Source organism: Salvia splendens, chromosome 13, assembly GCF_004379255.2.
Source record: "Salvia splendens isolate huo1 chromosome 13, SspV2, whole genome shotgun sequence".
Classification (NCBI taxonomy): Eukaryota; Viridiplantae; Streptophyta; class Magnoliopsida; order Lamiales; family Lamiaceae; genus Salvia; species Salvia splendens.
This window is the reverse complement of record NC_056044.1, coordinates 18,908,348-18,980,436: the sequence shown is the minus strand read 5'-3', so window position 1 is coordinate 18,980,436 and position 72,089 is coordinate 18,908,348. Positions and strand designations below refer to the sequence as shown.

At 40.4% G+C, this 72,089-nt stretch overlaps 4 protein-coding genes and 1 non-coding gene across 6 annotated transcripts; 3 read left to right on the top strand and 2 right to left on the bottom strand.

Annotated features, from left to right (window-relative positions):
• The first annotated feature begins 30,446 nt into the window (after positions 1 to 30,446).
• Positions 30,447 to 34,816, top strand: LOC121760322 (cytochrome P450 84A1-like). The gene is made up of 2 exons (XM_042155999.1): positions 30,447 to 31,460; positions 34,102 to 34,816. Exons 1-2 carry the CDS (start codon positions 30,525 to 30,527, stop codon positions 34,720 to 34,722), a joined length of 1,557 nt encoding a protein of 518 aa, XP_042011933.1. The 5' UTR covers positions 30,447 to 30,524; the 3' UTR covers positions 34,723 to 34,816.
• A 17,918-nt stretch (positions 34,817 to 52,734) lies between these two features.
• On the top strand, positions 52,735 to 60,411 carry LOC121760645 (ethylene-responsive transcription factor RAP2-13-like). Its single transcript, XM_042156284.1, has 3 exons — positions 52,735 to 52,956; positions 55,365 to 55,632; positions 60,170 to 60,411. Exons 1-3 carry the CDS (start codon positions 52,735 to 52,737, stop codon positions 60,409 to 60,411), a joined length of 732 nt encoding a protein of 243 aa, XP_042012218.1.
• A 1,355-nt stretch (positions 60,412 to 61,766) lies between these two features.
• On the bottom strand, positions 61,767 to 65,133 carry LOC121760644 (50S ribosomal protein L12, chloroplastic-like). The gene is made up of 2 exons (XM_042156283.1): positions 65,094 to 65,133; positions 61,767 to 62,245 (listed from the first exon to the last, which is right to left on the bottom strand). Exons 1-2 carry the CDS (start codon positions 65,131 to 65,133, stop codon positions 61,767 to 61,769), a joined length of 519 nt encoding a protein of 172 aa, XP_042012217.1.
• Positions 65,134 to 68,934: 3,801 nt separating this feature from the next.
• On the bottom strand, positions 68,935 to 69,007 carry TRNAE-CUC. The gene has a single exon. It is a non-coding gene; the product is annotated as a tRNA-Glu (tRNA).
• Positions 69,008 to 69,082: 75 nt separating this feature from the next.
• Positions 69,083 to 71,797, top strand: LOC121762877 (protein CHAPERONE-LIKE PROTEIN OF POR1, chloroplastic-like). 2 transcript variants are annotated; one of them, XM_042158891.1, is made up of 5 exons: positions 69,083 to 69,147; positions 69,805 to 69,964; positions 70,041 to 70,141; positions 70,710 to 71,154; positions 71,332 to 71,797. In XM_042158891.1, exons 2-5 carry the CDS (start codon positions 69,831 to 69,833, stop codon positions 71,480 to 71,482), a joined length of 831 nt encoding a protein of 276 aa, XP_042014825.1. In that variant the 5' UTR covers positions 69,083 to 69,147; positions 69,805 to 69,830; the 3' UTR covers positions 71,483 to 71,797. The 2 variants fall into 2 exon arrangements, with proteins under 2 accessions (XP_042014825.1, XP_042014824.1); XM_042158890.1 differs by lacking the exon at positions 69,083 to 69,147 and adding an exon at positions 69,154 to 69,207.
• Positions 71,798 to 72,089: the final 292 nt, after the last annotated feature.

The window sequence follows — 72,089 nt, the reverse complement described above, 5'->3', positions numbered from 1 at the left end:
ATGCTGGCGTTAGTTTTTTTTTTATTACCCAGGAACTACCCAAGAAAAACTCCAAGGTTGCTGAGGAACCAGTAGAGGAGAAAAAGGGGAGAAACCATTCCCATTCCGATTTGTTACAAAGAGGAAGAAAGAGAACCCGTTTGACTACTTGTCGATTTTTGGGAAGTTGGATGTCACCATACCATCCTCCAAGCCGTGAAGCTACCCCCTCTTGGGAAATTCATAAGGACTTCATAGCCGGGAGAGCCCAGAAGGATGGCAAGATTATGGTGGAAGGGATAGCGTCAGCAATAGTGCAAGAGAAGTTGCCACCCAAGAGAGCCGATCCAAGTATGTTCACTCTGCCTATAGCTATAGGAGATGTGAAGGTCAACATGCAATGTGTGATTTGGGGGCATCCATAAATGTCATGCCATTGTCTATCTATAACCGATTGAAGGGAGTTAGATTGTCGAATACTAGGGTGTTGATCCAACTGGCTGATAGGTCGTGCATAAGTCCTGAAGGAGTTTTAGAAAACGTGTTAGTAGAGTGCATGATTTTACCTATCCTGCTGATTTTTATGTGATCAAAATGAGTGAGCATGAAGCCAGGGGAATCTAGTGGAGTGTTGTTAGGAAGGCCATTTTTGAGAACGGCTAAGACAATAGTGGACATGGCCGAGGGGGACAATTTGCATTGATTTTCATGGAGAGAAATTCACTTTTGATATCAATGAAGCCATGAAGAAACCGATTGATTCTGAAAATTTGTGTTATGTTGATGTGATTGACCCCCTTGTCCAAGATTTTCTTGAGACCGAACTATTGCAGGAGAAACTCCAAGCGTTAGATGTTTATGAGCAGGCTGACATCGAAGCTGCTGCATGGTGCGATCTGATCAGTAGCCAAGGGTTAACTGATGAGGAAATAGAAGCAGCAATCAAGGAATTTTGTCAGAAATCGGAGTTCATTGGAGCCGCAGGGGTTCAGCTACCAGCCAGTATAGAAGAACCATCGGAGAGAGATTTAGAAAAAGAAGGAGAGATTGAGAAAAACCCTCTACTCGAAGACACACTTTCACCTCAAGTTGAGCTGAAGAAGTTACCACCAAATTTGAAGTATGCCTTCCTCGGAGAGGAGAACTCATATCCAGTGATCATCAGTAGCATCCGTACGAAGGAACAAGAGGCTAGGCTACTGACCGTGCTGAGCAAGAACAAGAAGGCGATTGGTTGGAGTCTTACAGATTTAGTGGGAATTAGCCCCTATGTCTGCATGCACCACATTAGGTTGGAGGAAGGAGCGAAGGCACATCGAGATGCTCAAAGGAAGGTAAACCCTAACATGCGAGAAGAGATATTGAAGGAGATCTTGAAGTTGTTGTCGCTAGGGATTATCTATTCAGTACCGGATAGTGAGTGGGTCAGCCCGATCCACATGGTCCCAAAGAAGTCAGGCATCCAAGTAGTTCAGAATGAGAGGAATGAACTGATCCCAACGAGGCTAGTCACGGGTTGGCGAATGTGCATCGATTACCGTAACCTGAACAATGCGACCAGGAAGGACCATTTTCCCCTGCCGTTCATCGACCAAATGTTGGAGAGATTAGCTGGGAAGAAGTTTTTCTGCTTTCTAGATGGTACAGCGGGTATTTCCAAATTTACGTAGATCCTGAGGACCAGGACAAGACCACTTTCACTTGCCCGTTTGGAACCTATGCATACCGTCGCATGCCTTTCGGCCTGTGCAACGCTCCAGGTACGTTTCAACGATGTATGATGAGCATATTTCCGATTTGATTGAGGATTGCATAGAGATATTCATGGATGATTTCACGGTTTACGGAGACTCGTTCGACTCTTGCCTTCACCATTTGGATATAGTTTTGGAAAGATGTCAAGCAAAAAGTTTGGTTTTGAACTTTGAAAAGTGCCATTTTATGGTCACCGAAGGGATAGTTTTAGGACACGTGGTCTCAGAAAGAGGTATCCAAGTGGATCGAGCCAAGGTAGATGTTATATCCAAATTACCATACCCTACTGATCAGAAGGGAATAAGGGATTTTCTGGGGCACGCCGGATTTTATCGAAGATTTATCAAGGATTTCTCCAAGATCGCCCAGCCCCTTACTAGATTACTTCAGAATGACGTGGGAATTAATCTTTGATGAGCAATGCAAGGCTGCTTTCAACCTTCTCAAGGAAAAGTTGACATCCGCACCTATCATAAGGGCTCCTGACTGGAACCATCCTTTCGAAGTAATGTGCGACGCCAGCGATTTTGCGGTAGGAGCCGTGCTGGGTCAGAAGATCGACGGGAAGAGGTACGTAATTTTTTATGCGTCCAAGACTTTAAATCAAGCCCAGCGGAATTATGATACCACTGAAAAGGAGCTGCTGGCAGTGGTGTATTCTTTCGAGAAGTTCAGGCCATATTTGTTGGGATCCAAAGTCCTAGTGTATACTGACCATGCGGCGATTAAGTATCTGATTGCCAAGAAGGAATCCAAACCACGCTTGATCCGATGGGTACTCTTGTTACAAGAATTTGACTGGGAGGTAGAAGATAAGCGAGGAGTCGAGAACAAGGTGGCAGACCATTTGAGCAGAATAGTGCAAGATGGAAACGGTGACGAAGTGCACGATAAATTTCCAGAGGAACATTTTTGTAAGGTGATTTTTGCGCCCAGAAGAATTGATTGGGAAGAAGTGTTCAAGCTTACTGGTCAGAATGATACAGCAAAAGGAAAAGAGAGGGTAGGGCAGGAACCATGGTATGCGGACCTGGCCAACTACCTAGTGACTGGAGAGCTTCCAGAAGTGCCGAGTGTTACCAAAGCCCAAAGAATGAAGACTAAGAGTGAAGCGAAATACTACTTTTGGGACGACCCTTATTTGTGGAGGGTAGGGTCCGATCAAGTGATAAGGAGGTGCATTCCTGACTGGGAGCAGCGGGATGTTTTAACCCACTGCCATTCATTAGCATGCAGAGGACATTCTGGGTCCAAGAAGACGACAAGGAAGATTTTGGATAGCGGCTTTTATTGGCCAACCCTCAACAAAGATGCGTACGAGTTTTGCAGAAGTTGTGAGCGTTGCCAACGGACCGGTGGAATATCTGCCCGGGATGAAATGCCGCAGGTACCCGTAATAGTTTGCGAGCTATTCGACATATGGGGAATGGATTTCATGGGGCCTTTTCCTTCATCCTATGGGAATCTGTATATCCTAGTTGCTGTAGACTACGTCTCCAAATGGGTAGAAGCCAAGGCCACAGGCACGTGTGAAGCCAAGGAAGTGGCCAAGTTCTTAAAGAGTCATATCTTCAGCCGATTCGGTGTACCCAGGGCGATCATATCCGATCAAGGTACACACTTCTGTAATCGCACAATTGAAGCCTTGATGAAGAAATACGGTGTGCACCATAGACTATCCAGCCCTTACCATCCGCAAGCAAATGGTCAAGCAGAAATCTCTAACCGCGAGATAAAGAAAATTTTGGAGAAGACGGTGAACACTTCTAGGAAGGATTGGAGTGTAAGGTTAGAGGATGCTCTCTGGGCATATCGAACAGCCTACAAGACCCCCATAGGCATGTCCCCTTACCGGATTGTTTTTGGAAAGATGTGCCATTTACCAGTTGGAATCGAGCATCAAGCATACTGGGCAGTACAGAAAGTGAATATGGATGCTACAGCCTGTGAAGAGGAAAGGAAGCTGCAACTGCAGGAGCTTGAGGAACTTAGATTGGAGTCATTCGACTCCGCCATGTGGTACAAAGAACGAACTAAATTATGTCATGATCAAAATCTGAGAACTAAGGAGCTCCATGTTGGCCAGAAAGTACTACTCTTCCAGTCAAGATTGAAGCTTATGCCAGGGAAACTCAAGTCCAAGTGGACAGGACCTTACATCATAACTGCACTCCGATCTAATGGGGCAGTAGAAATTTCAGGGAGTTTCTCTAACTCTGAACCTTTCATAGGAAATGGGCATAGGTTGAAAATATTCAGGGATAATAGCGAGGTGGGTGTGGTGGATGAAATTCCACTACAGCCACTTACATCGGTTTCATACTGATCAGTAAGATAGGAATTTGGAGTTCCGCGCGGCCAGTTTCCCTTTGAAAATAGTTTGCATATACTGGCCAAGTTGAATTCCAAATTGCCTAAGGAAGTTGTAAATATTGTAAATACGTAATTAATCTTTGCACGCTAGATAATTCCTAAAAATCCAAAAATATTTTCGGGCCTTAATTTTAATTTGAAGTGCACATTGACCAAGGGATTACTTATCTGGTGCTATTTCAAAATTTTATTTAAGTGCCCATTTGAATTAGTTTCTTTTTTAGGTAAGTATCGGAGAAATTATGGAGAGGACAAAAATTTGAATTAAAGCTTGTGCAGCTTTTGCAGGGTGACAGCAGGAAAAATGGCGCGTGAGCAGAGGGAAAAGACGCGCGGACCAATCAGAGGCCAGAAACCTCAACCGCCCTTCCCGTCTGAAACGTCGCGACCGACTACCCCTGATAACCGGTTACAACCACCTGGAACTGCATTCTCTCTCCCACATAACCATACCGCTTTACCTTTTCCCCTCACAAACCCTTATTTTGCAATTACACTCTCTCTCGAAAAATTCCTCTTTCATCTCCGCCGACTCCCAACCCTAATTTCCAGATCGTAATTTCCGCTCATGGGTAAGAAAGCATTCGCCAAGAAAACCAAACCCAGCCGCCGAGAAACCCCGGAGGCACGACCACAGCCAACCCCACCAGCACCCGTCGCTCAGCCATCGCCCATGGTTTCCTTGGATGCCATGATGGCATTTCTTCGCCAACAGGACCCAACTAGGGACTGGACGATGGCTCTGACCAGTTTCTGTCAAACGGGGGGCGTCGGAACCACATCCAGCGAAGCTCCGTCTACGCCGGTCAGTCATGCAGTAGTTTCAGTACCGGATTCGGCAGAACTCGACGCTATCGCCGCACATTACGACTCCGACTCTGAGGAGCGTAAGAAAAAGTCGAGTCCAGGCAAGACAACTCCGGAGGGGAGCAAAGGAACAGAGAAAATGCCCGAAGTGGAACCGGTATTTCAAGAAGTGAGAAGGCCGGAAATAGATTTGAATGAATCGGCCAGAAAACAAGGCCTCATAACAGACGAAGAATTTGACTCGATTCTGAACAGGGTCAACCGGAGAGAAGAGGACACTGCACCAATGGCTGAGGGTCTAGACCTCGCATTGGGGGCAGTAGGAAACAGGGAGAAAGCCACATCAGGAAACATACCGGAAGGCCGACCTTTCCAGTTGGTAGGAGGGGAAGGAGAAGTACCGAGTAAAGAAAAAGAACCAGTAGACCCCCAAGTGAAAGCCGGGGATGATAGAATACAAGTAAGAGAGGAAGGTACTGCGTCTACGGAAGTCAAGGACACAGGAACAGAGACAGCGGAGCCAGAAGTAGAAGCACCCACCCCAGTGGCACCTCAGGTTGTAAAGCCGATTCCGGTCAGGCGAAAACTGGTGGTGAAAGCAGACCCCAAGGCAGACTCGCTCAAGCCGCAGAGGGTGTCGCAACGTTGTTTGGGTAAGTGGGCCTCCAGCAGGGCAAAACCGAACACGGCGGAGGACCCCATAGAGATCGCAAGCGAGGAAGAGCGAGCCACTCCGAAAAAGGCTGAAGGTGAACCTGTTCAAGCTACTGATCAGGAAGACACAGGGGTGTCTCCAGTACAGAACGAACCGGGCACGACAACGGAAGGAATGGCTGGGGGACCGAACCTCACATCAGAGTCAGGAAGGTCTGCTGGATCTGAGAAGGACGAGGCCTTACTCCAAGCTGAGGAGGAAGCCAGGTACCAGATAGAAAGGAAAAGGAAAGGAAAAGCCGTTGTGAAGAACAAGCCGAGTACCAAAAAACCGCGTACCGTGAACACAGACATAGTGATCACGGAGGCTGACCCGAGGACCCCATCAAACCGGTGAACACAGAGTGACAGTGAATACGAGATCAGTGAAGAATCTGAATCCGATAGCGATACGACCATGGAAGATGAGGAGTACAAGGAGCAGCAACTCCCTAACGATCATCGGGAATTATTACATCCACCTGCAGAACCACTCCGATATAAGCGTTGGACGGTGGAGCTCACAGATGACGTGGTGGAGGGGATGAAATTTTTTTACTCCAAGGAGCTCCAATCCATCTATCGCACCAAGAACGCAAAAGGCAAGAGGTTTAAGTGTGGAAAGGTAATTCATCTCCCCTCTTTAGATGAATTGAAGGTTCGGGAATCATTTCTCGCCCTTGTGCATGAGTTGGGTTTTGAATGGCTGTTAAGGAATGAGAATTTGAATGTTCCGGTCGATTTGGCCAAAGAATTTTTCGCGACCTTTCGATTCAAGGTCACAACCGATTTGGATGTAGAGTGTATCAGTTTCAGAGTATTTGGAGGTGAGATTAGGATGAATTTGATTGAATGGACTGTTCGGCTAGGAATATGCAGTTTGGAGGAGGCCATAGGGCCCGAGTGGAGAGATAGGGAGCGGGGGATTCCCCGCAGGCATGTGGAATTTGAGCCCCAGGTAGCTTGGGAAGAACTTACTCACTCCGGGGCAGGACAGTTTCAGTCCACTATCTCCCGATCTATCCATCTCAACGATCCTAATCTACGCCTGGTTCAACTCTTCTTGGATTACAACCTTTTAGGACAGTCCAATTCGGCAGTCCGGACATCGATGACGGAGTTGTATCTTATGTGGTGTGCCAAGAAGGGCAGGAAGTTGCACTTAGGGTTCTGGATTGCATACACATGTTACCTCATCGCTACCCACCCAGCACGGAATATTTCCCTCTGCCATATATTGGGAATCTTTGTGAGAAACAACATCACCGTTTCGGAGGACGAAGACTTAACCCCCTTGACGATGGTGGACGCCCCAGGATTGTTTGATACCCCCCTGTTCGTCCGGACGAATGCGGTATACATGAGGCAAGGCGTGCCACACTTCTATGCGATGGGAGAGGAAGCTATACCCACTGCTCGGTTAGCAGTAGCTCATGAAGCACCGGCACACGACCAAAGGCAAGAGGGGATGGAAAAAGCTGTGGAGGAAATAGCGGAGGAAAGCAGACAGATAAGGGCAGAAATGATCGGATTGGCATCAGACCAGGAACAGCGTCAAGCCAGAATGGAGAAGGCAATGGACGAAGTTAGAGAGGAGAATAAGCAGTTGAAGGCAGAGATGGTCAAGCTAGCGGGAGTAGTGGAACGGACGTTGGAAGGGTCTGCAGAGCAGAGGACATTGGCTCAGAGGCAAGATGCTATGGAGACGTTAGTGACTACTTTAGGAGAGGAGAACCATCGATTGATCACGGAGATGGGCCGAATGGCATCCGTGATAGATGAGTTGTTGAAGGAAGTGACCAGCCGGAAGAAGGAACCAGGTACAGGAACAAGCGGCCATGGAGGCCAGGACGATGAGACCCACCCACCAGAGACAATGATAGAAGAGCCCGAGGAAGAGAACGCCGAGGTGCCGGCAGAGGCCGAGGAACCGGCGAAGGAAAATGAGGATCACACTGGAACGGAAGAGGAACCCCTGGAAAAGCAGCCTACACCACCTGCCCCACGGAGGAGCAGGAGACTTCGCTAGACCACCCCCCACCCTGACAAGTTAGTTTTATTTTTAGCTTTCTGTTTGTTTTTAAGTTTTTGTTGGTGTTAGTTTTTGTTGTGATAGGTAAACTTCTGTGTTTGTTTCTGTGTAGCATGTTTTTGTTTTTTTTCTTTTTCTTGTTTCGTACGCATGTTGACTCACACTTAGTCCGTTGCACGGCCTAAGTGTAAGGAGTTTTATATATATGTGTGTTTTGTTGGTCTGTTTAGGTTTTCAAACTCTCCCACTTAGCCTATTCCATAGTCTAAGTGTGAGAAGTTTTAGTTTTAATTTGTTGTTTCTATATGTTTGTCTATGTGTCCATCATACTGGTCATTACCTTTTCCACTTCACAGCCTTATCTGAGGGCAGACACTTGTGAAGTGGGAGGGGGGACGCAATGACCAGTATGATGAGTATGTGTATATGTGTAGTTTTTGTGTTCGTGCTTGTGTTAGTGTCCTGTTAAGTTTAGTTTTTTTAATTTGTGTGTTGATTGGGCTTAAAACTCAACCGTCTTGAGCTGACGGTGAAGGGAACTGAGGGAAATAAGACATGCTGGAAAACCGAAACCACCCTCCCTAGTACCTTCTAGTCAGGATAGATGATGTGAGTATGAGAGAAAAGCCCATACTTAGAGCCAAACGCGAAAGCCCTCTTCAAATGTGAGTTATAAGCTTAAAGTGGAACCACTTTCCACAAATATTGAAAAGAAGGAGAGGCTGCCACAATTCGCCTAGGATGAAGTGACCACGGGTAGCAAACACTGAAGGCAGTAGGAAACCAGCTCCGTTAAAAAAAAAAAAAAAAACCCACCTTTAGAACCTTTTTCCTAACTCTTTTACCCAGATAAATACCCCTAGCCACTGGGGCTGTGTGTGTGCGAGACATGAGGCGAATGAAGCTTACTGGCCAGAAAGATGTGAAAGAGAGCAGACTCCAGCTGGGTAAGAAAGTTTGGAAGAAAATCGATCAGGGAGTTATCCCAGTTCCACACAAAAAGAAAAAAATGGGAGAAGAAGGTATAAGGGTGGCGAAGCCACAAAGGGAAAATAAAAGAGAGAAGAATAAAAAAAAAAAAGAAGAAGGAATAAGGGTGGCAAAGCCACAAGATGATACTAACCAGTTGGAAACCCAAGCCAGAAGCGCCAGCTATGAAGCAACTGATCAGGAGCCTAATGCACACAGTTCCCCCCCACATCAATACTATAGAAATTTTGAAGACTTAGAGCCTTAGGAACATCTACCCCAAAACACTGCAACCCAATAGCCCCATTACAAGCCTTTAAGCCCTTCAGTAGCTGCACGTGAGATCTAAGTCCGAAGCAAGTGTGGTTGAGCATATTGAGAGAATGCGGTCCTAACATTCCTGGTGAGGTATGAGAGACCGAGTGAATCTAGTGTTTGGCCGAGAGTTTGGGCGATCTTGACAAGCGGATATACTGACCAGGAAGGAATGGGGGGTGGCAGAAGTTCAAGGCTGTCTAAGGCCGGATTGCACCAGATCCCGAGGTAAGGGATGGTTGAAAATATAGCCCAATCTTTGTGTTTTAGTTTTATTTGTGTTTGTGTGTTTGTTGTTTTTTTTTCTGTGTCTGACCAAGTGTTTTTCTTTGCGTCGTTGTAGTATAGAGTCTAGTTTAGGTAGAGTCGGTCAGGGGAGTAACCAGGCTAGAATTCGACTTATTCCTTTTTGTTTGTTCTTCACGCTTGAGGACAAGCATGTGGTAAGTGTGAGCAGTTTGATAAGTCGTATTCTAGGCCTAGGTTACGGGTCAGTATGATGTGCATAATTGAATTATATCTGCAAAACTAGTTGCTTAAGCGTGCAGGGTAAGCGTTCTAGCCAGTAGGCAGAGTTTCAGACACTTCAAGTGAAAAGGGCGTCAGGACGATTACGTACTGACCAGTATACATGCAAAAATGGCTTGAGATGGAGAAGGAGGATAGCTGGGACTGCTCAATCACAATTAAGGGCAAAGAAGTCATTTCACCGCAAGGTCTTACCCTAAAAATCAAGGGTAAGCCTCCCTATAAAAGGAAGCCACTTGGAGAGAATTAAAAAAAAGATCGTTCATCATCATTACTTTTAGGAGAGTTCTCTCGGAGTTTAGTCTTTCAGCCCAGTCCAGAATCTCGTTCCTCGCCACTGCCATGGTCACTTGAAGATCTAGATGTTCCCGGAGTTCCAAATCGTCTGTTCCAGCCAGCAAGACCGTAGCTTAGAGATTTCATCGCCCGGAGTGGCAAAACACTTTTATTCGCTTTCGTAGTTTAATTTACTTGCTTTCCTTACGTTGGATCTTTGCTTGCTTTTGGATATTTTCTACTTTTGAAGTACTTGTTGAAGATCCGAACGTGTTAATGCTAAGAAGTTGATTTCCGTTCAGTTATGGTGTTGATTTCTTTTCCTTCCTATTCCGCCTAGTTAGCTTAGATCTAAGGTTCCTTGGTGTTTTAAGTGCTGAATCTTTTCTTTCCTTGTTTCCGTCGCAATTTCCTTAGTTAAACGTGGAACTGTTCGATCGTGAGTGAATCGCTGCATGTGAAGTTTAGTTTGAGTGCGTTTCGTTTCCTGTTGACCAGTACGCGGAGTTGCAGTTTCTGTGTTTTGATTTCAGATTTGGTGTTCTTATTTGTGGATCTGTGTTCGCGAATTGATAAACTGTGTTTCTGTGTTGAATCTGGAATTATTTTCTGATTTTAGTTTGTGTTGTTGAAGAAGATGATGTCCAAGTCTAATGTTGGGGACCACTTTGCTTTTTAGATGCTTTTTGCTTTTTGTCCTTTACTTTTAGTTATAACCTGCAGATCTGTCGGCCTAGTCACCATGACTACCACTACCCTCTAAATATTCTGTCTAGCCCAAAATAGAATCCCGTACCTTCCAAATATTTTCTGTTACAAAAATGTCTCCCCATTTCCACGTACACAGCTGCACCTCTACACTACTTTCCCCATTCTAGTCAGTAGGAAATTACCTTTAAGTTCTTGCCTAGGTAGAGACTCAACCCGAGCGTGGTAGCTAACCAAACCATCCAGAATATCACCACAATAGTTTTAACGCACCATCTCTGTGGGATTCGACCCTTACCACCACTATACTGATCAGTAGGAGTGGGTTGAGGAATTTTTGAAACCAGGGCCTAGGTTTAATTAGGATCTCTATCCTGACCAGTAGGATGTATCCTTACTTGAACGACACCTAAGCGCCCTGAACACCACCGTTTCAGTCTTCTCTAAAATTTCCTTGATTTCTCTGTTTGACACTTCGGCTTGGCCATTGGACTGCGGGTGGTAGGGTGTGGACAAGCGGTGGTGGACTCCATACTTCTGCATTAAGGCTTCTATGGTTCTGTTGGCAAAGTGCGTTCCTTGGTCACAGATTATGGCCCGTGGTACCCCATATCGGGTAATGATGTTTGACTTTAAGAATTTCGCCACATCTCTGGACTCACACGTCCTTGTCGCCTTTGCCTCAATCCACTTGGACACATAGTCCACCGCCACTAAGATGTAGAGATTGCCTTCAGAAGATGGGAAAGGTCCCATGAAGTGCATTCCCCATACATCAAATATCCCTCCAGTAAGTTGGCATCGAGGGCACCTCTTGCAGAATTCATAAGCATCTCTATGAATGGAGGGCCAGTAGAAACCGCTGTCAAGTATTTTCCTTGTTGTTTACTTTGGTCCGAAGTGACCTCCACAAGCTAGTGAGTGGCAGTGGACCAGTACGTCTTCTTGCTCCCATTCAGGTATACGGCATCGGATTACTTGATCCGCCCCCATCTTCCATAGGTAAGGATCTCGTAATCCCCTCGTAATCTCTTCACTACCGGGCAACTCGCCCGTCACCAAGTAGTTGGCCATGTCTGCAAACCATGGCTCTTTCCGCGTGTGCTGTCCCTTTCCTCCTTGATTAGCTTGACCAATCCCCTCTGCTTGGTTGATCCACTGAAGTTTAGATGTTGACTTGACCAGACAGAGATGCTCCTCAGGGAAGGCATCAGAGATAGATTCGCCATTATCTTCTTGTAAGATGCGGCTCAAATGATCCGCCACTCTGTTCTCGCATCCCTTCTTGTCGACTGCTTCCCAATCAAACTCTTGCAGGAGGAGGACCCATCTAATCAGTCGCGGCTTTGATTCCTTCTTTGCCCGTAAGTATTTAATGACCGCATGGTCAGTATAGACTATCACTTTGGACCCAAGCAGGTATGGCATGAACTTCTCAAAGGCGTAGACCACCGATAGCATCTCATTCGGTCATGTCGTAATTCTTCTGTGCTTGATTTAGAGTTTTGGAAGCATAGAAGATTACGTAACTTTTCCCTTCAATCTTTTGACCTAATACTGCCCCCACAGCATAGTCCTAGCATCGTACATCACCTCAAAAGGGTGACTCCAGTCGGGGACACGTATAATTGGTGAGCTTATCAGCCTGTCCTTCAGCAGTTGGAACGCGGCCTTGCATTCATCGGAGAATTCAAACTCCACATCATTCTTTAGTAGCCTCGTCAGGGACTGGGCTATCTTTGCAAAATCCTTGATAAATCTTCTATAAAACCCAGCGTGGCCCAAAAAGGCTCTGATCTCCTTCTGGTTGGTGGGATACGAGAGTTTTGCAATGCCCGCTATCTTCGCTTGGTCGACCTCTATTCCCCTGCTCGACACCACATGCCCTAGGACGATTCCTTCAGTAACCATAAAATGGCATTTCTCAAAGTTTAATACCAAGTCCTTTTGGCGGCATCTTTCCAGCACTCTGTTCAGGCTATGCAGCCCTTGATCGAATGTGTCTCCATAGACAGCGAAGTCGTCCATGAAGATCTCAATACAGTCTTCCAACAGGTCAGAGAAAATGCTCATCATGCATATTTGGAAAGTGCCTAGGGAATTGCAGACGCCAAACGACATCCTTCGATAAGCGTATGTGCCGAAGGGGCATGTGAATGTCGTCTTCTCTTGGTCTTCTGAATTAACCACTATCTGGAAGTAGCCACTATAACCATCCAGAAATCTGAAGTACTGCTTCCCTGCCAACTTCTCCAACATCTGATCAATGAATGGCAGAGGAAAGTGATCCTTCTTTGTTGCTGCGTTAAGCTTCCTATAGTCAATGCACATTCTCTACCCAGTAGCTGGCCTTGTCGGGATCAATTCGTTTTTCTCATTTTTCACTACTTGAATCCCCTCTTTGTTCGGCACCATGTGCACTGGGCTGACCCAGTTACTGTCTGGAATGGAGTAGATAATTCCAATTGAGACTAATTTGACAATTTCTTTGAGCACCTCTTCCCTCATGTTGGGGTTGAGCTTACGTTGTTGGTCGCGATGTGGTTTGGCTCATTCTTCCAGTCGGATGTGATGCATACATAAGTCTGGGCTGATGCCCACCAGGTCTGTTAGTTTCCAGCCAATAGCTTTTTTATTCTTTCTTAACGCCTCCAGCAATCTATCTTCCTGCTCCTTGGTCAACTGACTGTTGACGATGACGGGCTTCGTTTTTTCCTCTCTCAGGTAGGCGTACTTTAGATGTGCCGGAAGTGACTTCAATTCCTTTGCGGGCTTTGGCTCTTTAGTAGGCAGAGGGTTTTCTGCCGCTTCTCTCTCCAGTAGCTTTCCTTGATCAAGCCGCTTCTCTAGGCTGGATACTTGAGCTTTCCCACTTGACCCAGCTGGTCTCAGGTGCTCACAAAAATCTATTATTGCTTCCGCGATGGCTTGGTCGTCCATTTCTCTGACATTTATGGTCTCATACCACTCTGCAACTTCTTTCTCGACCTCTTCATCTTCAGCGGAGTCCGTGAACTGCCTTTTTAAGAATTCTTCCTCCAAAAATTTCTGTACTAAGGGCTCCGTCACATCTACTGAGTATATGTTCTCGCTGTCGGCTGGCCTCTTCATGGCTTCATCGATATTGAACGTGAACTGCTCTCCATTGAAGTCCAGGCTTATCGTCCCATTACGGACGTCTATTATGGTGCTGGTCGTAGACAAGAACGACCTCCCCAGTAGGACTCCACTTGATTCCCTTGCTGCTGGCTCCGTCATTTTGATTATGAAAAAATCAGCTGGGTACAGAAAGTTATTCACCCTAACGACCTGTCGACGAGCCAATTGGATCATGATGTCAGTGTCGATGAGCTTGGCCGCTTGGATCATGATGTCAGTGTCGACGAGCTTGGCCGCTCCCAGCTTCTTATAGATCGAGTATGGCAAAACATTGATCGACGCCCCTAGATCGCACATCGCGTGCTCCACTCGAATTTACCCAATCGAAATTGGGAGCGTGAACATTCCGGGATCAGTCTTCTTGAAAGGGAGGTCGCTTCTCTGGATCACGACAGATACATTCTCCTCTATAATCAGTCTACCTTCTTCGTTGATTTTTCCCGGCAGGTAGTCCTTGACGAATTTACTGATCGAGGGCATCTTTAAGGCCGTCAAGAGCGGCACCTTCACTTCCACTTCCTTGAACATATTAACCACGTCAATCGTGGCATCACCATTCCTCGGTAGGGGTATGGCTTTACTTTCTCTGCTTCTTCTTTCTGACTTCCTTCTGAGGATTTACCTCTCACTTTTGCTTTGCCTTTCTCACTTCCTTTTGCTTTATCCACCCCACTGGATTCTCCTTCCTCTTCACTCTGGCTCTGCTCGGGTACACACATCGGTGGCACTGCAGGTGGGCTAGGGTTTTGGTAAACCTTCCCTGACCGCAGGAACACTTCACTGATGTTTTCACGACCAGGGGGCTGTACAGTAGCAAGAATCTTTCCTTCATTGCCCTCTGCTCCGTGAGCATATCTAACGCGGCCCTCTGCTCCTGAGCCTCTTGAATTTCCCACATCGCATCATTTGGTTGATGTGGGACTATCATATCTCCTGGTCCTTCGTTGGGGTGCCGATTATACCGTTGGTTCAGCGGCCCCCTAGCGTGGTTGGGCTGTGAGTAGTCGGATTATCCGTAGTGCTCTTGCTGGTAATGCGGCTGGGTGTACTGTTGGTTGCCTCTCTGGTGTGGTGGGACATAACTTACCATCTGGTTGCCCGGTTGTCTGCCCTGGTTGCTTGACTGGGGGCCTTGTTGTGTGTACCCCCAGTTTCCTTCATTCTGTCAGCTTGACCAGTTTGGCTGCCCTCCACTGGACCAGTTTTGTTGAGGCCCTCCTGACCAACTGCCTTGACCTCCCTGCATTCTGTTTCCCCCATTGTTTGATCTTTCTGGATTTCGAGCGGCCCAGTTGGGTTGCCCTTCAGAGGGTTGTATCTGCTGTGTCGATGATTGAGGCGGGTTGCTTTGACTCTGATCAGTTCACCTAAAGTTGGGGTGGTCTCTCCATGGGGTGTCCCTTTGCTTCCCCTGGATCCAGTTACCATTTGCATTCCAGTGGCCGACAACATTCACCTGAGGTTGCGGTTCCACTTCAGGCGGCAGAGGCTCTCTAGACTTCTCGACTGCCTCCAGCAGCTTCTTTTCCATTTGCTCGAATCGAGCTTCTAACTTTTCATCACTGCGCGCCTCTGCTACGTGCACTGCACCTCTCCGGTACTGGCCACGGGACGTCTCGTACGACCTCTTGGCTTCAATTAGTCTTTCCAGGATGTTCTTGGCTTGGCTGAATGGGGTCTTTGAGAAATCCCCTTGGGCTGCTAGGTTTAGATCATTCTTGCTATCTACAGTGAGTCATCCGTAGAAGGTTGAGTAGATCTCATTTTCTCCCATTTTGTGGTTGGGGCATGCTTGAAGCAGCCCTTGGAATCTATCCCAGTATTGGCCGAGGGGTTCGTCATACTCCTGTCTAGCTTCTGTAATCTCTCTTTTGAGGGCACTTGTCTTCGACGCTGGGAAGAAGCGATCTAAAAAAAAATCATTCGGAACTCGGCCCAGGTCCTGATTGATCCCTCTGGCAACCTTGAAAGCCAGACTCTCACATCGCCCTTCAAGATGAAGGGGATAGCCTTCAGTCTATAGTCTTCATATGTAGATCCAGCCGGCACAGGTTGGATGTCGCAGTATATGCAGAATTCCTCCAAGAAGGCGTAAGGACACTCCTTCGAGAGGCCATAGAAATGGGACAAAACGGCCAGTACTCCTGACTTGATTGCGATGGTTCACATCCCAGGAGTAATGGCGATGGCATGGGTGGGCTCTTTTTCGTCATGAGCGTGCAGAGAGCCAATTCCTGAGTCGTTATCGACAAGGGCCGTCTCTAATTTTGCTTGTTCAAGTGGTGGTGGCTGGGGTGGTACGTTCTGCTCTCCTTCTTCTTCGCTCGTCAGTTGTTCAGCGGTTGCTGCTTCTATTGTAGCTTGGTATCGCGTGGTAACAACACCGGCTTCCTGGATTCTCCAAGGCGCGTTCGTATCTCTGTATACGAAGGGGTGATTCCAGTGTCCACCGCGTTGGTACCTTCTCATGAACAGAAAAAAAAACAAATGAGAAAAATAAGAAAACAAAACAATTTACACCTATGCGCTACACACAAACATAAAATAACACCATGTTTCCCCAGCAACAGCGCCATTTTGGAAGGGGCCTGACAAGAGCGAGTGCAAATTTAAGATTGGATCAAGCTATATGGAAGATAACTGAACCGGATGGATCAGTTAGCAAATGTCGTTGCCACTTGATCAAGTCGTTCACACTCTCGCTAGCCAACCAATGTAATTTATATAACTCCCAATTTTGCACTACTTTAACAGTAAAGCAGCAAGTTCGGGGTCGATCCCATAGAGAAGCGGGTGTATCAACTGTGTGCGTAGTGAATAAGGTTCGGCTGCTGCCACGCTTTAATTTTGGGAGTTTTAACTACTGAGTTTACACTAGGAAAAAAGTAAACTATCTACTGGATCAAGTCTCTGATTACTACTGGATCAAGTAATGACAGGCTGAAAATAAGAACTCAACTAACTAAGCACGCTACGGAAAACATGAAGCATCTAGCCACTCAACATAATTGAACACTTGGTCAAAGAGTGAAAAGCTAAACTGAACTTGAAAACAGTAAACGCGAGAACAAAAACAAAACAACTCGATTTTATGCTAAGAACTCAGAACTGTACAGCGAACATGCGAATTAAACTAAGCTAACATTTGGGAGAATACGAAAGCAAGTAAAACTAAGAGGTCCTGGGCGGGAAACTTGAGATTACGCCGACAGATATCGAAAATTCTGTAGTGCTTCCTTCGGTCGCCCTTTCTAACTAAAAACTTCTCTATCTAAGCTATCTCTGGAACTGAGCTAAACTAAAACTAAAACTAAACTAAAAGAAGAACTGTAAAAGGAACTCTCTAACTATGGTGGCACATCTTCCATTTATAGGCACTTCATGCAATCTCCAGCTGGATAACGATCTTGGCAGAGGATATTCGCTCATGCTTTGAGCGAACGACTCATCGATTGCTACGTGCTTTCCTTCTAGAATGACGACGCTTTTCAATAACAGATTGTTGACTTGCGTCTCATGTATCAGCACGTGTCCTCTTCTAAAACGTCGTCCTTGCTAACAGAATGATGCGCACCATCCAGCTCATTCGCCTCACGTGTCCTTCCTCTGGAAGCCAGTGGTCCCCTGCTTAACTGCTTGATTACTCCCCTGATTTTTTGGCCCTTTTTCACCTGTTGTACTTGCTTGATCAGTTTGGCCTTGTTGCATTGGTCAAGTGGCATTCCTGCACAATTAACACTTGCTTTTGCGCTATAAACCGATCAAGTAGTGTACTTTTAACCCCTAAACCGATGCATGAAATAGGCCTTATCAATTATGCTGAGATTACAAACTTATCATGGTATCACAACAAACTAAAATCTTCCGCTATTTTCTCTGATTTCTTTTCTTTACCATCTTTTCATCATGAATGGATGTAATCGTGCTCCGATTCCTCCTGCCGAGGACACTTCTAGTCCTTATTTTCTTCATCCTAGTGATAATCCTGGGGTAGTTCTCGTTCCACAGCTGTTGATTGGTTCCAATTACTCAACATGGAGTCGTTCCTTCATCACAGCTCTACTTGCTAAGAACAAATTTGTTTTTGTTGATGGATCTATTCTTCGTCCAAATGACGATGATCTTCTATATCAAGCATGAATCAGATGTAATAGCATGGTTGCGCAACTCAGTTTCTTCTCAGATTTGTTCGAGCATTATGTTTTTGGATAATTCATATGAGATCTGGTCAGATCTAAAGGATCGGTTCTCACTTGGTGATTCTGCTCGTTTGTATCAATTGAGGCAACCATTGATGACTCTCTATCAAGGAAACTCTGATGTTAGCAGCTATTTCACTAGTTTGAGAACGGTTTGGGATGAGTTCAAAAATTCTCAGCCTCTCTCTTGGTGCACCTGCAATCGTTGCACCTGCAATAGTGCAGCTCGATGGCATCAGCATCAGGAGGATGATTGTACAGTTCAATTTCTGATCGGTTTAAACTCTTCATTTTCGCAGATCAGATCCAATATTCTGGTTATTACTCATTTGCCTTCACTCTCTAAGGTGTTTTCCTTAGTTGTTCAGGAAGAAAGGCAACAACACATTGATGGAAATCTAATATCCTCAATCTACTCTCCAGCTCCTGCTCCAGTTACAAGTGAACAACCTTTTGCTAATGCTGCTTCAAACTTTGGCAGAGGCTTCAACAAGTTTCTATGCAGTCATTGTGGTAAAACTAACCATAATCTGGATAAATATTTTTTTCTACATGGCTTTCCCCCCAGGATATGGCCGAGACAAGCCTAAACCTAGTGGATTTACTTAGTCCAGCTCATACAAGCATAAATCTGTTAATTGTGTTGAAGATAATTCTGATTCTTCTCGTTGGAAAGGATCTCAGCTTGTTGCTGCAAATCTACCTAGTATGGATTAGTATCAGCAGCTTGTGAATCTCTTGCAAGGTCAATTCCACACTCAAAGCTCTCTCACTACTCCAGAACCAACACAACCTCCACAATCACTCACTCAGTCTCAGCCTACACAATCATATAATCCTTTTTCTGGTACGGTCTGCTTCTCCCCATCTGTTAACACTTTATCTTCATCATGCTCTAGTTTATCTACTTGAATTTTAGATACAGGTGCTACACACCATGTTTGCTATGATCCATCTCTGTTGTCATCTGCCTCTCCTATATCCAATGCTTCTGTAAACCTTCCCAATGGTCAAACAGCACCTATAACTCATATAGGTACTGTTAATCTTACTTCCAAAATCACTCTCACCTCAGTCTTACATGTTCCTTCTTTCTCGTTCAACCTGTTTTTTGTCAGTGCTTTAACCAAAAATGCCTCATGCACTGTCACTTTCACTCACAATCAATTCCATATTCAGGAAGCTTTACGGGGGACCACGATTGGGAGGGGTAAACGTGTTGGAAATCTCTACATGTTTGATTTTCCACAGTCTCAACACATTGATCCACGTATGATGAAATTTCACTTCCCTACTATTGTTCCCTAGTCTACTGTTGTTCCCCAGTCTACTGCCTTTGTGAATTCAGTAGTAAGTTTGGATGTCTGGCACTAACTTTTGGGCCACTCTTCTTTCAATAAACTGAAACTTTTATCTGGTACATTGTCTCCTTCTAATACTCAATTATCTTCCTGCCATATCTGTCCCATAGCAAAACAAAGAAAGTTACCTTTCTCTGCTTCTTCCCACAAATCTTCTGCCATCTTTGATTTGATCTATTGTGATGTATGGGGGGCATTCTATATTCCTACACACAATGGATTCAAATACTTTCTCACAATAGTTGATGATTTTTCTCGGTTTGTTTGGACTTTTTTGCTCACCCAAAACACAGAAGTCCCTACTGTGATGTCTCAGTTCTTCTCCACCATTCTTACTCGCTTCTCAAAGAAGATAAAAATGATGAGAAGTGATAATGCCCCCGAGTTCAACCTTACTTCTCTACTCTCTACACATGGAACTATGTCCCAACACTCATGTGTAGAAACACCCCAACAAAATGCCAGAGTGGAAAGGAAACACTAACACTTATTGAATGTTGCAAGAAGTCTCCTTTTTCAATCTCATCTTCATATAGAATTATGGGGAGAGTGCATCCTTACAACTTCTTTCCTCATCAACAGATTTCCCTCATACGTGCTACCCAATAAACTGACACCTTTTCAGCTATTGTTCAACATACTTCCAACATACTCAAGTCTGAAAGTGTTTAGGTGTCATTGCTTTGCTTCAACATTGGATAAAACCAGAAATAAGTTCTCACCAAGAGCTATAAAGTGCATATTTATTGGGTATCCCTCTGGATACAAGGGGTATAAAGTCATGGATTTGGAGAACAATAACATTTTCATTAGTAGAAATGTTATCTTCCATGAAACTGAGTTTCCACTTTCACATCAGAAACCATCATCCTTTCCAGATTTTCCAATTCCTGTTTGAGAAACCACACAGCCCCACATAAATACAAATCCTTCTCTTCCTCTTCTGCCGCAGCAAAATACTTCCCAGCCTAATAACACTAATGATGCATCGATTACAGTCCCTCACCATTCTGTGTCTAGGAGGATTATCAAAACACCAACACACCTCACTGATTATATATGTAACTCAGTGGTCTCTACTTCCAAATATCCCATTTTTTCTTATTTTTCTCTTGCTAAGTTGTCTCAGCCTTACCTCAAGTTCATCATCCTAAGAATTCCACCCTCACTGAGCCTAATTCCTAGAAACAAGCAGCACAACATCCTGAGTGGATATTGGCTATGCAAGAGGAGTTACATGCTCTGATAAGGACAGATACTTGGTTGATCACAGTGTTGCCTCCAGGCAAGATTCCTATATCTTGCAAATGGGTATACAAGATCAAGTTCAAGGATGATGCTACAGTAGAGAGATATAAAGCTCGTTTGGTTGCTAAAGGCTTCACACAACAAGCTGGAGTGGATTTTTATGACACATTCTCTCCTGTTGCTAAGCTTACTACTGTAAAATTGTTCTTGCTCTAGCTGCTATACATGGATGGAAGCTTGCTCATCTTGATATTAATAATGCTTTCTTATTTGGTGAACTTGATGAAGAAATATACATGACACTACCACCTGGTTTGGTTGTTCCAGAAGCTCCACCAGAATCTGGAATGCTTGTTTGCAAGCTGAAAAAGTCTCTTTATGGCCTTAAGCAAGCTTCTAGGCAATGGTATTTGAAGTTTTCATAAGTTCTGTCTGGTTTTGACTTATCTCAATCAGCATCAGACCACTCATATTTCTACAGACATTCCTCTGATGGTTCATTCTTTGGAGTTGTCATTTATGTAGATGATATACTTGTTGCCTCCAGTGATGATGCTCAGATAACAAGTTTCAAAGAGTTTCTCACTGACCACTTCAAATACAAGGATCTAGGCACACCTAAATACTTTTTGGGAATTGAAGTTGCTAGAAACCACAGTGGCATTTTCATTTCACAACATAAGTATGCGTTGGATCTGGTTTCTGATGCAGACCTCCTTGGCTGTAAACCCTCTGCTATCCCTTTGGATTCATCTAAAACACTGCAATAAGATGAGGGAGAGCCTCTTTCTGATCCTACTACCTATAGAAGACTCATTGGCCGTCTAGTGTATCTCTGTATAACTAGACCTGATATCACCTTTGCAGTGAATAAACTTAGCCAATTCTTGTCCAAACCTTGTTCGGGGCATATGCTAGCTGCTGAAAAAGTTCTTAAATGTTTGAAACGCACCCTAGGTCATGGTCTTTTTTACTCAGCTAAAGCAGATCTTTCCTTGAGCATTTTTTCTGATGCAGACTGGGCTGCATGTTCAGACACAAGAAGAAGCATATCTGGTTTCTGCTTGTTCTTGGGAAGCTCTCTGATTTCTTGGCGTTCAAAGAAGCAGCACACGGTTTCCAGATCCTCAGCTGAAGCAGAATATAGGGCAATGGCTTTGGCATGCTGTGAAGTGGTTTGGATTGTGGCTTTACTAAAGGATTTTGGTGTTCCTGTGAAGCAACCTGTTCCCCTTTATTGTGATAATCAAGCAGCAGTTTACATTAGCTCCAATCCGGTGTTTCATGAGCGTACTAAACACATTGAAATCGACTGCCACACTGTTCGAGAAAAGCTACTTGAAGGGGTTATCAAGCCTATACATGTCCATAATCACCTTCAGCTTGCTGATATATTCACCAAGCCTTTGGCATCAACTCCCTTTCATAATCTGTTGGCCAAGATGGATTTTACAACGGTGTATAGTCCATCTTGAGGGGGGCTCTTAGATATATCATCAAGAAGTGATAAAGAGAAAGTTCAACTCCGAAAAGCTAATCATCTATGGAAGCTTCGAGATGATGATTGAAGTGAAGAGATGATGATTGAAGTGAAGAACTGAGCTCAGCTCATCTTAGCTCATCTTAGTTTGGATTAGTTAGTTATCCTAGTTGGCGTTAGTTAGTTAGTTAGTTATCTTAGGTGGAGTTAGCTAGTTAGTTTGATCTTCTATATCACCGAGTATATAAGGTGATTTACGCACTTGTATTTGTAATTTTTGATTGAATCAATAAATAGATCAAGTTCTCTCTTCTCTTAGCATGATTATGCTGAGATTACAAACTTATCAGACCAACTCGGTATCCAACTTGAATATATAAAGAAAATGTGTTAAATTGAGATATTTTAAAAAAATATATTACCGAGAGTGAATTGTGGAGTAGTATATAAAACTTATAGATTTATATATATATAAAAACCATAAAACAAAACAAAAGTTGTAAGCTCTCCTTTCCTATGGTTTCCGTCACAATCCGTTTCCTTGGAACGTGGCAAGAGAAAACCGTTGTGCATGCTCTTAAATAGTATTAAATTTTTTTTAAAACTCATTTGTAAAATCTTTAAATTTGTCTACTTTTTTATATAAATTATCATGCAAAAGTCTTAAATATGGTCCATTTACGGGTTTTCTTATAAAATAGTACTACTATCTTACGTCCCACGTAATTTTCTTAGATTTGAGTAGGGAATCTACCGACACCTTATTATCTGTATCTTATTCATCACAGCATATGAATCATGCTATATTGCTGGCTCGATATTTATTTTCTCTAAATTTTTCGATCTTAAACTTTAAACCATAATCTTACACCCATGATATACGAAAAAGGATATATCGCGGACAGTTTTAGTGAAATCTTTTATAAAATGAGAACTTTAAAAACTAAACAAAGTATTAGATCTTTGATATTAGAGATATATTAATATCAGTTGATATCATAAAGCTTACTAGTTTTTCATAATTAGTTTTGAAACTAAAATTGAGTGAACTAATATTCACAAATCAAGACGGATAATAAATCAGAATTTTGTAATTTCAACTGATATTTATATATTTATAAATTGTATATGTAGTTTTATGTTTTGATTTAATTTTTTCTTAAATGAATCTTACATGATAGTGGTCTATATATGTTATTAATGTAAAACAAAAAAATGAGAACGTCCGACATATAAATAAAGTCAAGTCCCTATATATTTCTGACAATAAAATTATTTTTTGAGCAATAAAGAGATGCTTTGTATTGAAGATTAATCTACATTCCATTCCACCTCTTTTAAGGTGATAATGTAAGGTCCATACCACTTTTGATAATGAATCTTACATTTCATTAATTTATTTGTGCTATATTTTATTTGTACCACTTTAGAGCATCCTCATCCGTGCTCTTGCCAAAAAGCACGGATATGGGCCCGGACCCACTTTTATTACTTTTTTACTCCCTGCTCTTAGGCAAGAGCATTCGTGCTCTTCCAAGGACATGCTCAAGGGTCCCACCATTCTATTATTCAATTTAAATAAAAACATTTCCACAATATTAGAATGCATTAAAAATACCCGGAATACTATTACAAATTACTAAAAAATTAAAAATTACATAATTCAAATCCTAAAAATTAAAAATTACTTAATTAAAATCCTAAAAATTTAAAATTACATAATTAAATTCATAAAATTAAAAAAACCCACAACTCGTGGCCGAATTTCGCCCAAATGTGTTTGATTAGGTCTTCTTGTAGCTCAGTGTGGGTTCGGGTATCGCGCATTGTGTGTCTTGTTTCGATCCTCTCGCCCACCGTCGTATGCACACCTCGACGTGGGGGAGACCTCGCGGTAGAGCTTCCAGCTTCATCCTCGTCGTAAAATTTGGCCGCCCTCGGTCCTTCGTCAGCTATAATCATGTTGTGCAAGATAATACACGTGTACACGATGTCGGCGATATTGTTAACGTACCACAACCGAGACGCGGTCTTCACAATGTTGAATCGGCCTTGAAGGACTCCAAAAGCTCTTTCGACGTCTTTCCAAGCAGACTCTTGAAGCTACGCAAAAAGAACCCATCTCGGGTCTTGCAGATTACGTCTCTAGTTCATTGAAAGTATTCAACACGGGCGGACAATGTGACAATACGCATAAACAACCGTTTTGACATGCGAAAACGATGCCGGAAGTAACCCTCCAGAAACCGCGGCTGGTCGGAAAAATAGTTGGCAACGAGCCTTTCGTTGGCTCCCTCCCGGAGGATGTAGCGGCGAATTGATCTAGTTGGTCGAGGAGGAGGAGCGGGGGTAGTGGCGGCGACATAGGCGGCAGATATTGTTCATAGTATTCTTGTTCTTCGCGCTCCGCTTCAGCCATGATATCGATGAAATCCATTTTTAGAGAGAGATTGAGTAAGAGATGAAGATGTAGATGAGTTGTATGAAAAAATATGAATGAGAGATGAATGTGAGATGATTTGATGTGAAAAATGGATGATGAATGTGTGTATTTATAGATGATTTTGGGAATAAAAAATTATTAAAAAATCAAAAAAATTTTAAAAAAATGGTAATAAAACGGCCATATTTTTTGGAATCTAAAAATATATTTTTTAAATTTTTGGTATTATTTTCAATTTTTTTTTTAAAAAGAAAAAACGAAATTGCTAACGACATTGCCGTTGGCCAATCAGGAAATGCCACGTCAGCTGCTCGCTGGCACGGACGTGCTCGATGCATCGAGCAACGCCGTGCCAGCGGCAAGAGCGCAGCGGCGAGCAGGGCGGTGCCGCGCCAGCGGCACGGACGCCGTCCGTCGGTGCGAGCACCGCTGCGTATGCTCTTACATATTTTTCATTTTAGTTCATCCAACATTAAAAGTCTCAGTTAGAATCTTTTATAATGGTAATAGGTTCCACATTCCACCAACTTCATTCCACTCACATTTTATTATAAAACTATTATATAGAAATGAGACTCACATGCCACTAACTTTTTATACAAACTTTCATTTACATTTCTTAAAACTCACGTCCAACTCAACTGGGACTGCTAAAGTGGAATGAATGAAGTATATAAAAGTAGGATTCAAGTTTCATTGACTTTTTCAACTATTTTTTAGGAGTATTTCTTAAAATCTATATCGAATTAAAATGGGACACATATTTGAAAATGAGGAAATATAACTTATCCTATAATGTAAGTATCTCACGATCATTTTATTTAATGAAGCAAACACTAGTGTTCAGCCGGGTGGTAAGGGAGTTTGGTGTATATTTCATTGTATTATTGACATAGAGAATACATAGTTAAATAGGCTACAAACTCTACAAATAAGGAAAAACTAATTTACAATAATGGCTAGGATATATTTGTGGCATAATATATTCCCGCATTAATTCCTTGATTCCGTGTAATCTTCGGGTATCTTCGTGTATCTTCTAACACTCCCCCTCAAGCGAGGTAGTGGGGTTTCCAATACTTAGCTTGCCAAGTACTTCCCTAAACGACTTCGAGTTCACTGCCTTTGTCAGGATATCTGCCAGTTGATCTTCAGACTTGACATACGGCATTTCTACCACCTTAGCTTCAATATTTTCCTTGATAAAGTGTCTATCCACCTCCACATGTTTGGTTCTATCATGTTGTACCGGATTTCCAGAAATACTTATGGCCGCCTTATTATCACAAAACAATCTACACGGGAGAGTCGGCCGAAGATCCAATTCCGTCATCAGTTTCCGTAGCCATAGTATCTCTGTCAATCCACTCTTGATCCCTCTGAATTCTGCCTCTGCGCTGGATAAAGCTACCACTTTCTGCTTCTTACTTCTCCATGTTACTAGATTTCCCCCTACAAAGGTAAAATACCCCACAGTAGACTTTTTGTCATTTGGGTTTCCTGCCCAATCCGCATCAGTGAAGCCATGTATCTCCATGTGTCCGTGTTTCTCGAATATCAGTCCATGATCTGTAGTTCCCTTCAAGTATCGAACAATCCTCAAGACTGCTTCCCAATGTTCTTCTTGTGGTGCATGCATGAATTGACTCACTACTCCTACTGCATAAGCAATATCCGGTCTAGTGTGGGACAAATAAATAAGCTTACCCACTAATCTTTGGTATCTCCCCCTGTCGGTCAGTTTCGCCCCTTCCCTTATCTGTAGTCCGTGATTTTGCACCATCGGGGTGTCCACGGGTTTGCAGTCGAGCATCCCAACTTCTGCCAAAAGATCAAGTATATACTTCTTCTGATTTATGAAGATCCCCTTCTTTGACCTTAGCACTTCAATCCCCAAGAAATATTTAAGAAGGCCAAGATCTTTCATCTCAAACTCACGGAATAGATTCTTCCTTAGCTCGGCTATTTCTTCCTCATCATCACCGGTAATAATCATATCGTCCACGTATATAATTAAGCAGGTGATTTTGCAACCCTTTTTCTTGATGAATAGCGTATGGTCTGAGTTGCTCTGCTCATAGCCGTATTTCTTCATGACTTCCGTAAATCTTCCAAACCATGCTCTTGGAGATTGCTTCAGCCCATACAATGTCTTCTTTAGGTGGCATACTTCCCCATCCAAAAAATCATTAGAAAAACCTGGTGGAGGCTCCATGTAGACTGGTTTTGGTAACTCTCCGTGTAGAAATGCATTGGTCACATCAAACTGATGAAGTGGCCATTCCTTATTTGCAGCAACCGAGACCAGTACTCTGACAGTGTTGATTTTTGCCACTGGTGAGAAGGTCTCATCATAATCCACACCGTAAGTTTGGGTGTACCCCTTGGCTACGAGACGAGCTTTATACCTGTCTATTGTGCCATCCGGTTTCCTCTTTATCGTGAATACCCATCGGCATCCAACTGTCCTTACTCCTTTGGGTAGCTCGCTCCATACCCAAGTATTGTTCTTCATCAGCGCCTTCATCTCAACTATCATTGCTTCCTTCCATCGATCATGCTTCATTGCTTCTTCGGCCGTCTGTGGAATTTCTTCTTCTTCATATAGTGCTGCCTCAAACGCTCGAGCCATTTTGGTCAGATTTCCTTGGACAAAGTTTGCTACAGCATATCGGCTCTTTCTTCCGATCTTCTCTGGGGAGTATCGTTTTGGTGGTATTCCCCTGGTACTTCGATGCGGGAGTACATATCTCCCTGTGTCTCCATCAACTGTGTTGTCTTGAGTTTCTGTTTCAGCAGAGTCAGAGGTAACTGGATTCTCAACTATACTTGGGTCAGATATTACCTCGGATACCGTCAGAGAAGGATTGCTGGGGGGTTGAGAGGACTCTTGTGGTGAGACTTTCTCGGCAGAAGTGACAGCTGGATCTGTTGGTTCCTCAACCGGGAAACTTGGAACTGGCACAACCCAACTTAGATAGTCTGTAGTTCTATCTGGATCACTCTCCCCCTGACTACTAAGGTGGGTGTGGTAGAAGAATTCTGTTTCCAAAAAATTCCAATTCATAGTGGTAGTGATTTTTCGGGTGTTGGGATCATAGCACCTGTACCCCTTTTGGTTCACTCCATATCCCACAAAGACACACTTTATTGCACACGGAGAAAATTTCGTTCTTTCATGTTTAGGGACGTGAGTGTAAACAGTGCAACCGAAGATTTTTGGGGAAAGGCTGAGGTATTCTGGAATTCGGGCTTGTTTGGATAAGATATCAAGAGGAGTTTTCATATTCAAGGTTTTGGATGGGAGACGGTTGATGAGATATATGGATGTAGCGACGGCTTCGGGCCAGAAATGTTTGGGAACTTTGGATTCAATCATAAGGGCTCGAGTCATTTCTAGGATTACCCTATTCTTTCTTTCCGCTACCCCATTTTGTTCAGGTGTATAGGCACAAGAAGTCTGGTGAACTATCCCCTTATCATTGCAAAATTGGGCCATATCAGTGTTAACAAATTCCCTCCCGTTATCTGATCTAAGGGTTTGTATAGTGGTATGGAACTGTGTCTGGTTAAGTTTAAAGAAAGAGATAAATCTAGCAAAGACATCTGACTTGTGTTTCAAAAAATAAATCCACGTCATCCTAGTACAATCATCCACAAAAATCACAAAGTATCTAAAACCATTACCACCAACAAGAGGCGCGGGGCCCCACACATCAGAATGTACTAGAGAAAACATAGATTGCATACGAGTGTTTGTAGGTTTAAAAGTCTGTCTGTGGCTCTTGGCCAAAACACAAGTTTCACAAGTAAAATCAGAAGTAATAGAAAGGTTCGGGTAAAGCAGTTTAAAGTAACCAGGAGATGGGTGTCCTAGTCTTCGGTGCCAGAGCCAAGTTTCCTGTTTTGTGGATCCGTGAGCCAGCATCGCACTTCCAGTTTGAGCTATCTCATTCACGTAATAGAGCCCTTGCTTCTCAGTGCCACGCCCAAGAATCCTCCTCGTCTGGATATCCTGCAGAATACAAAAATCAGGGTGCATTAGGAGTGTGCAATTCAACTCCTTCGTCACATGGCTTATAGACATTAATCTCTGAGACAGTGTAGGGACATAAAGACAGTTCTTAAGTCGGAGTGTAGGTGATATTTCAATTGTACCCGAACCCACAACAGTAATTAATTCCCCATTTGCAGTTCGAATATATGATCTATCAGTGTCTTCACTAAAAGTAACAAAATCATTTCTATCCGGAGTCATCGTGTCGGTCGCCCCACAATCAAATATCCAACCCTTTGATTTACTATCGGTATAAACATGAAATGCAGCGGAAGAGTCTCGTAGGGGTGTAAATGGGTTTTTGGATATAAAATTAGGGCAGTTTTCGAATTTCTTCATGGCTGGGGGTACTTTTCTAAATTTTCGAAAATTTAGGGGCTCATGGGGTCTATTATCACATTTTCTAAACTTCATGGGGGGAGAACATAAATTAACGAAAATAGAGTTAGGGTTTGGATTATATCCAAACCCTTTACCTCCTCCATTTGCGCCGCCCCCCGTTTCGGTCCACTCCGCAAGGTTGCCGGGGCCCCTCACGTTGCCGCCGGCCGACGGAGACTCCCGTCGCATCCCTGGTCCAGGTTGGGTTGAATCCCCATGATTTCCAGCCTCCCCTCTCCTCTGAGTTCCTTCTTCGTTCACGCCGATTGCAATTTTCGCCTGGGCTTGAGCGGGATTTCTCGATTTCTGTCGTTCCTCCCACCAATCCGGGTAACCAACCCGCTTGAAACAGTTCTCCCAAGTGTGTTTCTGTTTGCCGCAGTGAGAGCACCATAATTTTGATGTATCGACTCTGTTTCCCGGCCGGCTGGTGGCTACGGGGCGCGGCGGTGGTGCGTGGTTCCTCTGTGGTGGCCGTTGGTTCTGCACGACAAATCCTTGCCCGATTCCTCCGCCAAATGATGATTCGGTTCCACCGTTGGCTTCGTCGGTGGGTGAGGACGACGCCGGTGGCATGATACGACGTCGAGCTGCCTCCGTCTTCACCCACCCATACGCCGCCTCCACTGATGGCACAGGCTCTTCCTTCAGAATCTCTCTCCGGATTGAGTCATATTCTTGGTTCAATCCGGTTAAGAATTTGATGAGCCGTTTGGAATTGGAGTAATTCCGGAACTGGTCGATCCCTTTATCACAGCAGCTGATCGGTTGTTTCTGACTCCTGTCTATATTGATCCATAAACCGTGAATCTTTCTGTAGTAGGTTTCGAGATCCATATTGCCTTGTTTGATATTGATTGCCTTTTCCTCCAGGTCGTAAATGAGGTATCGATCGGCCTTGCTTTCGAATGTCACCGCGAGATTGTCCCACAGGGCCTTCGAGGTCTGGTGATGGGCGAAATCCGCGATGATGTCGTTCTCAATATTGTCGACGATCCATGAGAATACCACGAGATCATTCTCTTCCCATTCGTCGTATCCTTTGCTCCCCGGTTCTGGAGGATCATTTTTGATGTGTCCGTAGGCACCCCTGCCTCCAATCTTCACTTTGATCAGCCGAGCCCAGAGTGGGTAGTTTCTACCATCCAGTTTGAACGGTATTGTGATGCTTTTGCTGTTCCTGAGGCTTGTTTCTGCCCCCTTCGTATCCTTTGTATCGTCGGTATTGTCTGACATTTTGGTGTAGGTTCTGTTTGTGATTTTGGTCGGAAAAAGGGTCGAGAAAAGGTATTGGCTATGATGATACTTTTCTGAGCCACGATCGCTTTGGCTCTGATGCCATGTTCAGCCGGGTGGTAAGGGAGTTTGGTGTATATTTCATTGTATTATTGACATAGAGAATACATAGTTAAATAGGCTACAAACTCTACAAATAAGGAAAAACTAATTTACAATAATGGCTAGGATATATTTGTGGCATAATATATTCCCGCATTAATTCCTTGATTCCGTGTAATCTTCGGGTATCTTCGTGTATCTTCTAACAACTAGTAATAGCGAAATAGATAATGATCTATCTCATCATGTACACTAAACTTGTGGCTCATGTGTGGATTTGCCTGGATAATGACATGTGCGTGAAAAATGTTGTGGCTCACCAAAAATCTTTTATTAAGCTATGTTACAACTCACTCCCGATTCCCACCCTTTTATTCTTTCTAACTTTGTAAATATTTCCTTCTTTGTTATGCACAATCATATATGATGGAAAACAAGGTGCTCTCCCTCCTCCAACCTCTACAAGCTAAACCCCTCTCAATCCTATGTATAATCCCTCTACTATTCCTCTTCATTTTATCAAGATTAAGACGAAAACCGTATCCACCCGGGCCGAAGGGATGGCCCGTGATAGGCAACATGGGCATGATGAGCCAACTGACCCACCGCTGCCTGGCCGAGCTGGCCAAGCAATACGGCGACATCGTCCACCTCCGAATGGGCTTCCTCCACATGTTCGCCATCTCCGGCCCGGGCCCGGCCCAGGAGGTGCTTCAGCTCCACGACAATATCTTCTCCGACCGGCCCGCAAACCACGCCATCACTTACCTCACCTACGACCGGGCCGACATGGCCTTCGCCAATTACGGGCCCTTCTGGCGCCAGATGCGCAAGCTCTGCGTCGTGAAGCTCTTCAGCCGCAAACGGGCCGAGTCATGGGACTCGGCCCGGGACGAGGTCGACCACATGGTCCGGGCCGTCGGGATAAGCGCGGGGGAGCCTGTAAACATTGGCGAGCTCGTGTTCAGGCTCACTAGGGACATCATCTACCGGGCTGCCTTCGGGTCGAGCTCGCACGAGGGGCAGGATGAGTTCATATCCATATTGCAAGAGTTCTCGAAGCTGTTTGGGACTTTCAATATAGCTGATTTTGTGCCTTGGTTGAATTGCATGGATATTCAGGGCCTTAATGCTAGGCTTGCCAAGGCCCGGGATTCACTTGATGGATTCATTGATGTGATTATTGATGAACATATACAGAATAAGAAGAAATTGAATGGATCAGATGATGAATCTGGAGATACGGATATGGTGGATGAATTGTTGGCTTTTTATAGTGAAGAAGAAAAGATTTCTGAGCCAGAGGATTTGCAGAGCTCCATCAAACTCACCAGGAACAACATCAAAGCTATTATCATGGTAACCTTTACTCACTCAATTTCCACTTTTAGCTCATGTCTTTTGATCAATCTTCTTATTACAGTCTAATGGTTAATTAAAGTTTTAAAAATATGTAGCCTAGGATTTGAATATTCATCCAAATAATATACTCCTCTGTCCCATATCAAGTGATTGACTGTTTTTCGGCATGTGTTGGGGAGAAATGATGCTACTAATAAATAATTAAAATGGAGAGAAAATAAAGTAAAGAAGAGAATATTATCTCTCTTCCTTTACTTTCTCTCAATTTTAACTAATATTTTTTTATCATCTTTGCAAAACAACGGCAAAAAGAAATTAATCACTTGAGTTGGAATGAATAGAGTATAATGAAATGAATTCACAAATAGACTGGCATTCAAAAAAAATATAAAATATAAATAGTTAAATAAAATATCAAAATAGAAATCAAGGATATGAAGTCATAAAAACAAAATAACAAAACGAATTGTCAAAGGCAAAGCTATCAAATCATATACTCTTTGCCCCTCCGTCCCATAATAGATGTCACACTTTCCTTTTTAGTTTGTCTCACAAAAGATGTCACATTTCCTTTTATGGAAAAAGTTTCCTTTCATATTAATATAAATATATTATTTTCTCTCTCCACCTAACACACAAAACAACATCTCCTAAAATCTCGTGGAATTCTCTAAGTGTGTTCATCTATTATGGAACGAAGGGAGTACTAGACAGCTGTTAGGAACATGAACGTGGTTGGTTATTAAATAAATGCGTATATAAATATTGCTCCCGTGAGGATGAACCCCACATTTAGAAAACATATTTTCATCATTTGTTATCAGGCAGCACCTAGGGTGAGCCGATATGGTATATCCTACTATAACATATACAGTACCAAAAGTTTGATATAAGTAAAAATAATAGTATATTTATATAAATCAAAATTTTTAGTAAAGTTTGATATAAGTAAAAATAATAGTATATTTATATAAATCAAAATTTTTAGTAAAGCGAGAGAGAAGATTAGAAAAGTAGGTAAAATAAAAGGGATAAAGAGAAAATGTGTGTAATGTATGAGAGCCAAGAGAGAAAGTGAAAAAAATATTAAAGATAAACTATCTATTTTAGAAATGAGACTATTTCTAAAATGATAAAATGAGACTATTATTCGTGGATGGAGAGAGCACTATTTTTCCATATGCCAATATTTCGGTATGTGAACACCATAGTGTATGAAAACCCATATCGTTGACGTACGAAAATATTTCGATAAGGTGTAATACCTTACCGAAAATCAAGGTATACCACAATTGAGTATTTTCAATATTTTAGCGGTATGATAAGCCGGGTGTATCGATATTTCGATATTTTTCACACTCCCTAAATACGACGATTAATACTACAAAATTAGTAAATTATCATAGATCATAGAAATAAAGAAAGAAAAAAAGGTTAGAATATTTTTTATTAGATACTACTGCTCATATTATTAAAGAAAGAAACTTATCGAAAATAGAAGAAGAACGGAGAATATTTGTCTACATATAAATATATTTAGTAGGTAACTTATGGTCAATAAGGTGCATAGTGAATTATTTAATTTTCATTATGATTGAAATTGTCTATCTTTGAGAAATCCAAAAATTCAGATATATTTAATAAATAAAAGATTAGTTTTTATGGAGTACTAATTTAATTTTATTCATCTAAATTAAATATTCAAGGTAATGATACATGTAGAGCGACTTAATAGTGTCACGTATGCACTTACGTACTAGTGATGAAAAAGTTTGTGGAATGAGACGGCAGTTCTAAACTCTAGCACAGTAATAATATCCGTGAAAAAAATAAAATATTTGTACATATTTTGACTCAATGTTCTACTGTGTGCACATAGAAAACAGTCAAAACACACTGACTCACATACACATTCCTTTCTTCCTTTACTCATATCATCATGCAACATGTTGTGCACAATATGAAATCATTGATGATAAGCGTGCCATAATATATACACTCTTTTGTTTTTAATTCATCCGTATTTTCTAAATTGGTAAGGTATTTTATCTCTAATGAGGTGGATTCATTTTTCACTAATAAAACTTTAATTACTTTTTTTAATCTCTCTAACTTAATCAATTATACATTAAAATTTATGGCCAACCAAAAATTCGTATTTTTGTGGGATGGAGAGAGAATTAATTATCGTGTAAACAAATCGATAATCTAATTATATCTGTCGATACATTTTTAGATATTAAAAACCTTATTCTTATGCATAATAGTAGTACTTAATAATGATCATACTCCCTCCATTCCATAGTACAATAATTTTTTTTTGTTATGGGCATTCTATAGTAGTGAGCCATTTCCTTTTTTTTTAGTAAAAGTAATAGTACATTTTTATCGCTTTTACTTTTTTTTCCTCTATTACTTTAATCTATCTATTATTCATCTATTCTACTTTATTAGTACTATCTTTTTATTTAATATATTACACATTTTTTTCTAAATTTTCGTGCTGAAAAGAAATGTTTCTACTACTATGGATGGAATGGAACGGAATGAGTATCTTTTACTAGGCTTCTTAAGGAATGAATGACCCATTTTCACATATGATATGCTAGCATAGACTCATATTGTTCTGATTAATCAGGACGTAATGTTTGGTGGCACCGAAACCGTGGCATCTGCCATAGAATGGGCCATGGCAGAGCTAATGAGAAGCCCGGAAGATCTCCAAAAAGTCCAAAAAGAGCTGAAAAACATAGTGGGCCTGGCCCGAAAAGTCGAAGAGCCCGATTTCGAGAAGCTAACGTACCTCCGATGCTGCCTGAAGGAGGTCCTCCGCCTCCACCCGCCGATCCCTCTCCTCCTCCACCAGACCTCCGAAGACGCCACAATCTCCGGCTACCACGTGCCGGCCAGATCACGCGTCATGATCAACGCGTGGGCAATCGGCCGTAACCCCGCCGCGTGGGATCACCCCGACGAGTTCAAACCGTCGCGGTTTCTCAATACCGGCGCGCCGGATTTCAAAGGGAGCAACTTCGAGTTCATTCCCTTCGGGTCGGGTCGGAGGTCTTGCCCCGGGATGCAGCTCGGGCTCTATGCGCTCGAGATGGCGGTGGCGCAGCTGCTGCATTGCTACACGTGGGAGCTGCAGGACGGCATGAAGCCGGCCGACTTGGATATGAGCGACGAGTTCGGGCTAACCGCGCCGCGGGCGGCTCGGTTGGTCGCGGTCCCGACCCCGCGGCTGAGCTGCCCGCTTTGAGCCTTTCATTTTGTGTGTTTATTGTATATTGTGTCTTTTTGCATGTGTTATTTGAGTTTATGTGTGTGTATATGAATTGCAAATTTTATTATTATTTATTGTGATTTTAGATAATAACAACTAACAAGCAATGATATATGTGGAAATGAAATGAATATATAGAAATCGATTTACAATCTGTGTTAAGATTTCTTCTTTACATCGATTAGTTCAAAACTATAGACTAACAAATTTTGCAACTTACACATAAATACGAAATGGACGCCGTAGCTAAAGTTCAGTTAATCTCAAATCATTAAACCCCTAACAATTTATTTAACTAAAGTTTTGTAATGACACCTGTAAATAGCAGCTCAACGCTATCAATTTCAGATCTCGAGCACAATCAAGATCAATACTTGAACGAATAAGAACAACACACGCAATGCTGATTGAAAATGAGTAACCAAGAATTTATGAACTCAAGGAGAAACGGTGAAGAACTTTTATTGAATCTCTGGAAGAATTCCAACTAACTCAAGATGAAGAACTCTCTTTTACTTTTGTTAGTTACACAGCTCGATCCCTGAAGCCGAGACTCTAACTCATTCCTCTCATTCTATATACAAAGTTTTGAAGGGAAAATTCAAACAGAAATTACAAGAATTTGCATATTAGACCCTGAGCTTTTACACATCAGTCCCTGAACACTTCATTAGTTGTCCACAACCCATAGAATGATAGCTTGAAACTCATAGAATGATAGTTTCCAACTACAAGAATGATAGTTTGTAGAACCAAGAATGATAGTCTGTCGAAGCAAGAATGATAGTTTGAAGAAGCAAGAATGATAGTTTAGTTTTGCCCCAAATTCCATAACAAATCTCCACCTTGGGACACAACTGAACAAACTTCCAAACACTTCCAACTTCTTTCATTCACTTTAGCTGGATTAGATTCACCAAATCCATACAATACTTCAGTTTTGAACCAGGTAACACTTTTGTAAGCATATCAGTTGCATTGTGTTCAGTAGCCACCTTCTCAATCCTCACTGAACCTCTTTCAACCTCATCTCTCACAAAATGCAGCTTGACATCCACATGTTTGCTCCTCTCATGAAATGTCTGATGTTTAGATAGACAAATAGCACTATTTGAATCACATAGCACTGTTACTGCTTCTTGATCAACACCAAAATCAGAGCAAATGCCTTTCAGCCAAATACTCTCTTTCACAGCCTCAGACATGGATATGTACTCAGCCTCGGTTGTTGAGAGTGCCACTACCGATTGCAGATTTGATCTCCAACTCACTGCAACACCAAACAAACAAAATATGTAGCCTGATTGGGACTTCCTTGTATCTATATTTGTTGCAAAATCATAATCACAATACCCCATGATAGGCTGCTTCTCAACTCCCTTACTTCCATCAAATAAAATTCCATAGTTCTGAGTTCCATTCAGATATCTGAGTATCCATTTTAAAGCATGCCAGTGATCTAGGCCAGGATCTGCCATGTACCTGCTAACAGCACTAACAGCATGGCTGATGTCTGGTCTTGTACACACCATGGTGTACATGATGCTCCCAACTATATTTGCATATGGGATCTTGTCCATTTGTCTCCTCTGTCCATCATTCTCAGGGCTCTGACTTGTGCTGAGCTTGAATTGCTGACTCAAGGGAATAGTCACTGGTCTACTGTTGTTCATTTGAAACTTATGAACAACATCCTTGATGTAGTCTTTCTGAGTCAGCCATATTTTCCTCTGATCTCTATCCCTCATGATCTCCATGCCCAGAATTTTCTTTGCCTTCCCAAGATCTTTCATATCAAATTCAGCCTTCAAATCTGCCTTCACTAACTCCACCTCTTCCTTATACTTGGCTGAGACTAGCATATCATCCACATACAACAACAGATATGCCACAGCAACTCCATCCCTTCTCTTAACATAAACACAATGATCATATAGGGATTTTTCAAAACCAATTTTCTGCATAAATGCATTAAATCTCAGATACCACTGTCTTGAGCTTTACTTGAGACCATATAAGCTTCTCTTCAACAAGCACACCATTCCTTCGTTTTCTGGTTGAATGAAACCAGGAGGCTGCTCCATGTAAATCTTTTCTTCAAGCTCTCCATGAAGAAAAGCGGTTTTAACATCAAGTTGCTCCAATTCCCAATCTCTGTGGGCAACTATAGCAAGAAGAACTCTAATGGAGCTGTGTTTAACCACGGGGGAGAATATTTCATTGTAATCCACTCCCTCCTTCTGTGTAAACCCCTTGGCTACCAACCTAGCCTTAAATCTGACTTGGTTGTTGTTGAAAGCTTCAATTTTCTTCTTAAAAATCCATTTACAACCTACTGTTTTCTGATCAGTGGGTCTTAATACCAAGATCCAGGTGTGGTTTTTGTACAGACTATCTATCTCCTCTTGCATAGCCAATAGCCACTGGTCCTTCTCTGGGCTTCTTATTGCTTCTTTGTAAGTTGAGGGCTCATGATACTCCATCTCCTCAGCTATAGCCAATGCATAATGCATCATATCAAAATCATTGAATCTTGAGGGCAGCTTTATATTTCTTCTGGCCCTGTCTCTAGCTATCAATCTTTCTGGAGTCTTGCTGTCAGTTTGAGGTTCAGGAGATCTGCTATTGTCTGATGTGTCTGATGAGGTTTTTTTTTTGACTCTCCACCTCAATCTGAATTCTCTGGACTTGTGAACTGAGGAAAGGCATCTCTGACTCCCTGAAGATGACATCTCTACTGATCACCACCTTCTTATTTCCTTCCTCACAACACCATAATCTGTAGCCCTTAACCCCCTTTTGATAGCCTATCATCACACATCTGAGAGCCCTTGGCTCTAACTTTCCTTGTTTAATATGGGCATATGCTCTACACCCAAATGGCCTTAATATGGAATAATCTCCATAAGAGCCATACCACCTACTATCTGGGGTTTGATTCTCAATAGCAGCTGATGGGCATTTGTTGATCAGGACAACAACAGTGGAGGCTGCTTCAGCCCAGAAAGGCTTTGACATTCCAGAGGCTATCAACATGCATCTGACTCTTTCAAGAATGGTCCTATTGATCCTCTCTGCAACCCCATTTTGTTGGGGGTTGTGTGGGACTGTTCTATGTCTCTTCACACCCTTGGCTCTGCAGAACTCATCAAATTCATGGGATAAGAACTCCAGCCCATTGTCAGTCCTTAGACATCTCAATGGCTTTCCTTTCTCCAACTCAACCTCAGTGCACCATTCTTTAAATCTTTGAAATGTCTCTGATTTATCTTTCATGATCACAATCCAAACCTTCCTTGAAAAATCATCCACAAAGGATAAGAAATACCTGCCTCCTCCAATGCTATTCACTGGTGCAGGGCCCCATATGTCACTGTGAACATATTGGAGAGGCTCTGTTGAGTTGTGTTTGCCTACTCCATATGGTAGCTTCTTGCTTTTTCCAAGAATGCACTCTTCACATGATCCAATGGCTCTCTGTATCCCAGATTCATCCATCTGAATAATGCCTTGCTTTACCAGCTGTGTCAGCCTGGTGTCTCCCACATGGCCCAGCCTAGCATGCCAATTGATGATCTGTGAAGTAGAGTTAGCCAAACCAGCCACTGCCTCAGCTTGTAGATAATAGAGCACATTGTTTCTGATAGCCTTCATGATCGTTTTCCCATTCTTTGTAACAAGCATCTCTCCACCAAAAAGAGTCAATCGATAGCCATTCTTCTCAAGAAGCCCCAAGGATATCAGGTTCCTTTTGATGGATGGGATGTACCTCACATCAGTGAGAGTTCTCATAGATCCATCATCCATCCTCAAACATATCTTCCCCACACCCTTAACATCACAAACGTGATCATCTCCCAGCAGCACCGAGCCATCAGATTCCTTGAAATCCATGAACCATTCAAGATTTGAGGACATATGGAAAATGCAGCCAGAATCCATGATCCATAACTTGGAAATAGGACTTCTCTGGACCACATTTAGAGCTCTAGCTTCTTCAATTTCTTCAGTGATTGCCGCAGTTCCTTCTTCCTTATGATTTTCAGCTTGCTTTTTCTTCCAAGCAAAGCAATTCTGCTTGATGTGTCCTGGTTTTTTACACTAGAAACAGCTTCTTGTTTCCTTTTGATCTCCATCTTTTGCAAACTTTGGCTTCCACTTATCAGATGATTGTTTCTTGAACTTGAACGGCTTCTTTGAGGTTGCTTTCACATTCAGACTTTCAGCTGCTTGATCAATCGGTTTGTTGATGGATTTCTGCATTCCTTTCAATTTTAATGCAGAATAAACTTCTTCCAAAGTCACCTTGGAATCTCTCCCTAGAAGTATGGAGTCCTTGAATTGTTCAAAATTCGGGGGCAGAGCATTGAGCAACATCAGTGCTTTATCTTCATCCTTCATAGGATCATCAACACCCTCAAGATCATCTATGCATTTTCGAAAATCTTCCAGCTGATCCGCCAGATTCTTGGAGTCCGAGAATCTAAAGTTGAACAATCTTTGCTTGAGATGCAACCTATTGGAGATCGACTTCTCCATGTAGATTTTCTCCAATTTTTCCCATACTCCTGCGGCATCATCTTCTTTCTGGACTTCCCTCAAAACCCTATCACTGAGGCATAATACGATTGAGCTATAAGCCTTATATTCCAGCTCCTGCGCTTTCCCCGCATCCACCCCCTGAAGTTCCTTCTTGTCCATCTTGGATTTGACATAATCCCAGACACCTTGCTGCATCAGAACAGCTTTCATTTTCAATCTCCAAAGGCCAAAATCATTTTCGCCGGTGAAACGCTCAACATCGAATTTTGCGGTAGGCATACTTGAATGCGTCGTCTTCTCTCGTTCCCACAGACGGCGCTAATTTGTAAACAGCAGCTCAACGCTATCAATTTCAGATCTCGAGCACAATCAAGATCAATACTTGAACGAATAAGAACAACACACGCAATGCTGATTGAAAATGAGTAACCAAGAATTTATGAACTCAAGGAGAAACGGTGAAGAACTTTTATTGAATCTCTGGAAGAATTCCAACTAACTCAAGATGAAGAACTCTCTTTTACTTTTGTTAGTTACACAGCTCGATCCCTGAAGCCGAGACTCTAACTCATTCCTCTCATTCTATATACAAAGTTTTGAAGGGAAAATTCAAACAGAAATTACAAGAATTTGCATATTAGACCCTGAGCTTTTACACATCAGTCCCTGAACACTTCATTAGTTGTCCACAACCCATAGAATGATAGCTTGAAACTCATAGAATGATAGTTTCCAACTACAAGAATGATAGTTTATAGAACCAAGAATGATAGTCTGTCGAAGCAAGAATGATAGTTTGAAGAAGCAAGAATGATAGTTTAGTTTTGCCCCAAATTCCATAACAACACCTGTATTAATACGCAATTGGAAAGTAAAAGAGTGAGTAGAAAAAATTATGGAGGTAATGTTAGTAGAGTTTGAAGTCTGCATGCATTATTAGTGAGTAGTATTTAATTGTTTAAAACTTTTCATATTTAAATATTGGCACTTAATATCATGGAACTTTCAAAAAGTTAGGTTTTTCCAACGAATTTTGAAATTGGCAAATAATATCACGAACTTTACTCTGAGTATATTATTTCCCACCAGTGAAAAAATTGCGGCTATATTAATAGATTGAAGAACAAATTTGGAGGGTGCACTTCAAGAAAAACTATTCTCAATTATTGAAAATCTTGAAACTCTCGAAGTTGTTGTCGAGAAATTATGAAAAAAAAATCTGTATCATGATATTATTTGCCGGGATTTTTTCGTTTGTGGGAAATAACAAATCCGGAGTAAAGCTTGTGATATTAGTTGCCAATTTCAAAGTTCGTGGGAAAAACCTAATTTTTTTAAAGTTAAATGACATTAGGTGACAATATCCCTATTTAGAAATGGGTATAATTAATTTGGCGGACGGTCCAAAATGGTAAAACTAATCTATTTATTGTGGATGGAGGGATTATAGTATATTTTGTACTTCCTCCTAGGGCTGGGAAAAAATACTGAAATACCGATATACCGGCCATCTCGTATCGAAAAAATATCGAAAATACTGAATTTTTGGTATACCGAGATTTTCTGTACGGTATGATACCTTACCGAAAGACTCCGGTAAGGTAACGATACGAATTTTCAAATACAGCGGTATACCGCAGCATACCAAAATTCGGTATATAACGTAAATTAAGGTATATACCGTAAAAATATAAATACAATTATATATAAAATATATTTTATATAATTTTTTTTATTATAAAATCTATTGTGCAATATAAATATAATTATGAATAAAATATATTCAATATAATTTTTAAATTCTAAAATATAAATAATATTCTAAAAACTCAAATTTTCTATTTTAATTGATGTTGAAAGTCAGGTATACCGCAAAAGTAAGGTATACCGAACTTCGGTACGGTATCGGTATGGAAATTCGCCAAATCGAAAATAAGGTATACCGAAATTCGGTATACGGAAAACTTTGGTAAGGTAAAGGTATGATTTTTTCGCATACCATATTTATGGTAAGGTATACGGTATAGTGGTTTCAGTAAGGTATACCGTACCTACCCACCCCTACTTCCTCCATCCCACTCCATCCCACCATAAGTTTATTTTCCGAAATTAATGAGAAAAAAGTATTTTCATCACATTATATATTTTTGTCACATTGTATTTTATAAGGTTCATCACATTATCACTAAAGGATCTCTTACCTGGTTCCTTGCAAAGGAGAGGAGAGAGCCAGAAATGGTGCACTAAAATATTCTTTGACAAAAAAATTGTTAAAAATTGAAAATAGTGAAAAGTAGTTTATTTTATCATATATCTTTGGTAATATTTAATTTTTTATAAGGAACAACAAATGTGCAAATGGCATTTATGGAGGCAAAAATGGAAATATTTTATGGTTGTAATAAACAAACAACTAAAACTAAAATGGACACAAGTCAACACAACAAATAATTATACTTTTCACTGTTGTATTTTGTTTTTCTCTTAGACGAATTTTAAGTTTGCATTAAAAATAAAAGAATTCAATACCCTGAGTTACCCAAATATGTAAGAAAGGAGTTAAAAAAATTCCAAAATCGCCCACCGTGGTCCGTGGGGCTCGAACCGACCACAAAATTAAGAGCCTAGCGCTATACCAACTAAGCTAGACAGGCTTGTTGAACGAATGTAAAATTTTATATATCACACTTGATTTTCTGTTTTGGTCATATCCGGATGCCAAATTGATATCCAAGTAAATAAAAGTTATTGCGAGGATTAAATAAAAAATCAGGTTCAGCATCCAAAAATTTAGCTTTATTTAGCTAATAAAATAAACTCTTGTAGTAAACAAGGTGACGTTTCAATAGCCCACTAGTAGTTATGACTAATTTACAACACTTTAAGTATACGATCAAAGTCGAAATGTAAAAATTACTAGTAGTTCTGTTTGAATTTGTTATGAATTTTTCAAAATCAAATTAAATCTAGTTCAGCCTCACTTGTTAAAGCTTTGAAATAAAATATTTTACTTAATTATAATACTACATTTAAATAAAAAATTTATTTAATTATAATACTCCATTTAAATAATTTTTAATATGTTATAGTAGTATATAATTCAAAATTTGGGTTTTATATTTACAAAATTAATCCGTACAGAATTGAAGATTTGAAGTAGAAAAATCAGATCCAATCATAAATTCAGAAAAGTCCAAACTATATAAACATTTTTTTAAAGCACACACATAACCACTTGTGCATGTTTAAAAAGAAAAAACTTTCGAATAAACGAACCTCAAATTTGGATTACATATGGCCAAAGTGTTTGTTGAAATTAGACATTTTCTTGTCCTATATCTTGCCTTAATGTGCACATAAAAAAGAAATATGCATTGCATGAGTAATAACAAGTGTCATCCATCAAATTAGTATTTATTGATCGTAAACTGCTATAGTGGCAACTCAATGGTGCCATTATAAAGCCCAAATTGTGAGCGCTAATTGCTCTAGCCGTTGTTTACTAAGTACTAGGAAATTCAAAGTGAGAAAGAAAGAAAGCTTTATTCAGCTCACTTAACCTGTGAGGAGCTTCAGGGACCGTTCGATGTTTTACTTGGATAGATTAGATCCTGACCGTTAGATTGAGTATCTGTTAGTTTGTTACTTTACAAACAGTGTTTAAATGAGTGTGTCTCGTTTCAGCTCATTAGTTAGCTTTCCTCCATTTGTTTTGTAATTCTCTCTCAACTCAATACAACCTGCATTCGATTCCCATTTCATCTTCTCCAATCATCATCTTCCATCTCCGATTAAATCCAACAAGTGGTGTCGTCTGTGGGAAGTGTTGAAGGAGGTGGCGTTCTTTTTTGGATCGATTGAGCCCTAGGTCGACTACAATGGCTTCAAGATTTGAAGCTGAGAAATTTGCCGGTAAGAACGACTTCGGTCTGTGGAGGATGAAGATTCAAGCGATGCTCATTCAGCAAGGTTTGGCGGATGCGCTAAATAAAGACGATCCAAGGTGGTTCTCGACGACAAAGCCAAGATTAAGCGAGCGGAGGTTCTCGCTAAAATGCATAGCGTGGTGGTTCTAAGTCTTGGTGATAAGGTTATGCGAGAGGTGTCTAAAGAGACCACAACAATTGGTATTATTGAGAAATGCGAGGAACTGTATATGACTAAATCGCTTGCAAACCGGTTATTCATGAAGCAGCGATTGTATTCATATCGTTTCACGGAGGAGAGGAATATTTTGGAGGAGTTGGAGGATTTCAGCAAAGCAATAGATGACCTCGAGAATATCGATGTTAAGCTCGAGGAAGAAGATAAAGTGTAGGGATAAAACCACCATGGATTCACTAATTACCGGGACCTCTTTTGTTACACTGCTTACTGAGATGGCTAATCTCAGAAGATACAAGCCAAATACAAAAGAGGATACAGGAAATATGAATACTAAGTACAAGAAATGACAATCGAAACCATTCAAGTCTTCTACCACACTTGGACCTTAAGCTCCCGCCAATTAAACCCTGCACACTAAGTACCAGAATCAGAACAACAAGGAATCTCTCCAGAAGGATCTAAACCAGAAATTGAAAGACAAAAGGAAGAAGTCAAAGATGCATGGATGTGGCTCATGTCGCAACAGCGACTACACAGGGCCAAGAACCTCCCCGCACGCTTCAACCAAGAGTCGCCGAAGGAGAACCGTTAAACTTAGCAGTCAGTAGCCACTACCTCACCGATCGCCACCCGCTCCGGCCTTCTCAACACGAGGATCTTCACCAAACTCACGGATCTCACACTTACAACACATGATCTCTCACAACCAGCACCAAACACAAGCCGATCTAACCACAAGGTCAGATCCAACACCAGATCTCGGAAGGAAACCGAAGTAGTGACCTAACTCAAGATCTTCACAGATAGATCTCACTAAAATAGAGAATCATCAGAGGAAACTGAAGATCGAAGAAGATGACCGGCGGTAACCGCCTCAGGTGTCGAGAAAGAGTGTAGAGAGAAGGAATAACATATCATCGCCAAAAGAGAGAAAGGGATGAGTAAATAGAATGAGAGTCAAGGAAAAGACAGATACACTTAACTCACACAACAAACACAACCCTAGAACCAACGGCTGGTGTTAGTGATCCAGGTGGATCAGCCACATGACAGGCATCGGAATAGGCAGGTAAGTGACGGGCTGGACAGGGCAGTGGGGCTGCCCTCACCAAGGATTGGGCCAACACATTTAAATAAATTAGTGCAAGCCCAATTCGATTAAATGTAAGTCCTAGACCAATTAGGTCCACTAATATTCAACATTCTCCACCTTGGACCTCATTAGGAGCACATGGAGAGAGCCTTAGTCAGCTGTTGCATCATCATCGCCTACAAGACATCCCTAATCACCAAAGAACACAAAGTTCATTAGATAGGGAATACCAAGTTGCCTCAAAACCCAAATGGCTTGCACCACTTAGTTAAGTAGACTTAATTTTCCTTTAGACACCAGATGGCCATGGCCAATTAGTCTATAAGGACTTTTAACCTCGGGACATGCACATAGGCATGCACAAGGGTCGAAAACCGCCGGTCCAGGGTCATGAACCGGCGGTTCAAGGGTCGGGGAATGTATTAACCTCAACCGGCCCGCCTAGCTCCCGGCGGTTCCGGTTCCGGTTCAAAAAACTGGCGGGTTACGGGGCGGTTCAAAACCGCCGGTTTTCGGCTTGAACCGCCGGTTCCGGGCCGGTTCGACGGTTCGACGATTTTTTTTTTTTTTGCATTTTTCAACTTTTCAATTTTAATCAACTTACATTACACTTTTCAAGTTTGTTTTTTTATGAAATGTGAGTAAATAAAATTGAAAAAAATACGGATAAAGTTGCAATTTTATTGAAATTGCATGTTTACAAATTACACGTTACAAGTTACAACAATTACAAATTGAAAACATATGGCGGTCTTGAAGTCTTAAACAAAATTTAAATACAAATGAGACTACTAGTGAAGAACTAATTACAAATGACAAGAAACGATGTTGAAGTTCTTAAACGTATAAGTGTATTATATATATACTCTTAACCGGCGAAGAAGATCTTTCTACATAACTAAATTAAGGACACCTTTAGCAATTCAACTTTAAATGTTGAGTTTCGTCTAACAATCAACAAATATAGTAGAATTGTCAAAAGTTTCCCTCATTTAGCCGTATAGAGAAATATACTTCATCGACTAGAGTATATACAAATACAATTATGTAATTGTTTTTGCATATACAAAAATATATTTGCGGTTCAACCCTAAACCGGCGGGTTGTCCACGGTTTCCGTCAGAAAACCGCCGGTTTCTGACCGAAAACCGGCGGTTTCTGACCGGTTTTGCAGGCCTACACACTGACCCTACGGCCTAGCCTCTGAAAAGTTGCCGGAACCGTCAGAAACCGGCTCCCGAACCGGCGGTTTACCCCGACAAACCGGCGGTTTACCCCTCAAATCGGCGGTTTACCCCGCGAACCGCCGGTTCCAACGGCTATACTAAACCCCTACGCGAACCCTACGAACCCCTAACCTACGAAACACTATTTAATCCTTTGAACCGGCGGTTCGAACCGCCGAACCGCCGGTTTTGAACCGCCGGTTCAGGTTCAATATATTGCCGAACCTGAACCGGCCCTTCCGACCCTTCAACCCTTCTGCCGGTTCAACCCGCCGGTTCCGGGCCCGGTTCCGGTTCATGAACCGGCGGGCCCGAACCGACGGTTAACCGCCGGGCCGGGTCGGTTTGTGCATGCCTACATGCACATGCTCAACCAAAATCAAAATGTAACCTTTTAATGCATGAAAGCAATTTTTCCACTGAGTTTGAGGTGTAAAGTCAGAAACCAAGTGATGATGTGATAATGGTTTAGTCTGATGATGAGGTTGACAATGAGCCTTTGCAGCCTGATATCAGAGACTACCATCTGGCTCGGGATAGAGTCAGAAGAAAGAATATTAAGCCACCAGCCAAGTATGCAGACTTAGAAATGTTATACTTTGCCTTATGTGTGGCAGAAGAGATAGAGTTCTCAGAACCTATCTCATACAAGGACGCTATGAACTGCAAGGAAAGAGATAGATGGTTGAAAGGAATGATTGATGAAATTGATTCTCTCATCAAAAATGGTACCTGGATTCTGGTGGATAAAGTGGAGGGCAGAAAGTTGGTGAGCTGCAAATGGATATTCAAGAAGAAAATTGAATCAGCTGAAAATGAACATATCAGATTTAAGGCCAGATTGGTGGCTAGAGGGTTCACACAGGAGCATGGAGTTGACTATAATGAAGTTTTTCTCACATGTGGTGAAGCACACTTCAATTAGAATTCTTTTGGCTGTGGATGCAAGGATGGATTTGGAAGTTGAGTAGTTGGATGTAAAAACTGCCTGGAGATTTAGAGGAGACAATTTATACTTGTGCCAGAAGGGTATGTCAAGCCAGGGATGGAGGATAAGGTTTGCCTGCTCAAGAAAAGTTTATATGGTCTTAAGCAAGCTAGTAGACAATGGCATAGAAAATTTGATGATCATGTGTTGAGAAATGGATTTGTGAGAGCCAAATGTGATGGATGTGTGTATATCAAGAAGAAAATGGGAGTTGTTTGTCACGACCACATCTCCCTAGTCAAAGAAAGTGTAGCTTTACCGCGACTAAAACATACTGAAACTGTCTCAACTCATCATAAGATGCTTAAATCAAAAGAAACATTGTCTGAAGTGTGTTGAGGGTACAAATCATGCTGAATCAGAGTAGTTATGAGAAATTGTCTTTGTTAAATGAATGTTCTGAATTTGCGCAACGGAAGAGTACCAAGACAGATGTAGTATGTATGAAGACACACTACACCCGCTACCTTCCTACTTATTTGGTCTTCTGTCCCAACACCTCCTCGGCTTTGACAACAATCAACCTGCACATTAAGGAAAACAATATGCAGGGCTGAGTACTTGATGCACTCAGTGGGCTCATGCCGAAAATATTTTCTTTTAGTTGTCAGCCAAGCTGAGTGAACGCGGGGTTTTACTGAAAATCTATCCCGGTCACTAAAATCTATTATTTCTTTCTGAAAATAGACTGCAGTCTCTTAAACTTCTGATGATATGCCACATCAGTTGCGTGAATCGGGAATGTGGCCACATTCCACGACCACTGGGCCGGCCAACCTGGCGCTAGCTCACGACCCACGGACCGGCCAACCTAGCGCTAGCTCACGGTCCCTATGTGTACACTAGTCCGAGTAGGATTTACTGACCTACTGGGACCCGAATTCGATTTAACTGGGTTGGCATAGCCAACAGATAGGCAATCATAAAATAAAACATGGCATGACAACTCATTCAAATAATCATATTTTCACATAAAGCATGCTTTAAAAGAAGGAAGAGAAACCCCACCTCAATTGCTTAACTCTTGCAAAAACGGGTGCTTTTCTGTCCTGGGATTACGCGTCGAATGACGACGTTCCTTTACAAAGTTGAATATACTTAAATTAGGCTTTTTAAAGAAAATGCTTATCTTGCATGAATGCATGCCTAAGCGTGTGCTGTTTTATTTTATCTCTTTCTTTCAAAAATTAGAGATCTAAATTCTTTAATTAAAACTGTGACTATTAAAGTCCGCTTTAATTATTTTATCGAAAACTATTTCATCACGGCTCATAAATCCTCTTCTTCCGCAGCTTAGGAAACTAAATTAATTAAGCTCCAAGCCCAATTCCTTAACTCAATTCCTTCCTGACACAAATTTATTTTCAAGCTCGTCGATTGAATCTCGGTCCAGTTTAAATGATTGGTCTTTTCCCCTTAATTAATTCAGGCCCAAAACAAAAGAAATAAAGTGGCCCAAACTATACTCCTCTCTCCATTTATTTCTATTTACAGGCCCATCCCCTTTTTTTAATTAATTATCAGCCCCAAAGAAATCAAGCCCAAACCTCCTTATTCCTCCAATGCATCGGCCCCCATTCCCCATTCTTCCTCATTCTCCCCCAATTCACAAACAAAAGAAGAAGAAAAAGAAATCGGGAACCCTGGCCCCCTTCCTCTCATCTCTCGCCTTCCGTCGCCGGCGTTTCCCTCTACGCCGTCGCCATCTCCTGCCCACCCCTCTCAACTTCCGGCTTGCTGCGAGCTGTCACCACCACCGTGTTCGCGAAACGCCGTCGGGTAGACCCTCTGCCCCCTAGCCGACGCTGCGGCGATGCCCCATGGTTTCAGCAGCAAATGCTCCTCCGCCGAGCATCGGGCCGAACCCCGACGGTCCAGCTGCCCAGCAGCTCCTCCGTCGCCAACCCCTCCCAAAGCTAAGTTTCTTCTTTATTCCTTTTAGTGGTGTGAAAAGGAGCCGGCAAATTCCTATGTTTCTGTGACTTAGCATTGGGGATTTTCTTAGATTCTGTTATGGAGGATTGAATCTCATGGAGGGGTTGAGCTTGTGGTAATTGTTTCTTAAATCCAACGAAGCTTGTAGTAATGAGGCTATACTGTGGTATCATCTTGTTAGCTATTTCCTATCATGTTTATTGAAGGGCTAAGAGATCTAAGCATGATTTCTATGTCCTTCTAAGTTCTTATTCTGTGCTACCTACTGTGTTTGCGTAAAAAGATGCACAAAGGGTGTTGAGGATTTACCTCTTGTGACTGAAGAGGAGCTACTCTTACTCTTGCTCGATTCCTCACTGCCTCGGTTCTCCCTCTTTCTCCTTAACTCGTTTCCTTGCTGCTCAAACTGATATGAGGCTGAGCAAATTTTGTGGTGGTGGAAGGAAAGATAGAACCGAGGGGTGTGGCATATTTATGCACAGCTGGTAACTGAAAGCTGCACAATGGTTGCTGTACTTGACTGAAAAAAAGCTTAGGCAGCTGGCTGCTCTCTTGCAGCTCTGCAGAACACTGTACCCTGAGCCCCTTTTGTAAACAATTTCTAGTGTTTCATGGTAGTGGCTGTTCTGTGCTGTATGGTACCTTGGCTCATTCATAAGTTATCTCCTTTTTGCAGGTGCACAAAGAATGGCAGGGATTTGCTAGGGGATTTCTTGACAATGGCAGGCAGGAAGGGAGTACAAGCTGTCCAACACAGTCTCCCTGAGCCCCTGCAGGTGCTGGAAGAAGGTGCCGGCTGGAATTGCTCCTTTTAGCCCAAACACTTCCTCATTTTTGAAAAGGTAAGGCTACACATTCTCCTTTTAAATACCTCTTTTAGTTGTCTTTAATTTATGCAACTAATTCTCTTTTTTTGTGTGCTTTGGCAAGAGCTGCGGCTGCTACGGGGCTGCCCTCTCTCGTGGCTTCTCGGACTCGTCGCTGCTTTGCCGAGACGGTTCGGCGATGGAGGTCGATATAGATGCTAGGGACTCGAATTGTAATAGTGTAGCTCGGTTTATATTTTTTTTTGTGTCGACAAGGATTGTGAAATTGTTAGTTTGAGATTAAATGACATTGGAAAATTCATTAGCTTTAATTCTTTTCTGAAATTTGTACTATTTCTTTTATTCAAGAAATAAAATTATGCATTCATTAATTGTATAACACTTCTAGTATTTGTTTCGAAAATTCTCGAGATCTTAGTCCCGGCTATTACATTGTTGTTGCTTACTTACTACTATATGTTGATGATATGTTGGTAACAGGAGCATCAAAAGCTGGAAGTTCAAGAGGTGAAAGATGATTTGAGCTCAGTTTTGATATGAAGGATTTAGGAGGAGCCAAACGAATTCTGGGCATGAACATTGTTGGAAACAGGGAAATGAAGAAGTTATGGTTGAACCGATATGACTATATTTCCAGAGTCGTCAAGAAGTTCAGAACTGAAGACTTAAAGGTGACAAGAACTCTTATGGCTCAATATTTCAGATTGACTGTGGAGCAAACTCCAAAGAATTAGGAAGAAAGGTTGGAGATGCAGGCCATTCCTTATGCAAATATTGTAGGGAGTGTGATGTATGTCATGATTGGACCAGACCTGATGTTGCCCAGGCATTTAACACTACAAGCAGGTTCATGAGCAATCATGGCAGAGACCATTGGTTGGCTCTAAGATGGATTCTTAGATATCTTAAGGGAGCTAGAAATCTAGGGATTTTATTAAAAGCTGGTGTTGGTGGTGAGAAAGATGCCCTAGTGGGATCTGTGATAGTGATTTAGTAGGAAGAAAATATCAGTCTCGTTACATCTTCACCATGTATGGGACAACAGTGAGTTGGAAGTCAAGCTTACAGAATGTGGTGGCCCTATCCACAACTGAAGCTGAGTATATTGCATTAACATCAGCAGTAAAAGAAAGCTTTTAGTTAAAGGGCATTGTTGTAGACTTTGAGGTGGAGCAAAAGACCATTGCCATAGGCTGTGACAATAATGGTGCTTTGAGTTTAGCGAGGCACTAAGTTTTCCATGAGCGTAGCAAGCACATTGATGTGCGACTACATTTTGTGAGGGAAGAAGTGGAGAATGGGAGGGTGAAGCTATTCAAAGTTGAAACGGCTGAGAACCCTGCAAATATGATGACCAAGCTACTGCAAAAAGAAAAGTTTGTTTTTTGTCTATGGCTGGTTAGTTTTTGCAGTCAATGATACATTCACCTAAGAAATGAAGGTGGAGATTTGTGAGTGTTAATTGCTTAGTTGTGAAAAATAAGAGTGAGAAAGAAGGAGAGCTTTATTCAGCTTGTGAGGAGCTTCAGGGACCGTTCAATGTTTTACTTGGATAGATTAGATCCTGACAGTAGGATTGAGTAGCTATTAGTTTGTTACTTTACAAACAGTGTTTAAATGAGTGTGTCGTTTCAGCTCATTAGTTAGCTTTCCCCAATTAGTTTTGTAATGCTCTCTCAACTCAATACAAGCTGCATTCGATTCCCATTTCATCTTCTCCAATCATCATCGACCATCTCCGATTAAGTCCAACACAAATAATTAAATAAATTTTTTAACATATAAATTGATCGTAAAATTCAGCAAAATTGGTCGTAAACTGCTATAGTGGCAACTCGATGGTTATTCATTATTTATTCGAGTAGCAATTTAATATATATGTATTTTTATCAAAATCCCGCAACATCCCCTGACCCTTGAGTTATGTCAAAAGAAATAAATAAATGCTTCAAATTACTAAAAATCAACATTAATAATTAAAAATTAAGTTTTGTAATACAAATTAACCAATATTCAAATACACAATTAAAAATAAAATCTTTCAAAGCTTTCTAATCCCAATTATTAAGTTCTATTGAACCTTAGTTCACTATGAGAGGTTGCTTTTATATATATATATATATATATATATATATATATATATATATATATATATATATATAGAGTTGCGATCAATGTCGAACCAATTTTAAAGACCGAACTAGAGATCAAATCTGGGCCATTAGATCAAGTTTATTTGATGAGATGTGCTGCTGTGTAAATTTTCCGGTCTTCATTACAAGCCCATTTTACTTCATTGTATAGGTTTATTACTTCATTCCGTACGTAATACCTTGAAACTACAACATGTTTTTACTTTCTTCCAGTAAGTTTTGAAATGATTCAACATATGTTTCATTTGAATTCATTGACCTGAATTTTTACTTTATTTACATTAAAAAATGCAATTTATTCAAGTGCGTTTATTACTTCATTCAGAAACGTTATTACTTCATTGGATAAGGTTTATACTTCATTCCGGTAGGACTTCAAATGCTTCTACACATACTTCATTCTAATAATTTATTACATCATTCCATGTGTTTATTACATCATATCAGCGTTGTGGCGGTGGTGATAGATATTGTAGAGAGAAAGAACGGCACGCGACGGCAAAAACGCATTTACGTACTGGAATGAAGTAATAATCATACTAGAATGAAGTAAAAACCTACTGGAATTAAGTAAAAACCTACTGGAATGGAGTTAAATCTTCGTAACATGTTAGTATAACTTATTTACCTTCGGACGAATTAAAATAGGCTCGTAATGAAGACGAAAATAATTGATAAATTTGTGTCTCTCATCCATAAAAAACTAGATCTAAAAACCCTAATTTGGTATGGTTCGGTGGTTCGGTCTTTAAGAGTGGATTTGTGAATAATGGAACTCTATATAGATATATATATATATATATATATATATATATATATATATATAGTAGTGATCTAGGGAAAGAGCCTCTTAAACCTATAACTAGAGAACAAATCATAGCCACAAGATCAAGAAAATCAAGGGCTAGTATTAATACATGTAATTTTTAAATTTAAGGAGAAATTAATTCTCTCAATCACAAATTTACTCCACAATAACAAGGCGGGGGTATAATTGTCATTGCTCATTGGCAAATTCACAAATTCAATTCGTTTGAGAACGAATTCTTGGTTGAGCTCCGAGAATCCAAGCTAGCGGAAGCAAACGGCGGAGAAGAAGCCATACCGCGGGATTCGGATGCGCAAGTGGGGGAAATGGGTGGCGGAGATCAGGGAGCCCAACAAGCGCTCCAGAATCTGGCTGGGCTCCTACTCCTCCCCCGTCGCCGCCGCCCGCGCATACTACACCGCCTTCTTCCTCCTCCGCGGCCCCACCACCCGCCTCAACTTCCCCGACTGCGTCCCCGAGTACGGCCACCAGGACCTCTCCGCCGCCGCCATCAGGAAGAAGGCCACCGTGGTTGGCGCTAGAGTCGACGCGACCCATTGAGAAAATAAGGGTGAAGAAATTCGAAATTTGAGATTTCGGTGAGCTCAAAAGTGTAGAGACGGTTTGGTTTGGTTTGAATAATTTGAGCTTCTATTGATTGCATTTGCGAATCACACATTCAGAGGCTAATTGAACAGTTTCCAACAGAGCTGCATTTTTTTGTTCAATACAGACTACAGAGGAAATACTTGTAGAAGTTATTTTGTTAGTAACAATATCTATTTCTGATGCAAGTTATTTTGAAACAGATGTTTTATAAGCATGCGAAGAAGACTAATCAATGTTGTACTGTACTGTAAATGCTTCAGAAAGAAGGGGATTATCTCATACATGGCCAAGTTGTGTTGATGAATTGATAAAATGTGAAGTTTGGTCATGCTTATATTGCTTGTATAATGTTTTGAGGCTCAAATCTTTGGTTGCTCCTCCTCTTTGTAAAAAGCAAGTAATTTGCAGAATGAATAAGGAAGGGTACTTGTGGCTGTGATTTTACTTCACTGTTTTGTGAACAGTAAAATCAAAATAAGAGTAATGTCTTTTGTGAACAAGAGTGAAGTAAAATCAGAATAAGAGTGATGTGTTTTGTGAACAAGAGTGAAGTAAAATCAGAATAAGAGTGATGTGTTTTGTGAACAAGAGTGAAGTAAAATCAGAATAAGAGTGATGTGTTTTGTGAACAAGAGTGAAGTAAAATCAGAATAAGAGTGATGTGTTTTGTGAACAATGGTGAAGTAAAGTCAGAGTAAGAGTGACGGGTTTTGTGAACAATGGTGAAGTAAAATCAGAGTAAGAGTGATGTGTTTTGTGAACAAGAGTGAAGTAAAATCAGAGTAAGAGTGATGTGTTTTATGAACAAGAGTGAAGTAAAATTAGAGTAAGAGTGATGTGTTTTGTGAACAAGAGTGAAGTAAAATCAGAATAAGAGTGATGTGTTTTGTGAACAAGAGTGAAGTAAAATCAGAATAAGAGTGATGTGTTTTGTGAACAAGAGTGAAGTAAAATCAGAATAAGAGTGATGTGTTTTGTGAACAATGGTGAAGTAAAATCAGAGTAAGAGTGATGGGTTTTGTGAACAATGGTGAAGTAAAATCAGAGTAAGAGTGATGTGTTTTGTGAACAAGAGTAAAGTAAAATCAGAGTAAGAGTGATGTGTTTTATGAACAAGAGTGAAGTAAAATTAGAGTAAGAGTGATGCGTTTTGTGAACAAGAGTGAAGTAAAATCAGAATAAGAGTGATGTGTTTTGTGAACAAGAGTGAAGTAAAATCATAGTAAGAGTGATGGGTTTTGTGAACAATGGTGAAGTAGAATCAGAGTAAGAGTGATGTGTTTTGTGAACAAGAGTGAAGTAAAATCAGAGTAAGAGTGATGTGTTTTATGAACAAGAGTGAAGTAAAATTAGAGTAAGAGTGATGTGTTTTGTGAACAAGAGTGAAGTAAAATCAGAATAAGAGTGATATGTTTTGCGAACACGAGCGAAGTAAAATCAGAATAAGAGTGATGTCTTTTGTGAACAAGAATGAAGTAAAATCAGAATAAGAGTGATGTGTTTTGTGAACACGAGCGAAGTAAAATCAGAATAAGAGTGATGTGTTTTGTAAACAAGAGTGAAGTAAAATCATGCTAAGAGTGATGTGTTTTGTAAACAAGAGTGAAGTAAAATCATGCTAAGAGTGATGTGTTTTGTAAACAAGAGTGAAGTAAAATCTTGCTAAGAGTGATGTGTCCTCCAAAAACTCTTTATACAACTGGAACCTGCTCCTCTCCTCAGACTTCTTACTTCATTTAAGTCTCCCATCATCAGAAAAGAATAGGACAAGTTTGTTCTGATACCAAATACTTCCTTATGCTTCGATTCAACCAGAACCAGGAAACAACGCTTTTGATCAATACGTACGCTAAATATACACTTTTTACAACACTCGACATATACACTCTTTTTCATTATACCGAATATCTAGTCCATACCGTAAATTTAACAAAAAAAACACTTTATCATTTATCAAGCAAAACAAAAAGACTAAAACCAGGACAATAACTCTGTATAAAGTAAAATATCACGAAGAGTATTAATACATCTCATCATTTAAATATCTATACAAAACGCAGCATTCAATGGGATTAGTGAGCTTGTGGAAATGATAATAGACATATGTCCTTGGGCTATTTTTTATCACGATACTAACGGCAGGGATATGTTTATGCTGGCAGCGACCTATCGCTTTGAAAATGTTATCAACCTCTTATATAATATGAACGACCGCAAATATTTATTTTGGAGCAGCACATACAAACTGAAAAACAATTTTCAATCCCGACCAATGCGACGCCATCAACCGCTTCAACTGCTACTTCATCATCCCCTTCTTCACCTTCCAGTTCATCTCCGGCGTCGACCCCTACGCCATGAACTTCCGCTTCCCCCCGGAGACGTCGTCGCCAAAGCCATCGCCGCCACCGCGGAACCCTAACCTCTCCAAATTCCCCGAGCTCGAGCTCCCCGACTTGGCCGGCGAAGGTCTGCATGAGGGAAGAGGTGGAGATGCTGAGAGAAGGCACGAGCTTTGCTGTCGCTACGGCGGTGGGGAGAGAGAGTGGGAGGCGGTGGTGGATGATGTTGTGCATTACAGCAATGGAATAGCAATTGGTCTGAAGCATGATCGCAGAATTGGAAGGAGAAAGAAAGGATCGCAGATTTGGAAGGAGAGAATGAAAACCGCCATATTTAAATTTCATAATATAATTTCCAAAAATACCCTTGGCCTATTTTGTATTATTAAAATAAATAATATTTATTTCATTAAATGTGTGGCTGAGATTTGTTCTCTAGTTATACACTTAAGATTGGTTATATCTTGATCACTAACCTATATATATATATATATATATAGGGTTGTGATCAATGTCGAACCTTTTTTAAAGACCGAACTAGAGACCAAATATTGTCCATCCATTTTCTTAATCTTGTGGTTAGGATTAATTTACCATTATTTCATTATTTTATCCCAAAAAAACTTGCTGAAGGGTATTTTGGGAAATCAATATATTATGAAACATAAAATATGTGTTTACTCCTATCTCTCAATTCTTCAATCGCCGATCTCTCATTCAATCTTCATCGATCTCCTTCTTGCAATCTCCTTCGTCTTCACCGATCTCCTTCTCGTAATCTTCTTCAATCTTCATTGATCTCCATCACCAGACAATTTTGTTGCCTCAATTGCCTCAATCGCGATCTGCCTGAATCGGAGTCACTAGTGTCGTCATCAATTGCCCCGTCGTCTCCATCGATTGCCCTTTTGTCGCCATAATCGAAGTCATTGGTGTTGTCAGCCAAGAGTTTCTCTCCGTCATTCCAGACAGAGACTACCCCTACCAATCCCTTAATTTGCTCGCCTCCAAGCGCTTCGCCGAAAATCAGATTGTTTGTGAAAAATTAGTAATGATGTGATTGTTTGTGATAATAAGTAATATGAGAAAAATTGGCATCGGTGCTTGTAAAATTAGTAATGATGTGATTGTTTGTACAATTTGTAGAAACCGCATCGGATTTCAATTACTCTGTACTGCTTCTGGCTTCGATCTGGTCGAATTTGGGGATTGTGTTGTTGATTTGTTGTTTATTGTGTTTATGTGTTTGTTTGTGGATAATGAGCTGCGTGTGTACTTCAATTTGCAGATCTAGCTAGTTCATGCATGACTTGTGCATTTTTTTTACTGCTGAATTTGGAAATCTTTTGTTTTGATTAAGAGCTGAACCTTTATGCAACCAAATCTGACTTATTAAAGGCATCATCTTCTTCTTTTTTTTACTGATACAACAGCTATGTAAATTGCACTTGGAACACGGACACACACACACACAAGCACGATACATACAAAACTGAGAAGAGGAAGAAGCTGCAAAGCAGCGTTGTCTTCCTCAATCGTCGCGGTTGATTGAAGGCATTTCGAATTGGAGAAGAACAAGTGTGGAAATCGCCAATAGTTAGATTTCTATATTACTTCATTCAACTAGGATATTTCCAATATTTAGATTTCTATATTACTTCATTCAACTAGGATATTACTTCTTTCCGTTAGATTATTACTTCATTCAACGAGGATATTACTTCTTTCAGTTAGATTATTACTTCATTCAGTTAGATTATTACTTCATTCAACTAGGATATTACTTCTTGCAGTTAGATTATTACTTCATTCAGTTAGATTATTACTTCATTCAACTAGGATATTACTTCTTTCAGTTAGATTATTACTTCATTCAGTTAGATTATTAAGTACTTCATTATTTAACTTTCTTATTACTTCATTGACTAAGTTATTACTTCATTTTCTGTTTTACTACTTCATTCAAATAGTTCAATCACTTCATTCGACTAGGTTATTACTCTAAAGGATTTTGGAGCAGATAAGAAAGAGTGATCACTACTTCATTCATACGTGCAATTAATTCATTCAAAATGTATTTCACTTCATCAAAATAGGTTTTTACTTCATTGAACTTCAAGTGAGGTTATAACTTGTTAAATGTCAAAATGTATATCACTTCATCAAAATAGGTTTTTACTTCATTGAACTTCAAGTGAGGTTATAACTTGTTAAATGAGGTTATAACTATAGGAATGAAGTAATTAATCTACTCGATGAAGTAATAAACTGAAAACACTTCACACAGTCTATTCGCTTTAAATTTTGTAAAAAGGTTAAACAAATTCAAATTCAAAGTGGAATGAAGTAATAATCTATTGAAATGAAGTAATTAACTATTAGAATGAAGTAATTAACTATAGTAATTAACTATTAGAATGAAGTAATTAACTATTAAAATGAAGTAATTAACTATTGGAATGAAGTAATTAATCTACTGGATGAAGTAATAAACTGAAAAACACTTCACACAGTCTATTCGCTTTAAATTTTGTAAAAAAGTTAAACAAATTCAAATTCAAAGTGGAATGAAGTAATAATCTACTGGAATGAAGTAATTAATCTACTGGATGAAGTAATAAACTGAAAACACTTCAAACAGTCTATTCGCTTTAAATTTTGTAAAAATGTTAAACAAACTCAAATTCAAAGTGGAATGAAGTAATAATCTATTGGAATGAAGTAATTAACTATTGGAATGAAGTCATTCAAATTTTGTAAAAAGGTTTCGTACTTCATTACTGTATTTATTTACTTTATTCCATGTGTTTTATTACTTCATTACACTCTGAATTTGAATTTGTTTAAATTTTTGACAAACTTTAAATTGAATAGATTGTGTGAAGTGTTTTAGTAATCAAATATTTATTAGTATTTATTGTTCATCCCATGAGATTCATTACATCATTGTAGTAGTTTATTATTCCTTAAACTACTGTGCATGAATAAAATCGTTTGAATTTTCTCCAAAATAGTCAACTATTTCCACTGTAGGAGAAAGTTGGTAAACCACACCATCCTCATTGTATAAACCCCATAACCAAATACAAACTCTCCATTTTAAAAAAGAAAAAAATTACAAACTTGTCCAATACAAGAAATCATCCAAATTTGACACACCAACCCATCTCAATGGGCTGAGCCGTGATTCTGGGCACCGGCCATTTGTTAGGGCGTGGGGACGGCCCATCAAGTGATTGCACAAATGTCCTCATCACCATGTCACCATGCCTCAACTACATCTTCCGAAACTCTTAATCCCTCTCCTCCCATTTGATTTTTCACCCCGTTGTGAGTTAGAGGATTTTCTCCTGTGTCATCTTCACCTATATATAAGAAACACATAACCACAATTCAACATTCGAAACATAGTTTATATCATCATTAAAATAGTTTGTAACATTGTCATTAGGTTCTTTAGTTCATTACAAGTATACTTCCCAGCTAAATGTACATACAAAACATGTCAGTTTATATTACTTCATTTCATGTGGTTATTACTTCATGAAATAAGTTATTTAGTTCATTCAATGTAATTATAAAGCAAAATATGCATACAAAACAAGTCAGTTTATATTACTTCATTTCATTAGGTTATTACTTCATCAAATTGGTTAGTTAGTTCATTCAATCTTATTTCCTAGCAAAATATGCATACAAAACACGTTAGTTTATATTACTTCATTTCCTGAGGTTATTACTTCATCAAATAGGTTAGTTAGTTCATTCAACTGTTATTTCTTCACAAAATATGCATATAACACAGTTAATAAAATTCATACAACACAGTTAACTTCATCTCATGAATTAGGACTAGGTCATAAATTTATTTTTACCTTCTGGCATATGGATTTATTTGGCTTGCAGTACTGAACATCAAACGGACTTTTCTTGTGTTTTGATTTATCCACCGGTTGTGATTTAGCTACTGACCTACGAGTATATTTGACGCCTACGTTGACCTTCCTCCGCTCTGCTTTATGAAATAATTGGACGAAAATCAGAAACCAAATTAAAAACAGATGAAATAAATTAGAATTTCAAAAACTATAAAGCTTCAAAAGAGTGTATTATTTGAGGCAGACGTTCTGCCAGAACGCAATCACCGTCGTTCATCTTCCATCAACGATTTTTTTTGTGTCAACCATTAAAATCAGCGGCTAAAGTATTGTGCTTTGAAATCTGAATTATGAAGCAATGTTTCCAAATTATAAAGTAATAAATCACATTTAGAAGATGCATATCATTTTATGCCACATAATTCAAATGAGTCCAGAAATGAGCCAGAAGCAGACATTAACCACATAAATTCGAAAAAAATGAAAAATCAAACACTAAATTAATAGCCTCATGAAATGATGTAATAACCTCATGAAATGAAATAATATCCTCATGAAATGAACTAAATCGATGATTTCTGTAGCCATACTTTTTGATATATTTCTCTTAAATATCAGAGAAGTAATGTGAAGTAATCTATCCTAAAATAATCGATTTATGCAACAATCAAATGTTGAAGTAATCTCTCCTAAAAAAAATCAAAGCCAAAAAATCAAATGTGTATTACCTGAACCAGACGTACGGCCAAAATGTAATAGGCGTCCTTCACCTTCGGTCGACGATTTGCGTGTGTCAACCATTTCGAGCGACACAGTGAGCAGAGCTAGCGCGAAGGAGATGACTATGATGTAGCTTCGAGCGGACATAGACAGCGATGGAGTAAGAAAACTCTGAGCACAAATCGACGGTGGCAGCGACGACAAATCTGCAACAATGGTTCACTGACAGCGGCTATGGTGAGGTGATGGCGTTGAAGGGGTGTGACAGCCGTGAGAGTCTGGCGACAGCACATGCTGTCTCATGCCGGCGACGACGTCTGTACCGCGAAGATGAAGATGCTGAATCGGCGGATTTAGATGCTGAATCGGCGGATTTAGATGTTGAATCGACCGATGGAGATGTTGAATTGGGGATGATTGTCGTTGATTTCAGTTGAATCGGCCGGAGATGATGGATGAAGATGAAGAATCGTTGCTTTTTCAGAGAGGTTTTTAGAGAAGAAGGGGGAGGAGGTGGAATGTGAATGAGTTAATTTTTTGTAATCTGTGAACTCAAATTTTTTACCCTAATTACAAAATGACGTAAATACCCCCGCGTTGAAGTAAATTATGTATGCAATGAACTACGAAAAATAACTCTTAATTGTCTAATCTTATCCATCAAATTTAAGATCTAAGGGCCCAAATTTGGTCTCTAGTTCGGTCTTTAAGACTGGATTTGTGAATAATGGGACTCTATATATATATATATATATATATATATATATATATATATATATATATATAGGGTCCTGTTAGGTTGAGATTATTTACCTAAATTGAGAAATGAGATGCAATATCAGCCCCTAATCCACAAGATTAACTAAATGTCAACAGCTATCACATTATGTCAACACGGGGGTATAAGTGTCATTTCATTTCAATAGTCAGAATATCAAATGTCAACAGCTCGTATTAAAATGTCAACAAATAAAAGATAACACTTACAATTCACATATCAATACCGAGAATATCAAATGTCAACAACTAAAAAATAACATTTACAATTCACATTTGAATACCGAGAATATCAAATGTCAACAACTCGTATTAAAATGTCAACAACTAAAAAATAACACTTACAATTCACATATCAATACCGAGAATATCAAATGTCAACAACTCGTATTAAAATGTCAACAACTAAAAAATAACACTTATAATTCACATTTGAATACCGAGAATATCAAATGTCAACAACTAAAAAATAACACTTACAATTCACATTTGAATACCGAGAATATCAAATGTCAACAACTCGTATTAAAATGTCAACAACTAAAAATAACACTTATAATTCACATATCAATTACGAGAATATCAAATGTCAACAACTCGTATTAAAATGTCAACAACTAAAAAATAACACTTATAAGGATTCACCGAATGCTTCGATCTGATCCACACAAGCAACAACGTCACCAAATGCTTCGATCTGATCCACACAAGCAACAACGCTTTTGCGGAGCTTCAATTCCAAATCGGAGCTTCAATTCCAAATCTATTTGAATTTCTTACAATTCAATTACCATTCCCAAACGTATGATGAAAATTTTCAATTTTAAAATTACCAATTCAAATTTGTTTATCTTTAATAAACAACAGCTTTTGTTTATAGCACAGTGCAAAACAAATTTTTCGATAGTGGGAATTGAAATAGAAAATTGAGCTCAATTGAATCACAAATTCAGATTATGAACTGCATCTACTCATCTATTTGCAAATTCAGACGAAATCGACCAGAAATCAAAATTCATTTACCGCACAAAATTAGTCGATCGAAATTTCCTCTGCATCGAGCTAAAATGGAGATCTTCGCGCCGGCATCCTCGAGCTGCTTCTTCGCCTCCTCCGCCTCCTCCTTCGTCACTCTTTCCTTGAATTTCTTCGGCAATCCTTCAATCAATTTCTTCACCTCCTTCAGCGCCAGGCTCGTCAGAGCCCTAACCACCTTAATCGTCGCGATCCTTGAGTTGCTTGGCACGTCGTCGATCACCACGTCGAAGGGGGCGAAGGAGGCGGCGGAGACACCGAGCTTGTCCTGGAGGTACTCGACGAGCTTCTGAGTGTCGGCGAGGGTGAGGTTCGAGATCTGGTCGCCGAGCTCGACGACTTTCTCCGGAGCATCGACGGCAGCGAAGGGTGGAGGTGTGTGCTGCGGCGGCGGAGGGGGAGGTTTTGAGGGGAAATTCGATGGTGTGGCAGGGAATGTGGGGGTGGGTGAGCGGTAATCTTAAAAAAATATAGAATTACTATTCTGCCCTTTCACAATTAATTAATGTAAAAATATTTTCTATGTGGCAAATTCTTGACCACTCATTTAATAAAAATGAGTGGCTGAGATTGCATCTCATTTCTCAATTAGTTTATATATATATATATATATATATATATATATATATATATATATATATATATATATATATATAAACTAATCCCAATTTCTTAAGAGCATCTCCAATGACGGACGTCCGGTCGGACATCCGCGACAGGCGACCGGGACGTCCGCCATTGTAACGAAGCAACTCGGATACGGACGTCCCGTAAGGACGTCGGATGTCCTCGGACGTCCGAGCGACGGGCGGGCGGACGTCCGCCATTGTGGCGTGGGTCGGACGTCCGGGTCGGACGTCCGGTATTAATTTTTTTAACTCTATATATACGGCTCGTTGAACTTCATTTTATATCCGGTATTAATTTTTTTTTTGAATCATGTATGTTTTTTTTAATGAAGTTGTTAATTTTTCCCGTTCGTATTCGTGTTGAAATTTTATTTCCGTAAACGTAAATTGCTTTATTTGTAAATTTGTGATTTTTTTTATTGCGGGAAGTCCTAGTGGGAAGGGCGATGGGAAGGGCGGATTGTGCAGGGGAAGTCCTAGTGACGTGGCAGTGGGATGGGAAGTCCTAGTAAGAGCATCTCCAATGGCGGACGTCCGGTCGGACATCCGCGACGGGCGACCGGGACGTCCGCCATTGTGGCATGGAAGGTAGGATACGGACGTCCCGTAAGGACGTTGGATGTCCTCGAACGTGCGGGCGACGGGCGGGCGGGCGGACGTCCGCCATTGTGGTGTGGGTCTGACGTCCGGATCGGACGTCCGGTATTAAATTTTTTTAAAAAAAAAAAACTCTATATATACGGCTCGTTGCCCGTCATTTCATTCACACCACTTGTATTAACAAGTTTCTCTCTTCTTTTACTACAAATTTCATTTCTACTTAATGGAGAACGACAGAACCTCCCCCGGCACGAGCGAGTCGCTGACTCCGACGTTTCCCGCCGAACTGGAGGGAAACCCTAGCGGAAATGAGCCAATGGTTCCGGCAATGTCGGGGATGGGTGGTATGGGTGGTATGATGTCCCCTTACTTCGGTATGTACAATTGGATGGGTGGTATGATGCCCAGGGCAGCGGTGATGGGGGGCATGACCCCAAATATGATGGGGATGGGGATGGGGATGGGGGCATGACCCCAAATACGATGGGGATGGGTGGTATGATGCCGGGGATGATGCCGGGGATGATGCAGACCATGCCTGGTGGAGGGGGTGGCAGGGGCCCTGTACCACTAGCGGACGATGTCTATCGCCCGATTATCGATATGCTGTCTACTGATACCCCCTCCAGTTTTGTTCCGGAGACTCAGTTCACCGGCATGGAAACTTTCTCTTTTGAGGAGTTGGGGCTATCTCCAATCAGGGAGACTCCCGATGATGTGGGGACAGCGGCAAGGGGCAGGGGCAAGGGCCGTGGCAGGGGCAAGGGCAAGGGGAAAGCCACGGGCTCTTCCTCGCGAATGGTGGCTGAGGAGGAGGATGATGAGGAGACGGGAAAGCGGACGGTCTGGAGCGTGTGGGAAAACGTCGCGCTTTCGAAGGCTTGGGTTTCAATAGTCGAGGATCCCTATGTGGGTGCTAACCAGCATATTGACAGACTGTGACATCGCGTCGCTGAAGCCTACCTCACACACAAACCGGCTGGGGCGAAGAGTCGCGTTCACTTTTCTTTACATTTCTTAAACTCGTGTCAAGTCAAGTGTGGACAATTTCGCTGGTGGAGGGAGTATTAGATAAAATAAAATGGATAAATAGTGAGAGAATAAAATAGGAGAGAATAGTAAATTAAAAAATAGAATAATGTAATAGAGAAATTAAGTGTGTTGGAATTTTTAAAAAAGTTATTTGAAATTCGCACGATGACTTGACAACGTTTTTTATGAAGTTTAAGTAGTGTGTCTGATCTTGATGTTCTCAACGATAAGTAGTTAATTTATGTTGTACATGTCTCTCTAAAGAAGAGAAGATTCTTGTTGGTTAAATCAATCCAAAACTTGAGATCAAATTGATGAGTATGCTAGAGAAAATCGACGTACTCCTCTTTGCTAACACCATGCTAGTTACTAGGAAAACCGAATAGAATCCCTCTCTACAGACTCTCTACAAGTCTAACTAATATTATGCTTTCGAGATCCGACCTACAATGGGATCCACTAGAATTTCTGGGCCGACTTCCAAAACTCACGATTCTATGACTCTTCGGCTAGTTTGTGGGGTTGAGTGAGATGCATTGCTCCAAAAGAGCTTTCCCAAAACTTAAATTTCTTTGGATTTGGAAGGTAGAGAAACTCGAGGTATTCAAAGTTGAGCAAGGATCAATGCTTTATTTGTAATTGTCATAAATCAGAATATTAAAAAGGTTCAAATCACCGTGCGAATTTCAAGTCATTTTTTACACATAATACGTTTTCGGCGTGTTTTTCAAAATGACTTGAAATTCGTACAGTTACTTAAATATGTGTTCACAAAACTAGTTTAAACACATAAATTAGTTAGACATAGCTCTAAATAGCCATCTACTATCATTTATCTTGTATTTGTAGAAGGCACAATCTTCTCATAACCTATCAATCTTAAGGGGGTGTTTAGTGAGTGGTTAGGATATGGCATGATAAGTGGGCATCAAGATACAAATTAGTACTATTTCATCACGTGTTGGAAATTTTGTGTGGGTGAGTCCAACCACTCCTTTATCTTGGAAATTGTGTTTGGTATAAACTTGTTTACAAAAATAGAATACAAATGGACCCATTTGCCCCTGACAACTTAGTAAAAGCCATCGTGTATTCTTAATTAGGGGTATATTGGTAAACTAGTTGCTTAACTGGGTAGATTCTAAAGCATACAAGCTATCTTAAAAAATTTTGAAGATACAAAACAAAGAAGAACAGTGAAATTTCTACATAATGGGGTCTTAGCCAGGTCCATTTCAAATATTTCAATTTACTACCAAACAATTGGAAAAATCCAGATAAAAAGACATTTCTGTGCATCTGGAGGCCACCAAACACCGCCTAAATATCACAAAAGAAGTTAGTAGCCTTATATATAGACCACGATTATTGCTAGTTTCCGATTGACACAAAAATTACATACTAAGATAAAAATATTAAATAAAACAACATTATGTAAAACTAAGCATGATGGACCTACATATATAGTAAAAAAAAACTAAGAGAGATATGGTTGTAAAATAATGAGAATTAATGTATACATGAGAAAGAAACGTCATTCAAAGATGTGTGATTTTTTCCATTTGCTTCCTTTGTAGTAGTATTTCTTAGTATAGATTGACGTGCATCTTGGTCTATACAAGGGCCACATAGTGTTTGAAATGTGCCTAGGGTGACCTTTGACGACAGGTCGGGAAATCTTGTGCGGTAAGTCTCACTCAAGTATAGAAGCCAACGATACTCCATTCTCCATGTCGACCTGGGAAGAGCAATGATGTACATATGCTTCACGTCGAACACTTGTTGGTTGAGTAATTTGCCAACTGAATTTGGTAGTTGTAGGAAAAAAATGTCCACTACAATCCAAGATACTTTGATACGGTGAGCTTTTGAAGTGTGCCATGCAGTTTTGGCCAAAATAGTCGTCCTTCAAAATCCAACATATTCATCCAGATGAAGTAGCCTACTGAGATGCAACAACCGAGGAAATTGCTTACATCCTCTAGTAGTTTCCTTTCTTCTTGAGTATTGGATTACATGAAGGAGATCACATTTCACAGTGAGACGGGTAAGAAAAGGTTCCCCACTGATTTGATTGAAGTTGGCATTATCACATCATTTTGATCAACCACCCACCTTATTAGGCCACAGTTTTCTTGGAAAAAATTGACCTTGGTAGTAGCAACTTCCTTATCTTCAGCTAACAGTATGCTTCGATTGGTGATGTTCATACAACATGCCTTCACCTTCTCATTGCGATTTCGTCTGACATTAACAAAGTTTAGATCTATGAGTTCATTTATATGGCGTTTAGAAATGTATTCCACTAATTGGTATTTCTGCCCATGTGAATGAACTACGCAATCCAAAAGGCTGTCAATCATCTTGTCGGTACTTGGGGTTGGGAGGAAAGAGAATAAAGTATTACATGCCACGCCTCAAGATTTCCCAACCTGTCGTCAAAGGTCACCCTTGGCGCACTTCAAACACTATGGGGCGCTTGTATAGACAAAGATACACATGACATGCGAGGTTTAGAGGAATCCATAAGCATTCGAAAGCCAGGATTGTTGCCAAAGAGATCCAACAGTGTGCAAATGGTTGGCTAGTTGCACGTGATCAACACATGGATCTCCAATTGATAAATCTTAAGTGTTGTTTAAGGATGAAATCATGGGATGAGAACAACGAAGTTGTCAGTCTACATTTGACTTCACTGTTGGGGAACCAAAAACTCTTATTAGTCGATTTGGCTGGAAAATTGGATAATTCAATCCTCAACCAACTGTCGGTTAGTCTCACCTTGTTAGGGTTTGAGCTAAACGTGGGCATGATGATATTTCTCGAAAGGATAGTCCATGGTGAAGAACGATAGGATGTATTGCTATAAAAGAGGATTTTATAAATTAAAAAATAAATGAATTTGGAACATAGAAAGCCTCACTAAATTGTCAGGAAGAACTGGAGATAAGATCGTGCAAGAAGTTGGAAAAGCTTCCAGTTTGGTAGAGGGAACTGGACAACCTAGAGGGCAAATTGACTACTATGCTATAATAATTTGTGGACAGAGAACAGTTCAACCATGCATCATGCATCATTTTTAAAGATGATTAGTGTGTATTAAGATATGCAATGGATGGAAGGGGTAAAAGCTCAACTTTTAAATGGGTTTATTTCACTTGTATGCATTTTTGTTACTGTGTCATAATTCTCATTATTTTCAAACCATATTACAATAGGCCATCCTTCGAAAAGGCCACAACTAAGTAGTTGAACTAAACGTTTCCGGCGCGTTCTCCAGAATTACTTTAAATTCGTACGGTGACTGAATTTTTTTGTTTAGTGTTATGTTACTTTTTGAAATTTGCACGATGATTTTAGATGACTTTTCTCAACAGAATAATAGTAAACAAACATACATAGTCTTAGTCAGAATGAATAAAGTCTTCGTAATTAGACTTGTCATGTGGGTCGGGATGACTGACCACAAGTTGGGTTGGCTGCAACTATATTTGTCGAGTGAGTCGTGGATTGGATTGGTCCGACCACAAGCCCGATTTGAGCCAGCCATAGAAAGATAACAGATTTGGGACGTTCCACGGATCGGTTGTCGTGTTTCTTGGAATGAAACAAGTCATCTACAACTAAATTTGTTAAATGGTGAGAATGACCCGATTCCGTCCCTCCTTGTTTAGAAGAAATCTATAAATTTGAGTATTTTTTACTGTATAAATTATTTTTTTTTGGAGTAGACTATTTGTTATTTATGATGAGACAATTCAAAGTGATACATAAATTCTAAAGAGAATTGAAATAATTGCATTGCAATATGGATCTTCCTATAATGAAAAAAATTGACATTTGCTCAATATAAATATATTTTTTTGCCTCAATAAATATTATATGATTTCATCATCCCAAAGTGAGAAAATCCACATTCTCCAATGCATACAAACAAAATTGAACAAAGTCCCCCTGCCACCTCTAATAAATAATTGTAGTGTATGTAGGCTTGAGCCATTTAATGACCATATAAAATAATTACAAATAATATTCTTTATTAATTTCTCATAAAACATGTCTAGAGATGCAGGAACTATTATTGCATAGAATCATATTCTAATTATGATCAAGTTGATAATACGGTGTTTAAAACTAAATTTTTATTGTATACAAAAAATGGTTAGTTCAAATTTAATTTCAAAACAATAAATAAATATCTTGAACTAGACAACATTTGGTAAAATAAGTTAATTAAATTAAACCAGCAATAAGTTTAATTAATTAATGAATATTAAATATATTAAACACGAACAAATAATTGATCAAATGGTACCCTGATTATTCGTAATTTTGAAAGTAATATAAGTTAACAATATTAGGTTGAACTACAATTAAATTATGCCTCAATATAATTTATTGTTAGCTCAACAGGTAAATCCGAGCTCAAGCCTCTTTATTCTCTTAACTTAATCCGATAATTATTAGTTAAATGAAAAGGTAAATTACTTTATATGAAAATACCAAGTTTGAACGAACCTAAAGACAAAAGAAAATTGCTTCAAAAAAGCTTGAGGAAAAAGTGATGGTTTTCACACCGCTTAATCTCATTTAATTGTAATGTTTGAATCCTATCTTTTTCCATTAATTAGGTTATATTTCTGCTTGATCTATTATCCTTTCTTATATTTCTTGTCATCTATTCATGAATTCTAGCAAGTAGGATTTAAATAGGAATTGCATGTTCGAAAATTTTCTACAACACCTTAAGGTGGACGAATTTCTCTTCAAAACTTACATATAACTATATAAGGTTAATTAATATTGTAGATAAATTATCTTGCTCAAAAAATCATTTTGCCAAAAATAATGTACCAATACAATAATATATTTAAAAATAAAAATAATTTCCGTTGCCGGGACTTGAACCCGGGTCTCTCGGGTGAGAGCCGAGTATCCTAACCAACTAGACTACAACGGATTTATGATTTGTTTAAACATTCATTTATAAAGAACAATAACACCTACCATAAAGCCTTCTCAGTTTCAATCCTAGTCTTCATGTATCTTCCTCTCTTTTTTTCCAAACTCTTCTATCCAAAGCGGCTTGTTTTCTTCCAGGTTCTTCTCTGATTTGTTCGTTAATGTTATGTTTTTCCTTTAATTGTTCTTTGTTTAACGGTATGTGGTTCATTTCCAGTTTAATTGCTCATTTTATTTGGCTGAAGTTAAGGTTGCACACAGTTCGATTACCAACGCTGTTTAAGAAATCGTAAAATTTAATTAATTGATAATTAAACCTAAGAAATTGAGTTCTGGTTGTGAAAAAGTTTGGGGAGAAACAAGGTATTAGAGAGTGCAAGCTACGGTTTCACGAACAATCAGTTTTTATTTGTAGAGTTTGGGAAGAAACAATATGTATTTGATAGTGTGGGGGAAAAGTTGCGATCGCTGTGGTTAAAGGAGTTGGGATGCAGTGGTTTGCATTTTTTGTATTGGGATTTTGTTTTTGATGTGTAAAAGGGATTAGATGTTACTTTAGGCTCATTGCTTTGCTGATCGACAGGACTTGTTTTAATTTGCTTTTGTCACATTATTGGCTGTATGTTATTATGTGTTAATCAGTATAAGGGCATGGCGTCCCACCCTCGTCATTGACAACATGTCTATGTTTTTCCTCTAAACTGAGCTGGTGAACCTGAGGCTCTTTAACCAATCATTTACTTCGTTTCTGGGTGCGCTGTGCAACCTCTCATTTCCTGCATAAATTTGCAACAGCTTACAGTTTCCAGGAGCGAATAGCGATGTCATCCGGGTTAACTTGTGGCCCCTTGAAATATAGCATGGGCTTACCAGCAAGGGGGCTAGGATCACATAAGAAGCAGTTCTCTGTTGTGCTGAATTTCGGGTTATCTACAAATTTTCTTTTGTGGGAAAGGTGAAATTGCCTCAGTTCACATAGAGAGTTCATATCCATAACTTGTCACTAATATCTTGTATTTTCAATCATGTAGAAATGGTTTAGCTGCATCAACTTGTAGATATAAACAGAGAGTGCCTTCTGTAAAGTGTGCAATGGATGCTACCTTTGGAGATTCTAGCAATGACTCAACTGGTAAAATTTGTGATTTTTTCTTGGCTCATCATTAAAATAGATTTTTTGATAACCTTCTTGATCCTGCGCTCCTCCTTGAAAGAGGTTTGTTTGATGAAAATTGCACAAACGTATTTGAACCTCTCATTGAATCAAGCAGAGGAAAACCTCAGTAGGTGTTTAACCTTTAAGGTCTATGGTAAATTTGGACTCATGTCTATATTGCTAGCCCCATTTGATATATGTCAAAACATCTTAAAAATTTCTTAATTATTGAATAGAAACGATAGCCTGTACAGGATTCTTCTAGGGTTCTAGCTATGTTCATACAAAAATTTGTAAATATTGGATGTGGAGGTCCAGATTTTATATTTGGCATGCTCTTTAAATTCATGGCTTCATGATATAGTTTCTGAGTTCGATCACATGTTTTGCATTTTACTTATGCATCACTGCTTGTTTCACTTACTATATAGTCACGTTAGCATTAATTCATCACCAATACCCCTTCAGTCTCCTGCAGTATCAACTTTGGATGTCGAGTTCTGTCTTTCTGAATCTTCATCCTGTATTTTCCGTCTTGGTGCAGTGATATTTCCTAGAATTAATGTCAAGGATCCTTACAAGCGACTAGGAATCAGCAAGGAAGCTTCAGAAGATGAAATTCTAGCTGCTCGTAACTTCTTAATACAAACATACGGAGGACACAAGGCCAGCGTGGATGCAATTGAAGCAGCACACGATAAAATCATAATGCAAAAATTTTACGAAAGGAAGAACCCTAAGATCAACGTCAAGAAAAAGGTCAGGGAAGTAACCCAGCATAAATATGTCCAGGCTGTCACGAGCAGGTTTAGAATCCCATCCACAAGGGGCATTGTAAAAACTTCTGTAGCTTTCTTGGTACTCGGAGTGCTAACTGTACTCTTTCCAACGGAAGAAGGCCCAACACTTCAAGTTGCTATCTCTCTGATACTCACAATGTACTTCATTCATGACCGCCTCAAGGCCAAATTGCGTGCTTTTCTCTATGGGTAAGAAGTCCTCACTTTTTTCAAATTGAAAGAACGATAGTCTCTGACATCAATTACACAGTAGAAGAAAAAGTATCAAATCCCTATTGAGAACTGTTTTGTAGTTTTAAGAAAACTTAAAACCGTTAGAAACTAATACTTGGTCTCATGGTGACAATTGTTGCTATATTTGTTCAGAGCTGGGAGTTTTGCTTTTTCGTGGCTTCTAGGAACGTTCTTGATGGTTTCTGTGATGCCACCTATACTCAAAGGGCCAAGGAGCTTAGAAGTGACGACGTCGTTGATAAGCTACATTATCCTTTGGGTTTCATCTACCTATCTTCGATAGTCGCTACTTTTATGCATAACCAAAGTTTTCCAGATTAATGGTAGCTTCTTGTCGCAGTTGCTATTCTTGCGGTTACAAAATGTGGGTACAGATTGATCGATATGTAGCGAGAACAGGTTTCCATAGATGAGGCTAGAAGGTTTAGTGGAGATGGCTTTGAATGAAACCTTTTGAGAGTAGTATTATGAGTTAATCTTACTTATCTGAGTTGCAAAATATACCAAAGGGCTGATTCACTGTTTTGTAATTGCAGTAGTTTTAACAAAGTACATGACTCTTTTGCAGGATTGTTCATTTGAGCATCTTTTGCTATAAGAATATGGGGTTAGTGCCCAAAGAGGCAAGATATGTTTGAAAACTTTCCCAACTTTATAAGTATGTATTTCTAATTAAAAAATGTCGTTCCGATCATGACTCGTGGCGAATGAGGGTTGTTGTGGACCATTAAATAGTGATTTTACTTCAATTATCCACTCACTTTTTGTACTAACAAGATTTCAAAAAGTGATTTGGCTTATGTTATACTCCCTCCGTCCCTCATTGTCCACTTTGGTTCCTGCACTGGTTTTAAAAAATGTAAAGAAAAGTGGGTTAAAAAGTAAATGAA

Coding starts and splice junctions, on each gene's coding strand:
- LOC121760322 (XM_042155999.1), top strand. CDS start 30,525: ATGATGGAAAACAAGGTGCTCTCCCTCCTCCAACCTCTACAAGCTAAA. Junction 31,461..34,101: donor ACATCAAAGCTATTATCATG/GTAACCTTTACT, acceptor CTGATTAATCAG/GACGTAATGTTTGGTGGCAC.
- LOC121760645 (XM_042156284.1), top strand. CDS start 52,735: ATGCGCAAGTGGGGGAAATGGGTGGCGGAGATCAGGGAGCCCAACAAG. Junction 52,957..55,364: donor TCAGGAAGAAGGCCACCGTG/GTTGGCGCTAGA, acceptor TTCACCTTCCAG/TTCATCTCCGGCGTCGACCC. Junction 55,633..60,169: donor CAGCAATGGAATAGCAATTG/GTCTGAAGCATG, acceptor CGACGGTGGCAG/CGACGACAAATCTGCAACAA.
- LOC121760644 (XM_042156283.1), bottom strand. CDS start 65,133: ATGGCTTTTACTAAGTTGTCAGGGGCAAATGGGTCCATTT. Junction 62,246..65,093: donor AGGGGCAAATGGGTCCATTT/GTATTCTATTTT, acceptor TATTTTTTTAAG/ATTACCGCTCACCCACCCCC.
- LOC121762877 (XM_042158890.1), top strand. CDS start 69,171: ATGTTATGTTTTTCCTTTAATTGTTCTTTGTTTAACG. Junction 69,965..70,040: donor AATTTTCTTTTGTGGGAAAG/GTGAAATTGCCT, acceptor TCAATCATGTAG/AAATGGTTTAGCTGCATCAA. Junction 71,155..71,331: donor TTGCGTGCTTTTCTCTATGG/GTAAGAAGTCCT, acceptor ATATTTGTTCAG/AGCTGGGAGTTTTGCTTTTT.